Source organism: Cupressus sempervirens, chromosome 2 (assembly GCF_028749045.1).
Source record: "Cupressus sempervirens isolate cs-2001-9-10 chromosome 2, ASM2874904v1, whole genome shotgun sequence".
Classification (NCBI taxonomy): domain Eukaryota; kingdom Viridiplantae; phylum Streptophyta; class Pinopsida; order Cupressales; family Cupressaceae; genus Cupressus; species Cupressus sempervirens.
In genome coordinates, this window is record NC_143119.1 from 649,096,910 (window position 1) to 649,168,998 (window position 72,089).

At 34.1% G+C, this 72,089-nt stretch overlaps 1 protein-coding gene across 3 annotated transcripts; it reads right to left on the reverse strand.

Annotated features, from left to right (window-relative positions):
- Positions 1-30,464: 30,464 nt before the first annotated feature.
- On the reverse strand, positions 30,465-52,557 carry LOC149575043 (uncharacterized). Of its 3 annotated transcripts, none has more exons than XM_089814908.1 (9): positions 52,437-52,557; positions 51,921-52,273; positions 48,671-48,880; positions 46,148-46,401; positions 45,444-45,714; positions 45,269-45,352; positions 42,917-45,078; positions 42,546-42,822; positions 30,465-31,305 (listed from the first exon to the last, which is right to left on the reverse strand). In XM_089814908.1, the coding sequence occupies exons 2-9, from the start codon at positions 52,215-52,217 to the stop codon at positions 31,129-31,131; spliced, it is 3,732 nt and encodes a 1,243-aa protein (XP_089671034.1). In that variant the 5' UTR covers positions 52,218-52,273; positions 52,437-52,557; the 3' UTR covers positions 30,465-31,128. The 3 variants fall into 3 exon arrangements, with proteins under 3 accessions (XP_089671034.1, XP_089671032.1, XP_089671033.1); XM_089814906.1 differs by having other exon boundaries at positions 51,921-52,335; XM_089814907.1 differs by having other exon boundaries at positions 52,406-52,557.
- Positions 52,558-72,089: the final 19,532 nt, after the last annotated feature.

The window sequence follows — 72,089 nt, forward strand, 5'->3', positions numbered from 1 at the left end:
AAATTAGCCTACAGACAAGGCTATACAGTAATGGGTGAACGACTCCAAGAAATGAGTACACAAGGTTCTTTTGTTGGATCTATCGATGAGGTAAATAAGTCAATTAATTATTATTTCAAATTGAATACTTTAGCAATTACTGTATTTGATATTAAGTACCAAAAATATAAGTCATCATATTTGTTTGAAGTAAGGAAACACTAATTATATATTTATTTAAAACTTTAAAGTGAATATATTTATAAATATTAAAATGAATGATTAACGTTTCTCATTATTTTTCTTGTATTTATATGTATATATTGTTTATAAATGCACAAATTATTTACATTGGACTGCAGCCTGTCAATCCTGATACAACAGTCAAACACCATGGAGGCATTGATTTGAATCTGGATCATAGTACTGAAGGTATATATTTTCTATTTGATTTTTTATTTCTGAATTAATAATATAAGTAAACATTTTAAATTGAATAGTAATACAAATTTAACTATAATATGTGTTGGAATTAAGAAAACATCTCATATTGCAGTTGCAGGGGATGTAAAGGTTGTTCCTAATGAGCATGTTGAGGTCCAATTTGGTGGGCAAGCTGATGTGGTTGGACAAAGTAAAGAGCACTACAATGTTCTTTAAAATCTCAAATTTTTTAAATTTAACCATTTTATTTGTTATTGTAGAGGACCCACCTTTGCAAAGGACAACAAGATAACATCCACGTGTGAGAAGAAATATTGATGACAACATGGATATACCTCTACAACAATATAGGGAAGGACAAAAAAAGAAAAAAAAAAGATTCATGTGAATTTATGTAACTTATTTGATAATGATTGATGTTTATGTCTACATATTTTATTCATGTTCTATTGAATGTTCATGTGAATGTTCTAATGAATCTTATGTTTTAATGAAGCTTATGTGTTAATGAATGTTATCATGTGATAATTCATGAATGTTACATTTTATTAATAGAATGAATGACTTTTATATGTTAATGGAGAATTTAGATGATCGAGGGGGGGAAAATGAGCTTACACCTTCACATGGTTGGCCTTGATCAGTAGAGAATATTAAATTATTCTCAAAAAAATTTGAAGCTCAACATGAACCTATGATGCATGACAACTAACTGTGTGAATCTTTTACTTTCAAGCAATGTACAAGGAGGCCGTAGTTCAATATGCAATCTCAATTCATATGCATACGGCATCAAGTGGAGCTGAAAAAACCCAATTGGTTTGCATTTTTGTTAAAGGTCTTTAATTAGGTATTTTAAGTTATAGACCATCACAAGCATTGTAACTTTGACTCTTATACACAAGGGTAATGTCCTCAGTATGCAAGCAAATCAAGATTTTCTATGTGTTTGCTTGCTAAGGACATTCTCTTGTCCATAGCAGCTAGAGTTCTAATGTTTATGATGGTCTATAATTTTAAAAACTTAATAGACCTATTAAATAAATGTAAATGTGGTGGGTTTTTTCAGCTCCGCCTATTGTCCATGCATATAGAACGCAGTTGCATGTGCATTCTCGATTCAGAGTGGCATTAACAAGTTTACCAAATCAATGGTATGACATCATTCACATCTAAAATTTTTCATTAGCAAGTTTAGTTAATTTATAGGCTATTGTTGCAAACTATACACATGCTTAAACTTAAGATTTCAGAGCTTGTTCATTAGAACACGTATTTTTTATTGTATCTGTTATCAAACCCACAAAAAGAAATATTGTACCTTGATTTAAACTCTAGCTAAAAAGTTATCCTTGATGCAAGTTAGGATACCAAAGAAATTATTATTTGAAACTGGCTAAGTTCACTTAATTTCTTTAACATTGATGAGTACATGCTCTTTTGAAATATCCCATTCAAAAACAAGATTAATCTCAATTTGACACTACATCAAAATGGTATGGGTCCTCTTCAATACAAGTCCTTTTTCCATTGTGTATTATTACTGAAGTAGAATGGCTACAGCTACACAAAATGAATAAATATGTGCTCCCCTATACACTAGAGTTGTATTGCACTCACCCTTTCAAGTCTCCATTCACTATAAGATGTAATAGAGACATAAGATTATGTTGAAATGAAAATGGTTTCTTAACTAGGAAGAATTAACCTTTGTTTATATCAAATGCAGTAGCTTCTCACACAAACCACCTACATAACTACATCATTAGATTCAATGTGTAGCATTTTGCACAAGTCACATCTACATAGGAACATTGTTAATTTACAAGTGAACCTACATGAAGTAATTATTAATTGATACCACTACTTACCATCATTTATATAAATTAAATCATGGGACAAAATACAAGCTTAATAGCACAGTATCTCATTTATATTACATAGAAAATTATCATGTTGAGGAACACTATATATTTTCAAAAAGATTTTGATTGCAACAAATGGAAGTTCAAAAATTTACAATATTAATAATTATTTTGAGAATCTTGTGCATATGTGTGTTCTTTTGTTTCATAATCAATCCTTTGATTAGTTTCCTCAATGTGTTACCTCAACATTGAGAGGCTTTTAGGTCTTTCTTATTACAATTAATAATTTCCACAATGTTTTTAAAATCAAGTACTCTATTGTTTCAGGAAAAATGTTCTTGAATCATAAACAAGAATTCTTATTCTTATTTCAAAATTATGTTGCTTCTATATATCAAAGTTGTTTGTAATTTTTTTTCTTTGTTAATATTGTTTCCTCATTGGACTTCGTTTAGATTGCTTAGAAGAACTTTTTTCTAACATGAGTTATTATGCAAGAGAAGTTGTGTCTAAGTTTTGTGCCAAGTTTCTATATCAAGTTGTGAAAGCTAAGAATCATAAAAAGGGCGATATATGTGAAAGCCTTCAAGCAACATTTTTTAGGTTCTTTACTTTACATCATTTTCCAATGAATTGATAACACAATTTTTGTAGATTAGAATTGGAATGAGATTTTTAATTCTTGATACACTTTTAATTAGATCTAGAACTTCTTAATCTTTTGATGGTTTGATCATCCAAATTTAACTTTTCCATAGTGAAAAGTGTATAAACCAATTTCATTGATAATATCTTTTAATTATCATTTGGACTATGTTGTGGAGACCCCCAGGTTAAAACCTTTTCCAGCTTTGTGCAAATTGCAATACAACCAAGATCCTATTGTTGGAATGTTTAGAATAACTAAGACAGGAGTGAATTAGCTATCCAAGGTCCAAATGTACAAATAAAACTTTTCAATACTTCAACTTATACTTATGCATGCATTGATCGCTCAATATCTTAAACTTTTGCATATTGTTGTCCTAGGTTAAAATAACTTTGCAGAAAAGTAAACATGTAATACCATGCAAAATCAATCACACATTTTGACACAAGGATTTTATGTGGAAACCCAATTTGGGAAAAACCACCAATAACATACTACCAAATTTCACTCTTCTTAAGTGAGCCCTGTGAGGAGTCAACTCTGTTATAGGTTAAAATGCACATTGTTAAATGTGACCGTGATTAAAAGATTTCGATCACCCTATTAGGAGTGAGCCTTATTAGAGGACTTTAGAAAATTCTATTAGAATATCACCCTATTAAAGTATTTACTCATGATTGTTAGGTTAACCTTAGTCCAAGGGATTTTATCTAGAGTGATACAAATTTTAGAGTAACAACAGGAGTTGTTCTAATAATAAAGCAACTTACTTGCAGATTACGTATCTCACATTTAATCCTCCATTCTGGTTGGCATTCATCTTCTTCATCTCTAATAGCTTGTTCACCATTTAATCCTTCATCTCCTTAAACCTTCTTTCTTAGTGTGCCAACTACAAACTCTTTCATTTGACCACCATATGAAGCAACACCCTTCTTGTATTTCTTAGGTTCGTGCTCTTTACTCCTTGCTTCTGGCCTGTTATCTCCTTATATAGAGAATTTAGGTCTTTTGTCACTTAACCACAATTGTCCATTTTAAGGTTAGGTCAGATTCATTGAATCTTCCCATCTTTCCATTTTATTCCCTTATAGAAACTTCCTTCATAATCCTCTTTGAATTTATCTCAAAATGGTTTATCTTGAATTTTGTCCCACCAGCTCATCATAGTAATCTTCCACACGCTTCACACAATTCAAGAAGGCAACTTTGTCATCTCAGATCATCAAATCTTTGATCAAACTCATTTTACTGTCACTTGGCAATAACAAGTTGTTTGCTCGACAAACACTATCTTTTGATGCTCGGTCAACACTAGGTTGCTCGGCCTACACTAAGTTTCACTCGGCCACTACTACCATCTTCTGACGCTGGGCACATACTAAGATTTCTTCACTTGACACCAACTAGATTTCTCTTTGCTCGGTACATACTGAACTTACTGCTTGGCTTCCACTATTTTCTCGATCAAACTTGGCAGACACATTTCTTAGCCTTCTTCTAGTCTTTGCTCAAGTATCCTTTCACTATAGCCTTAAGTAGATAAATAATACACTAAATCATCAATGTCTTGCTTGTTCTTAGTGCTCCTTTTATACACCATATAAATCAACCTTTGTCTAGGTTCTCTTGTTATCCTTTCTTTTCAAATCATCTTCATTGATCAATCAAATGATAGCATTCAGACCAAAGTAAGCAATTGTCTCACCAACAAGTAGCAGGTTTGACATCAATGACAAAATAATGATTGTTCCATGATAGGTTTCATCAATCTTCTTCATTTCAACAATCTTCTTTTAAAAAGTCTTAATCTTCTCTAGTGGTGTTTACCAAACCAAAAGATATTTATTTGTGCATGCAGATCTTATGCATATCTCTATTTGGAGCTTCTATATACAGCACATTAAAAATATTAAGAACCAAAACTTTCAATGTGGTGAATCTAGAAGACCCTGATCTAAAAAATTATATTGTGAGCTACAAATAAGGGTAGATGCTAAATGATGCAGACAAGATTGGGGTATCTTGTCAAACTACCCAATCTTACGGCCTTAACATATCATTCAATCCAGTATATGAAAACAAAACTAAAATGTCTCTTGATTAAAAGTTTCATTTGTACATTTATACAACACAGTACATAAAGAACAATTGCACAAATTAAGGATTTACATATGAAACAAAATACAAAAAATTTACAAAGGCTTCTAGACATCTCATGTCTTGATGTCTTCAAACCTTCTTGACTTCAGTCATCTTTTCAAATTAGAATTTTTTTTTTATCCTACAGTTATCATGGTTGTCTTGAACATCTAAAACATGCCTGCAAAAAACTTTTTCTTCTTCTATTTCTCTCCTCCTTACGAGCTGATTTCCTACACTATTCCTTATCAACTCACTAGATAAATCTGCAATTTCTCTCTCCAACCTTGTTGCCATTGGTTGTTGCTTCTTAACATCATGAAAGGCTACATTTTATAAAGGTTAAAAATTTTGTGAGACAAAGAGAGATGATAATATGCTCTTTTATTTTCAATAATATGACCTTTAAAATTCCTTATAAAAATAATGAAATCAAAATATAGTTTTATTCAAAAATGTGTGTTATTTTGCTTCATATCAAATGTCTTTCTATTGTAGATGCCTTTATAAAATGAACAAAATACTAGACCAAGTTTTTCTACTTTGGTAATGGAAGAGTCATTAATTATTTATCCTAAAGTCAATATCTTTTCCTTCCTTCTTAAGCATCCAAATTGAATGAATAAGACAAGAATGGAATACCAAAAGTCACTTGTCTCATGAACACTTTAGAGGCATCAACATTGATAGAATCATAAAAATAAATACTAAGTCTTCTTTACAAGTTTCCTCTAACTTGCCAATGGGCCCCTTCAACCTTTCAAATCTTGAAATTGTGTAATATAATCACATTAAACAACCTAGGTGCCTTTGATTTTTGAGATGGAAGCCAATTTTTTTGTCAAAAAGAAGATTTTGTCCTTACAAAACTCCACAAGATTATCTTGAAATCATAAACCTATACAAAAGATGTGCTAAACATGAACATGAGAAGAAAATTATTTTTTGATGATGCAAGATTTCTTGTTAGCCCAAACTCTCTTGCATCACTAAACAATACTAATGCATTTCATGTATTGGTATCAACTACAAGGAGTTAAGGAGAGTGGGTGAAAATGAGTTGGGTTAGTTTTGGTTAAGTTATTTGTGTTTTTTATATTTAGTAGTTGACCCTCTACTGCAGATTCATGCTTACAATGCCAAGTTCTGCCTAGGAACAACATCAATAGCAGGGGACTAAATTAAATTTTCCATTGATGCCACCCATGAATCATAATTCAACTATTTGGGTTCAACTATACTTCCAAATCTGCTTTTTATCAATAACTTTTCACCATGATACTTGTATCATCACATTCTCAGTTTGTCCACTTATGAATCTGGAACCTTGAATGATAGGAGTTAGTCCTTGAGTGCACATTTTTAATGGCTAGCAATTGTTTAGAAATGTTATGGTATGGATGTTGGGTGGGCTTGACATCATCCATGGTATACAATAAGTGCTATTGTGTTAAATAATTAATATAACAAATGTGGATTGAGTTGACAAGTGACTACCAAATGCTTCTCTTCTTGTCGATGGCATTGTGACAAGACCAATTAAGGATGCATAACAATTGAAACTAGCCCCTTCTTTAATTGTATCCATGGTGTGAAGGGAAATTACATGGGTAGGGAAGCTAGTCATCCACTTTAAATTTGAAAACCCAAATATTAATATCTTTTAACATTAAGAAATACAACTGATGGCTTGGTAGTTTTACACTTTATCTTCTTGCAAAGGAGATGCAATAGTATGTGATATACATATATAGAATTGGAATTGCAATGCTCATATTTTGACTTCTGATTTTGTTTCATTTGGTTCATTTTCTCATTTTTTCTCTCCCTTTCTTCAGTGATATTCCACAATTTCCAAGCGTTCAAGTTATCTGGAAACTTTGAATAATTCTCATGCAATCAAGGCTAGGACAAATTCTTGTCTATTTGCAGTAGTATTGAGTTTAATAAGATATTCTTAATCTTGATCTGAATCACAAATGATTTTTTTTGTTTGGTTTAGGACTAGCTTGTTTGGTAATTTTTGAAGCGCTATCACAATCATAAGACATTCACATTGATTTGGAAAATACTTTTAGCCTATAAATGATTTGTATGCCGTAACTCATATCCCTTGTATCTTCATCTTGAATACCAAATTGTAGCCTATGTGGGTGGTTGGTTGTTGTTTTGATATTTCTTATTTTTTAAGAAGATCTCAACTTATATGTTGAAGATTTATGAAACTTTTTAGGGTGAGTAAGAATGGCAACTAAAGTGAATACTGTGGCACTTCCAAAACAACAATCAAATGCAGTATCCAAAGAATATATCTTTGCTTCCGCTTGGGACCAAGATAATTTTTCCCTTAATGTATAAATATGCATATTCATGCATTATATCAAACTTGCATTTCTTTTCTTCTTTTGAGGGGTGAAGGCTTTTGAAATAGTTCACTTAGTACTAGCAAAGTTTACCCTATACCTACATATTTTAAAGTTTGAACATGTGTTAAAACATTTTTTTCCCTTTTAGAACACCTTCCATTTATTTAAGAAATTCATACCTTAGCTAAGAACTTCCAATTGATTTTAGTGTTGAACTTGACTGTATTTACATTTTTCTTCAGTATTACATTTCAACTTGAAGAGATTATTGTGGTCCAGCTGAACCCTGAACATTACTTGTATTTTACATAGAGTTCTTCCATTCTCTTTTGATTGTTCATGAACATATAAAGATTAACACAATGTTCTTTTTTTCATTTTAGAAGGGAAGAAACATGCATGAATATGCAATAGTATTATAAAACACCTCCCCTCTTATCTGGAAGACTGGCACAACAAGTCTTGGTAAGCACCTAGTGATAGTGTGCATGTAATTCATGTTCAAAATCTAAGACTTCTATCAGGTTATATGAGTTTTATTACGAGGTGGATTTGTATATATTGTAAAAAATACTCAACAAAGTAAAAAGACTTGAAAGTGGTTGGTAAATTGTGACTAAATAAACAAAAAATATGCCCAAATGCTTTTGTTGTCTTTCTTTGCTTCAGAGCTTTCAATTACTTGAAAAAATTGCCATGTATGGTTGAATGGCTCAAAGGAAAGAATGATCTTAAACCATATTTAATAATAAACAATAGTAAAGATTTAATAATACATAATAGTAAGGTTTCGAAATCTATGCTTGAACTTGGCACGAAGGCCTTGGTGTGTAAATAGTCCATTCACCTTACAGTGATGTCTTACCCAACAATATGTTCTAAATTATTTCTTGTTGGATACAGGTAACACTAATCTAATTGCAGAAGTGAACATTAAACAGGAAAATGTAAAATTAGGCATTACAAGCAGTAATATTTTATAAAATTATTTGGTTATATTTTGCAATTGCAATGACATGTTCCTATAGATAGTCATCACTCCCAATACATGATTGTTGCAATAATTTTGCAATTACAACAACTACTTCTGATAGTTCAACGTTGCTTCCACAGCACAGTTGTCGCATGGATGTCCCAATTGTGATGGTGAATCAAAAGATTAAGATGTCATCATTGTGATGGTCTACTGTCGCAAGTGCAACGGCATCAACATGAACTCTTACCTATTCCTTCTTTCAAGTTATGATAGTTATATCTATTGTAATTGTGACGAAACCCCTTGCTATCACAATTTGCGACAGCAAAAGTTTGATGGGAGCCAATTCATGATTTTGTTGCTTGGGCAATGGGTGGTTGTCACAATTCAAGCCCAAATATGGTTGTGATACCATTAGTGGAGAAATAATATTTAAATTCATAACTACAATGCTCACCACCATTATTAGATCTGAGACATTTTTACCTTTTACCAGCCTCATTTTCAACCAAGCATTTCCATCTCTTAAAAGTTTGAAATATATCATATTTTTGTCTAAGGGAATAATCCCATACTTTTCTAGTTGCATCAGCTATGAATGTAAAATGATAATTAGAGACACCAAGGGAAGATACCTGAGTTGGTCCCCATACATTTGTATACACAAACTCTAATTTCTCATTTTTTCTTTTCCTTCCCACTCTTCACAAAACTCACTATCTTTTGTTTTACATACACACAACTTTCATAGGAATCCATATTGCCAGGCTAGCTCTCAAACCATTAGAGCAATCCATAGATTGAATAGCATATTGATATCTCAAGCTAGGTCAGTGCTACCTCCTTGTGTTCATGATGCTGGCACGAGTTCATCATCGGTGAGCTCATCACATGTTTTTGTGCCCAAAACTTGCATAACATGCAAGAATATTTGCCTGGGTCCCATAGGTGATCTTTTTGAGTATCAGTTTGTATTTGAGGAGGATACACCAGATGTGCATACAAAGGCTACACACCCTAACATGAGAGAGGAGGGGCATGCAGAGGCATGGAATCCTTAATTCAAAAAATAATTAGGTAAAAGTTATAAATGTAGGATTTGAGCAAATAAGCCAATCAAATCCACAAAGCCTTCAAATCCCTGCATGCAAAAACCTGTCACAGAAGAAAAAGACGAGAAGAGGCAAGGGTTTTGCTAAAAAAATGGAGATAGAAGAAAATTTGCTCTCAAATGAAAAATGCATAAGAGATAATGAAAAAAGTACAAGGCTCAACCTTATAAAGGTGAGATAGAAACCCTCAACTAAAAATCTAGGTTGCACATTATTAGTTAATAATTAATTAATAATGCACCTAAATGAAGCTTAAGTAACTAGAGTAATAGAAACTTATATAATTAAATCAATATGATTTAATTAATAAGTATAAATAAAAAAATACTCTAATACCCCCCCTTAAGCTGAAAGCAAGGAGTAAGCTTACCTAGCAAAGAAAAGCTATGAAAGCAAAAACAAGTGGGTCCTGGCAACAAGGCCTAATCAGGTACCTAGTACAAGGAAATCTCTATAAACTGGAGTAAAGGAGAAAACCCAGTGGGAAAAACCCCTCTCCAAAAAGAGATGAAATGACTTCAAGAGACTCTCTCAAAGCCATAAGTACAATGCGTGACTTCAACTTCAAAAAGGGCGATCTTCCGCTTGATTGCAGCAGTGAGTCTTTTGGAAGGAGTAGTTTGAGGTGAGTCAAGGGGGTTTCTAGAGAGGGATTAACCTCTGTGCTTCCACCATTGGATGCACTGAAATGGGTCTCTACCCTAACTGTGGAACACTACTTGAATCAGCCTGATTTTTCTTAATTGGTTTGGGTTTGTCCATTCTTTCTAGTATTTGCTAACTTCATACAGTGGATAGGTTGTAGGAGGCTATTACTTTTGTAAAAGTTCTACTTTCTCAAGCACCATTTTCTTCTCATTTTGGAAAAGGGCCACTGGTTTGGTCTTTGGTTGGATTGAGATCCATAAGTACAATGTGTGACTTCAAACCCCCCCACCCCCCCGTGAGAGAGGGTCGAGGCTCCAAAGCCCCCCCAGAATGAAAGAACCCCTAGATCAAGGAACAAACCACTGTGACTCCAATGCAGAAGAGTGAAAGGTAGTGGACACCATAGAGGGAACCTTGAAAGTTGAGGTGTCACTGGGAGGCCGAGCTGATGCTCAAAGGAATAGACATGAGGATCCTGAAAGGGAATCCCCAATGTAAGTGGTATGACAGGTGTGTGAACACTGTCATCAAAGAGGAGATGAATGTCCTCTATAGAATCCTCAACAACTGCACCTAGTGGCTCGATGAACGAAGCTGAAGGATCAGGCAGTGCTGAAGAAGAACCCTATTGAACAGAAAAGAGCTCAAGAGGAGGTGGCAAGGGATTCATAATAGTAATCTCAGGAACCACATAGAGGTTCAAGAAACTTGACTAAACCACATGATGCTCTCACAAAGGAGGAGAGTCGTGCTCTGGCAAAGGTGGACCAAAGTGTGAAAAGGAGTAGAGACAAGTGGAAAGATCAACTATCCCTATAGCAACAATACCTCTTGTCATACTATCCCAGATGAAAACTGAATCTGGAGTGAACTCAACTATCTTCCCGGACCCACTGTGAGAAATCTGATAAACTAAGAGAAGGTTTGCAGACAAAGATGGAACATACAACACATCATTGAATGTGCCATCCTGAATGCATACAGTGCCTTTCTCGCAGACTATCATAATAGTGTTATTCCCAATGATAATATAGGGAATAGGAGAAGCTTCAAAAGAAGAGAAGATCTCTCGAGAAGATGCCATATGGTGAGAAGCACCTGAATCCAGTATCCAGGGGACCTGTGAAGGGAATGTGAAAGAAGCCCATAATGCATGACCCTTTCCAAGATCCTGTTCAGTTGTAGGATTGATAGAAGAAGACTAATAAGTAGACCCCTGTGAGCCAGAAGAGGATGGAGAGGAAAGATTGCTCTTCTGAAGAAGAGCTTGAAAATCCACTATCTGTTTCTCATAACCATCAAACTTCTTCTGATAACAAAGTGACTCATCATGTGTTCCCTTTTGACAATAGGAACATGAAGGTCTCTTAGTCTTCTATTTCTCCTTTTTAGAAGAAGATGGTGGGCTAGTAGAGTGTTGAGAAGAGGAATTTGATAACTACTTCGACTTTTGTGTGCTATGAGGTGGCTTGGCAATCAATGCCTGTGACTGTGAACTTGTAAGAGAATCCATTTGAGTGAGCTTTGATTGCTCACGAGTCAACCGATCACAAAAGGTCTCGAAAGAGGGCATAACATGTCATGCACTTAGAGAATCCATAGCGGAGTAGAAGGTAGAAGTGAAAACCTGATAAGGTCCTCAAAGCTTGGACAGTATCAAAAAGATACACTCATTATCATATTTTGTCTTTCTTGCAACCTATAAATGGATCGAAGAGACTTGAATTTCATCAAGAAATCCTCAATGCTGGTGAATGATTCAAGAATCAAGGAGGTAAACTCCGCATCTATCTGTAGAATCTTGAATTGGCTCATTGTGCCAAATAAGGTTGAAAACTTGTTCCACATAGCCTAGGCCCATTGCCTCATCCATTTTATTGTGCTGTATAAGAAGCTCATAAGGCCTCTGTAGAATTGGCTAAGCCACATCAAGACATGACCATAATCCCTTTGCCATAAGCAATCTGGTCACCTATCCTTTCCAAGTATGATAGTTGTGTGTTGTAAGGTAGGCAAAATAGGAGTCAGCCATTGAGAGAAGAAGACAAAAGTAGAAGGGTCTTATTCTGAATTAAAGTACAGAAAAGAAAAATCCCTTGTTCTTTAGTGTGGAGCCTGATCAGTTCCCAAGTGGGAGATTGTTAGATTATAGTGATTGATCAGGAAAGTACTGTACATACTTCATAATTAGTGGGGTTTGGGCCATGGCCGATGTTGTAGCCGACATATTATGGCCGACATATGGCTGACATGTTGTAACCCTAAAATGGATAAAATACTTGTATAAAAGGGTTTAGCGTTAGGTATTTTTATTATGTTGTGATGTGAAATTGCTTCTTACAGCGGTATTGAGTTGTAAGGGATTACGAATTGTAATCAAGTTGTAATCACTAGATTGTAATAATATTGGACTTCCAGTTTGGTGGACATAGCCCAGGGATTGGGTGAACCACGTTAAATCTTGGTGCCTTGTGTTTATTTGTGTGTGATCTATTATTTTATGTTATTGGTTATATTTGCATGTAGTTTTTATTTATGTCCGTGGTTTATCCTAACAAGTGGTATCAGAGCCTAGTTGTTTTTTAGTTATCCTCTATAGGAAAGTTTTGCAATTGAGTGGGAGTCTCATGGTTGAGTGGGAGCAATGGAAAATGAGGGTAAACTGAGGGTTGATAGGTTTAATGGGCAGAACTTCCAGTTATAGAAGATGCAAATGGAAGACTACATGTATCAAAAGGATTTATGGAAACCATTGGAAGGCAAAGCCAAGAATCAGGGATCTATGTCAGATGCTGAATAGGATATTTTGGACAGAAAGGCACTTAGAAGCATTTGGTTATGCTTGGCACCATCAGTGGCATTTAATATTACAAAAGAAAAGACGACAGAAGAGTTGATGAAAACCCTAGCTACACTGTATGAAAAGCCCTCCGCTTCAAACAAGGTATTTCTCATGAAGCATTTATTTAATATGAAAATGGCAGAAGGTGGATCTATTGCAAATAATTTAAATGAGTTTAATACTATTACTAGTCAGTTATCTTTTGTGGGTATCAATTTTGATGAAGAAATTAGGGCTCTCTTGATTTTGTGTTATTTTCCTAAAAGCTGGAATGGCTTGGCAATGGCGATGAGTAATTATGTTCCTGGATCTAGTACCCTAAAATATAATGATGTGATCAGTGTTGTTTTGAGTGAGGAAACTCGTAGGAAATCCTCAGGTGGATCTACATCAGGAAGTGATTTGAATGCACAAAGCAAGGGCAAAATGATTGAGAGAGGAAGTAACTTTGGAAATCATGGGAAATCAATAGGAAAGTCAAAGGGGAAGAGGTCTCAATTGAGAGGACCAAATAATTGCTGGTATTGTGGGAAACCAGGGCACAAAAAGAAAGATTGCTGGAATCGAAAGAAAAATGAAGGAGATAAATTAGATGGAGACAAGGAGGCAAATGTGGTAAGTAACAAATCCGAAGAGGATGCTTTGCTTCTGTCTTTAGAAAGTGTTGATGATTCATGGGTTTTAGATTCTGGTGCTTCATTTCATGCTACACCTCATAGAGGTTATTTCATTGATTATGTCCAAGGGGATTTTGAGCTTGTTTATTTGGAGGATAATGAAACCTGTCAAATTGTTGGAAAGGGAAAAATTAAGATTAAGTTGCAGAATGGGAATCATTGGCTACTACATGAGGTAAGACATGTTCCAAGGTTGAGTAGGAATTTAATTTCAGCAGGGCAACTCGGTGAGGAGGGTTGTGTAGTTACTTTTAATGATAAAAATTGAAAGGTTTCAAAAGGTTCCCTTGTAGTAGCAAAAGGTGTGAAAGTAGGCACCTTATATCTTTGTATAGGTCATATTGTTCCTTTTATTTTGATTATTTCAGAGAAAAATGAATGTTCAGGAACAATTGCTATAGTTGAGCAAGGAGAACAAATAGTTGTTGTAGATTCTGATACAACACTGTGGCATAACAGACTTGGGCACATGAGTGAGAAAGGTATGAAAGTACTTCATTCAAAGAAAGTTTTACTAGGTCTGAAATGTGTTAATATGGCTTTTTGTGAAAGTTGTGTGTATGGAAAACAAAAGAGAGTGAGTTTTATAAAGACTGGGAAGGAAAACAAAAAGGAGAAATTAGAGCTTGTGCATACAGATCTATGGGGACCAGCTCAGGTATCTTCCCTTAGTGGCTCTCATTATTATGTTACATTTATTGATAACACAACTAGAAAAGTATGGTTTTATTTCCTTAGATAGAAATCTGATGTATTTCAAACTTTTAAGAAATGGAAATGCTTGGTTGAAAATAAGATTGGTAAGAAATTAAAATTTCTTAGATCTGATAATGGTGGTGAGTATTGCAGTCATGAATTTGAAGATTATTGCTCGACTAATGGTATTTGTAGATAGAAAACTGTTCCAAGGACTCCACAGGAAAATGGAGTGGTTGAACGCATGAACAGGACTATCATGGAGCGTGCAACAAGCATGAGGTTGCATGCTGGGTTGCCCTTACACATGTGGGAGGAGGCTATCAATACTGCAGTATATTTGATTAATAGAGGTCCCTCTACTCCATTGGGGTATGGTATTCTAGAGGAGGCATGGACTAGTAAGAAGGTGAGTTATTCTTTTCTCAAGACCTTCGATTGTGAAGCTTTTGCTCATATAGACTCTGAAAATAGAACCAAGCTAGAAGCTAAATCAAAGAAATGTGTCTTTGTTGGATATGGCATTAATGAATTTGGTTATAGGCTTTGAGATTTTGAAAATCTTAAAATTGTTAGAAGTCGGGATGTCATATTCAATGAGAAAGTATTGTACAAAGATCTGTTGCAGCAACATGAGAAGAAAGCAGATGATTATGTAGTGCTAGATGATAATCCAAAAGCTGATGTTCCAGCCATTCCTCATGATGTGCAACAACTGCAAAAATAAATACCACACACACTGGTGAATGTTAGATGGTCAACGAGGCAAATTAGACCTCCAAAAAGATTTTCTCCCTCTTTGTATTCTATTTTACTTATTGATGTTGGTGAACCTGAAAGTTATGATGAAGTTGTGCAGGTGAATACTAAGATTTATTGGGAGTCTACAATGAAAGATGAAATGGACTCTTTGCTGAAGAATAAGACATGGGATCTATGCAAGTTGCCTGAAGGTAAAAAGGCTTTACAGAATAAGTGTTTTTATAGGTTGAAAAAAGAGGAAGGAGATCAGAAAAGATTTAAGGCCAGGTTAGTTGTAAAAAGATTTGCACAGAAAAAGGGAATTGGTTTTGATGAGATATTTTCTCTTGTTGTCAAAATGACTTCTATTTGTACTGTTTTAAGTCTTGTGGCTACTGAAGATTTGCATTTAGAGCAGTTGGATGTTAAAACAGCCTTTCTTCATGGTGTTTTGGATGAAGAAATATATATGGCTCAACCACAAGGTTTTGAGGTCAAACGTAAGGAGAACTTAGTGTGCAAATTGAAGAAAAGTTTATATGGCTTGAAGCAAGCACCTCGGCAATGATATCTAAAATTTGACAGTTTTATGCATAAGCATGGATATAATAGGTGTCATTCATATTATTGTGTTTATTTTAAGAGGTTGGATGATGATAGCTACATTTATTTTATGTTTATATGTTGATGATATGCTTGTAGTTGGGTCTAACATGGATCATATTAAGGGGCTAAAATGCCAGTTAGCACATGCATTTGCTATGAAGGATTTGGGGGCAACAAAAAAAATCCTTGGTATGAAGATTTGCAGAGATAAGAAGAAAAAAACATTAATGCTATCTCAGGTTGATTATGTTGAGAAGGTGTTGCAATGTTTCTGTATGGAGAATGCTAAAGCTGTTAGCACACCTTTACCTGGTCATTTGAAATTGACTAAGGAGATGTTTCCTAAGACACAAGAGAGGAGGATAAGATGTCTAAGGTACCATGTGCTTCAACTATAGGAAGCTTGATGTATGTTATGGTATGTACTAGGCCAAATATTGCACATGTAGTGGGAGTCGTTAGCAGGTATATGAGTCATCCAGGATTTGAGTATTGGAATGTTGTCAAGTGGATTCTCAGATATTTGAGAGGAACATCCAATAAGTGTTTACACTTTGGGGGCTCTACTACTGATTTACAGGGCTATGTTGACTCAGATTTGGCAGGGGATATTGATACTAGGCGGAGTACTAAAGGTTATGTCTTTACTATTGGTGGGGCAGCTGTGAGCTGGGTTTCTAGGTTATAGAAGATTAATGCTCTATCCAGTATAGAGGCAGAGTATGTTGTTGCTACAAAGGCAGCCAAGGAGATGATATGGCTTCAGTTCTTCTTGGAAAAATTTGAACATCCTCAGAAGGATAATTATTTGTTCACAAAGAGTCAGATTGTCATTCATCTTGCAAAGAATTCAGCTCTGCATTCTAAGACCAAACACATACAGTTGTGGTACCATTTCATTCGGTTAGTTTTGGAGGATGGACAGTTAAAGCTGGAGAAGATACATACCAATGACAATCAGTAGATATGTTGACAAAGGTTGTAACAAGGGAGAAGTTGAACTTCTCTTCAGCTTCGGTTGGTCTTTTAGACTGAACATGAATAAAAGAACAGCAGAGTCTAGGTTGGTTTGATCCAGTGGGAGCCCCATGTGGCAGTGGTATTGCTACAGGATTAGTCTCCAACTGGGAGATTATTGTTTAGTGTGGAGCCTGATCAGTCCCCAAGTGGGAGATTGTTAGATTATGGTGATTGATCAGGAAAGTACTGTACATACTTCAAAAAAAATTTGGGCCATGATCGACATTATAGCCAACATGTTGTAACCCTAAAACGGATAAAATACTTGTATAAAAGGGTTTAGGGTTAGGTATTTTCATTATGTTGTGATGTGAAATTGCTTCTTGCGGCAGTATTGAGTTGTAAGGGATTACGGATTGTAATCAGGTTGTAATCACTGGATTGTAATAATATTGGACTTGCAATTTGGTGGACGTAGCCTAGGAATTGGGTGAACCACGTTAAATCTTGGTGCCTTGTGTTTATTTCTGTGTGATCTATTATTGGTTATATTTGCATGTAGTTTTTATTTCTGTTTGTGGTTTATCCTAACGTCCCCCCCCCCCCCCCCAAAACAAAAAATATTGATATCCCTCAAATACCAAAGAAAACAACTATAGAAAGTATAAAAAATAAGAAAAGAACCTGGATTTCGGATACAGAGAAGAGGGAAACAAAAGCCTCTACTTCAATTCTAAAATTAGAAGCTCAAATAAACTTAGAATCAAACATAACTAGCACCATTGTCTCTATCTCTGAACCAGCTTTTCGATGCTTCTTTCAGATCGAAAAAAGACCTCTGTATGCCCAAGTTATGGCCAAAAATCCAACTACAAGTCCAAGAAAGGAGCTCTCTGGAAAAATACAGGCACGGGAAAAAATTTGACGGTCGTATGGCCATCAACAACCAGTTGTCGAAAAAAATTTGGCTACCAAATTGATGACATCATCGATTGGTTAATGACATCACAGGTCATGAAATGATGTCAGCAAAATGATGAGAAGGATGACATCATCTGTCAAAAAATGGTGACGTGTCCCCTGCAGGTGATGTCAGCAGTCGATTTGCTAACGTCAGCTGTCGAAATGTTGATGTTAGGCTGTAGGGTTTTCAGGTAGTGGTGTTGCTGCAAAGGTGGTGCTTGGGAGGTGGCACTGCCGGTGGCGCAGCCAGCGGAGCTGAACCACAGTGGTCGTAGGGCGACACATCGACGGCGACCGTGGAAGAGCGATGTCGCGACAGTGTGTCAGCTGCGAAGCCCACTCGGCTGAGCACTGATGGCGCTTGAGCAGTAGAGGGGTGGCCACTGGATGGAGCATCGACAGTCGCCCTTTTAAAAAAAAAATTAATAATAAATGCCTCGATCTACATGCAGAAGGTCATACGGCCTGTTGGGTAAAAAATATTTGCTTCCCAGAACAATGTTGTCCAAATTGGGCAAATTTTATATGGAAACAAGGGTTTTGACGCCTTCTGGATCCATTTGTGATGTTCGTTTGGCCTCAACCTACTTTGAAAAATAGTGACCCCCCTGTTTTCTCAAAAAAAATACCAGATCTGTTCTGCCAAACCCTCATTCTCCTTTTCTTCCAAATCACGAACAAGCTACAACAAATCTAGCTCTAATACCATGTAGGATTTGAGCAAATAAGCCAATCAAATCCACAAAGCCTTCAAATCCCTGCATGCAAAAACCTGTCATAGAAGAAAAAGACGAGAAGAGGCAAGGGTTTTGCTAAAAAAATGGAGATAGAAGAAAAGTTGCTCTCAAATGAAAAATGCATAAGAGATAATGAAAATAAGTACAAGGCTCAACCTTATAAAGGTGAGATAGAAACCCTAAACTAAAAAGCTAGGTTGCACATTATTAATTAATAATTAATTAATAATGCACCTAAATGAAGCTTAAGTAACTAGAGTAATAGAAACTTATATAATTAAATCAATATGATTTAATTAATAAGTATAAATGAAAAAAATACTCTAATAATAAAGTTACATATTGAAATTACAAAGATATATATATATTACCAGGTTGCACTAGATCAGACTGCGTGGAACCTTTTAGACCTAATAAAACTTTCTTTGAATGAAGTAATTTCATACCTTTCTCACTCATGTGCCCAAGTCTGTTCTACCATAGTGTTGTATCAAAATATACAACTATTTGTTCAACCTGCTCAACTACAGCAATTGTTCCTGAATATTCATTTGTCTCTTAAATAATTAATGTAGAAGGAATAGTATGATTTGTATAAATATATAAGGTACCTACTTTTGCATTGTTTCTACTACAAGGGAACCTTTTGAAACCTTCCATTTCTTATCATTAAAAGTAACTATGCAACCCTCATCACCTAGTTGCCCTACTGAAATTAAATTCCTACTCAGCCTTGGAAGATGTCTTACCTCTTGTAGTAGCCAATGATTCTTATTCTATAACTTAATCTTAATTTTTCCCTTTCCTACAATCTGATAGGGTTCATAATCCCCCAAATAAACAAGCCCAAAATCCCCTTAGACATTATCTAGGAAATAGCCTCTATGGGCAGTAGCATGAAATGAAGCCCCAAATTTTAAAACCCATAAATCATCAACACTTTCTAAAGAAAGAAGAAAAGCATCCTCTTTGGGTGTATTACTTGCCACATTTTCCTCCTTGTTCCATTCTTTTTTCTCCTTCGTTGTTCTTTCAAGTCCAACAATCTTTCTTCTTATGCCTTGGTTTTCTACAATACCACCAATCTTTTGGTCCTCTTGATTGAAACCTTTTTCCCTTTGATTTTCCTCTTGATTTCCCATAATTTGCATAATTATTTCCTCTCTCAATCATTATGTCTCTTCTTTGTGCATTCAAAACACTTCTTGATGTAGATCCACCTAAGCTTTTCCTAGGAGTTTCCTCACTCAGAATAACACTAATCACTTCATTAAATTTTAGGGAATTAGATCCAGAAACAAAGTTACTCATAGCCATTACCAAGCCATTCTATCTTTCAGGAAAAGAATACAAAATCAAGAGAGCTCTAATCTCTTCATCAAAATCAACACTTACAAAAGATCCAATTAACTAGTAACCATATTAAACTCATTTAAATAATTTGTAACAATTCCACCTCCTACCATCTTCATATTAAATAAATGCTTCATAAGAAATAGCTTGTTTGAAGCAAAGGGGTTTTCATACAACCTTGCTAGGGTTTGCATCAACTCTTATGTCATCTTCACTTTCGTAATATTAAATGCCATTGATTATATCAGGCATAAACAAATACTTCCAAGTGTCTTTCTATCCAAAATATTCTAGTCCTTGTTTGTCATAGCGGTCAGTTTTTTGGTTTTTCCTTCTAGTGGATACCATAAATCCTGTTGATAAAGATAGTCCTCTAGGACCCATTTGCATTTTCCATGACTAAAATTTTTGCCCATTAAACTTCTCAAACTTCAACATACACTCATCAATCATCACTTTTACTCAACTATGAGACTCTCACTCAACCGTGAGACTTTCCTGTAGAGGATAATTGAAACAACTAGGCTCTGCTACCACTTGTTAGGATTAACAAGGTAGAAATGACAATTACATGCAAATATAATAAATATTTAAAAAACATAATGCACACAGAAGAGAACACAAGACACAAAGAATTAACGTGGTTCACCCAATCCCTAGGCTACGCCCACCAATAATGAGGCCAATATTTTATTATCCAATGATTACAACCTTATTACAATCTCTAATCCCTTACAGCTCAATACTGTCGCAAGAAGAAACTATTGCATCACACACTATGAAACCCCCTAACCCTAAGGCATTTTATACAAGTATTTTTTTCGCTTGAGGAATAAAATTAGTCACCACAAACTAGTAGTTTAAGAAGATCATGATAGAGTATATCTTGCATGATGGATTAATTTCCTTAAAAACAATATGAATATTATATTCATATGGTAAGTATTATTGAGAATGTGTGTGCACATACCTTATGGTTATTTTGAGTATTCGGTGAATGCCATGCAACTTGATGTTCAAGAGGCCATTACTCATGGTACTTGGTGAATATCATGATACTTGATGTTCAAGAGGCCATTACTTAGACTATTTGGTGAATATCATGCATCTTGATGTTCAAGAGGCCATTACTCATAATAGTTGGTTAATATCATGTGAATTTGCATCCAGGAAACAATTACTCCTGATATTTTGAAATGATATCTAAATGATGGATATCTTTTGATCAAAGATATCCTTAAAACTTTTCATTCCTAATTTTACATTGAGATAATATTATATCGTGTGTTTATCCTCCCTAGCTAAGATGGAGTGTTGATGTTTTGTAGCTTCAGTCAGATAAATTCTATATTGAAGATATATATATTATATCTTATATGTGAGATATATATATATATATATATATATATATATATATATATATATATATATATATATATATATATATATATATATATATATATATATATATATATATATATATATATATATATATATATATATATATATATATATATATATATATATATATATATATATATATATATATATATATATATATATAGATATAGATATAAACTAAGTAAGGAATTCATTTGATGTTATTAATGTTGAGACCCAACTAGAGATTGTGCATGGAGACTCCTTGTCATGAGACATACCCATGAACGGACATGTCCGCTCATGAATATGTCTATTCATATCCTTTATAATGCAGATTTGATCCCAAGGAAAGACATAAATCAATATATGTTTTGCCTTTGGAGTTAAATGACTACAAATATCAGATTCAGAAATACAAATCAATATTCAATATTTATCAATATTGAAATGTCATTTCATACACATTTGCAACAATCCTACTTTGTCAACAATCTCAACTACTCAACATTTCATGTTGGGTTCACCAAAATGTATGGGGGAAACTCAATCTGCTACCCTATGCAAAGATGAAGGGTGAAAATCAAAATTCACCTCCTAATGTAGGCCCAATTAACACAACATAAAGTGTTAATTCATAACCTATGCAAAAGGGTGATTTTCTTAGACAAACTTCTCTCCCATCTCCATAGAGAGAGGGTTTTATGTGAATATTTTTGCAATCTGAAATCTAAATGTAAAGGAGTGGAAATATGTATTGAAATAGGAAAGAGGAGAAAACTCACCTTGAGATTACAAACCTTTAAATGCACTGTCAAATGGTGTATGAAATTGTTGAAACACAAATTCTAGACATGAAACTGTGAGATCTACAAAATCTAGAAATCGTTCATCTCTAGGTCCAAGTCAACCTGCAAGGGTGGTGTCAATCCAAGATGGGTCAATCTGGAAGGTCAGAGATGTAGTGTGTCCTTGACCTTCTATATCTGATCATAAAACTAATTTTGGATTTCAAAGTTTTGTGAAAATGGTATTTGAATATGTGCTTTAATATGATTTCCAAGATCTATAACCTGCAAGAAAAATGGTTTTGTTTTGTTGATGGGGGTTTGTGTTGGTCAAACCACAGTTTAAGAATTAACTTTGAAATTGAAATTGAAGTAGAGAATGCTAACAAATAGTAGAAGTAGATCTAACATGAAGCAATTATTTGCAACATAAAAATGTAATGCATTCCACTCTCAAAAAATGGTATAAAAAATAAATAGAATTTTGCAAACAACGTTTAATTACTTAACTACTGTGGCATACAACCTTACTTTATAGTTGATGTATATTGAAGATTAAAATTTAATTAAGTACTATATATATGATCTAATTAATATCCATGAGCATCTTATAATTACCTCATTTTCCTCTATCTACTTTTCCATATCATGTACTCATCTTTGAAATTGCTAATGCATTGGGATCTCTAATGTGATCTACATATATTTTTGTTGCAAACTTAAGAAAATATTCAATAATGTACATTATAGTCTGGTATACCATATATCCCTCCACCATAGAACCTTTATAAATATATACCAAACCAAAGCCTTCAAAATTTTCAAGTGGATCGCAACCATCCACATTGATCTTGTGTACAAGTCCACACAATTCAATCTCCTCAACTTGGTGTATGAGGCAATTCTCTTGTGCATTGAAAATGTTGAAAGTAGACACTTTTGCATTTCACATATTAGACGAGAAATGTTTCTCCTTCTATAATTTATATCTTCCTTATGGATTTCTTGAGATGACAATTATCTACAAGTGATTCAAGATGCGGACATATCAATAATATTTAATAAAATAATATACATTATATTACATAACAAGTAAAACAAATCAAAAATATAATATTTATACAAAAAATTGAACAAATGTTGCTACTTACCTCATGTATTTTCCAAGATCATTTATAACTTATTTGACATTGTTGTCAAAGTGGTCTGCAAGAGATAGAGATCCCGAACGTACTACAATAATTATAAAATGATAAAAATATAATACAATAAAAAGTACATACAATATACAAATATATAGTAAATATACAAGAACATGAATTACCTTAATGAAGGTATGTCAATTATGTATTTTCATCCCTGGCCCAAATTCAAATTCTTTTTATGATATTGTTTATGCTCGCATTACCTTTCTTTCTCGATTTCTAGTTAGAATTCATCTATGATCTGTGACCATGTGACTTGTGTCCAAACTTATTGTAAGTGTAGTAGTATCCATTGAACACATATTTCTTAAGTAATTGACTAAACTTATATCTGCACTCACCATTGAATGCATACTTCTTAGGTAATTGACTAAACTTATATATACACTCATATGCTTGATGTCCATACTTATTGCAATGTTAATAAAAACCTACAAACTTGAGAGTAACATTGATTTTACCAATTTTTCTCCTACAAACATTTTACGTATGTCCAAGCTTTCCACAATGATAGAAAATAGGTTTCTTTGTCCTCAAATTGGTGTACCCATTTTGTTGTTCAGATTTATTTGATGATTCTGCTTGATTGGTTGTATAATTCACTCTATATAGCCTAGTCTAGATGTATCACTTAGTCTTCTTTGTCATTTGAATTGTTCATCTAGTATCTTGAGACTTTCTACTGATCTTTTCATTCTCTCAATGATTTAATTTTAAGTTTTCAATTCACTCTTTATCTTTTCGTTCTCATTTATTAACTCAAAAATTTCTTCCATCTTTAATTGATTGATCTCATGACTAGCACTAAGCACCTAATTTACCATGTCATAATGATTCTGCGTTAACCTTAAGATCTCTTCATCCTTAGCATCTAATCTTGTAGCGATTTATCTCTTATCTTCTTCCATCATTTTTTTGTCATCTTCAAACTTTTCTCTATTATTTCATTACTTCACACACCCTAATAGACTGTAATTCTTGTTCCATTTTCAGTGGTTTGACCTACTTGGTAAGACTTTGGTTTTTCTTTAGTAGATCACCTATAGTTGCATTAGATTTATCAAACATATTTCCATTAGATAATTCTTCAATAACTTCTTGTTAAGTTGTTTCACTGGTTTGATGAGATATTTCCTTCCTCCTTTTCAATGATTATCTTAGTGCATCTTTCATCTCATTGATTTGAATCATAGTCATCCTTATTTCTAGTATTTGATTCTTAATAGTCTTAGCAATCTTGGACCTTTTCATGATGTAGAACTTTTACTCTCAAGCGAAAAGACATGCAACAAGAGAACAAAGGGCTAATACCAACTATTGAAATTTTAGGGAAGGTAGGGTGTTGAGCGGGGGCAGGGGGTGAATCAACATCCTCTAAAAAAATTACTCTTAAACAAATTTTGAGTTCTCCTAAATTCCTCTATCAATCGGTAATCACTAAAAGTTTATTACATTACATATAAATGAAAGTAATATAACTAAATAAATATTTATCAACCATAAACTCATAAACACATAGTATAACACATAGCACATTCATTTAGTATACCAAAAACTATTGGTTAGAGGGAAAACTATGGTGGGGGTGATACCCACAAATCTATCACTACTGCAGTAAGAGGGTGCCTAGCTATGGTTACAATATTTTGTCAATTCTGGTGACTTAATCTATTAGGAGTATAAAATAAGATATGCTAAGATCTATGTTTGTCAGGGATTTTACAAAACTCTTCAAGTGTGTCCTTGGTTAAGAGATTTACATATAAGACTATTAGGTCCACCCTTTTCAAGGATTTATAACTACAACAATGATGAGAAAGTAACAAAAAATGATATTTGAGATAGAAACTTCCTTTTCTTGATTATATCCCTCTTATACTCAATAATATATCACCGTCTATGATTACTTTGCAATTCCTCACTATTCTACTCATTTTTTTTATCTTTGACCTCTTATATCCTCTGTACTTTTCTCTGACATCTGATCTCCTTTCTCACTTCAATAATTTTCTCAACAGTAGAAAAAAATTAATCAATCTTAGATTCAACAACTTCAGTATTATTCTACATAAGTGATTTTATAGTTTTCTTTTGTCTCGTCAAGATTTGACCTAATTAGGATTTGGAAACTTTCTAGAATACCTCTCTGAACGAAATCAATGATCTAGAACCATCAATCGTTTCATTATTTTTCTTTCTTTATTTCATTGGTTATTTTTCATTGAAATCATCAAATAATCAACTCGCATTCTCCAAGAAATATTTACAAATATTTACCTTGAACCATGTAAATTGTTTCTTCACTCAATATGATTATCTCATCAATTTTAGTGCCACTTTAAACTTTGATGTAGTCCATCTATTACTCAACAAATACTACATTCTTCATACATCTTGATGAATATTCTACTTGGTTACAATAGTGTAGCTTGGTAAGTCTTTTGACTTAGTATGTATTTATCTCAATCAATACATAATCACTCAATAAATATTGAGCTTGGGCATAACTACTAAACTTGTTCATTTCCTCCTTCATCGCTAGGTCAATACAGTAACTATGTTACTATTCTTTTTGTCAGTTGGCTTTCTGACACTAATTTTCATTATGATAATGCATGAGTAATAGTGGGTCTATTTATCTTTCTTTCAACTGATAATAGAGTTGGCACAACTCGTAATAGGGATTCAAACTCTCCTAACATGGACGCATATGTACTAATTATATTTCATTGACTCCTTACAGGGTCCAATATTCTTTCACAAGGAACTTTTATATTAGTACATCATCTTGTGGGTTCTATCCCCACCAAGGTTTTCCCTCTATCAAGGGTTTTTCTAATTAATATATCTAGTGCTATTGTGTATGGTTATCTTTCTATGGTTTTTGCATATATTGTTTACATGTTTCAAAATTAATAAGGATATTGAGAGTTGTTTTAATTGCATAACTCATTCACAACCACACCCCCCCCCCCCCCCCCCCCCCCCCGTACCTGTCATTTATCATGGTGAACTTTACTTTCTAAAAATTAGTATTAGAGCATTAGGTCCTTGAGTGAAAAATGTAATAGCTTAAGGATATATATGTCACCATTTAGGACATAAAGTATGAAGTTTGATGGAGTTACCTATGAAAATTGGAAAGAGAAGATGAGGACACATTTTCTATCCATGGATTCATGTGATAAATTCTGAAGGATGTGATTGAAGAAGACAAGCTTGAAGGTTGTGATGAACAAAGAAAGATACATTCATGTTCAATATGCTTACTAGAGAAGAACTATTATCAACTCTTCCTAAAACATAATTTTCTCAGGTAGAATCTTTAAGACTTTCTCATGAAATTTAAAAAGCTTTGCAAATTGCATTTGAATGAGATAATCATGCTTAGAAGGTTAGATAATAGAATTGGGTATGTGTATTTCAAGATGCTAAAATGATGGAAGATGAGTGTATGAGAAATTATTTTGGTAGAATCTCTAAGATTATTGCATCAATTAAGACTTGTGGAGGAGAGAAATATGAAGATGAAGTTATATGGAATATATTGAAGACTTCAATGCCTGCATATAGACAAACAACACAAATGATTGAACAATTTATTTGACGCAGGGAGGAAGAAGGTTCAAGAAGAATTGACTCAACTTAAACCTACCAACATACCCTACTCAAAGTTACACACACAAGCAACATTCAAATTAGAGAAAACATTTCATACATGAGGCTATCATTGGCAACCACACTGGTGTAATTATCAGAGATTAGAAAACAAGGCTAGCTATGAGGGCTTCTGGGTTACAACCATACACTGTGAAATTATGAAATTAGAGTCCAGGCCCACATTTTATCTTCTCTCCAAGATTCTCCTATTCCTCTACTATTGAACTACTATATTAGTACATCTAACCAAGCTTCTTATATAGCTAGCTAAGCCACAAGTCGACTAGTCACCTTGAAGGCGTAAAACAAACCAAAGCAAATAGAAACATGAAGTGATGCACACTTAACAAGAGGTTCACATGTATCTTGGGATTCAACTGCTAACTTCACAACATGCCAAGTTAACATAGGAAACCATGCCAAAGAAAATATCACACCTCGTAGGTTGAGAATCACATGAAATAGGAATCACAAAGAATAACACAAAACTTGAACAAAACCAGTGAACAAGACTTACACACTTACGAGGAGAGTCTAGGATAGGTCCCTTGCATGATGTTAACTACACATAGAACAAAATTGTAAGCAATAATGACTACTTTACGAACAACAAACTGGTATAGAGAAAAAGAAATTTTTTTGGTTGATGCAAGATTGCTCCAAGACCCAAGATGCTCTTGCATCATTATTCCTTTTAACAACTAATTTTACAAGATGGACTCTTCTTGGAAGAATGTATAATCAATAGAAATGTGGATGAGATAGACTGGATAATTGCCTAGATTTGAGACTACTTTTAATGCATTAAGTTTTCAACCTATGTTGACAAGGAGGGTGCAAGTACAAGTCGACATTATGACAGTAGTAGCCAAATATAAGTGGATGAAAACAAGACGATTAAGGAAGGACTTGTCCTATTTATTAAAAGAGAACCTTAAGGTAACAAAATCTTCAAGTGTTGGATTTGTAATGAACTTGGTTACAATTCTAAAATATAAAGGTATACTATGTATTGTAATTAAATGATCCACATGCAAAGAATAAAAGCACTAAATGTCGATCAAAACAGACCAATATTTGAACACACTAGAACCCATTGATGTTATTTTAAAACACAAATAAATTCACTAGCAAGTGAAATAAATAAATAAAAGTTTGAACATGTGATAGTTACATCATAAATATCATAGTTATAGTTGCAATCTTTTAGGAAAAGCAATTAAAATCTTTAGCTTGCAATTGCATTATTTTTAATACAAGTGTGTACAAAGTTGAAAGAATAAAATTATCCGTGCTTGCAATTCCTAAGGTTTGCTTAACATTGCATCTTTATCATGTGCACCCCTCCACTAAATATGACATGTTTACGTTACTCCTATACTTTTCATATCTGGTCGACACTCGAGGCAAATTCTCTTTTTTATTACAAGCATGTCATACTTGCTCGTTAGGTACAAAATCAACTTTATATTGGCAAGTTGTTTGTTGTTGCAAGTATGTCACGTTCGCATGTTAGGGGCAAAATCAAGTTTATTTTTTCATTCACTTCTATCATACATATAAAAATAAATAAATAAAGGGGTATATTTTTTTATTCAATTTTACCTTTACATGTCATACTTTATTTTCACAATTTTTAATTATTATTTCATTTTGTTTTTCTTTCCTTTTTTTAATGTACTCAATAGTATACATAATCGAAGGTTAAATGTTATTATTATTTGTTTTTCCTAGTTTAAGCGCAAGTTTTATAGGTTCAATATGCATGATTGTTTTGATGGCTCCAATTCCAAACACAAACTACATGCAAATCAAAAAAATATTATAAATGTCAATCAAAATGTACCAATATTTGAACACACAAGAAACCCATAAATGTTATTTTAAAACACAAATAAATTTATTATACAAAGATCTTTTTGTTCTAAATGACTATAGACTTTAAGCACATCATTTAAAAAACGATGTCTACTAAAGATGTTTGCTTAAACAAGTACTATTATTTTAATGAACAAGTATTGTTCTTACTAGACCCTTTTGTTCTAAATGACTATCTATTTTAAGCACATCATTTTAAAAACAATGTCTACTAAATAAGATGTTTGCCTAAAACAGTATTATTATTTTTATGAACAAGTATTTTTCTTACCATATAACCGTCAGAGCACCAAAGTACATATATTGAAAATTTTCATATTATCATTTTCCTTAACATATATAAAATATGGAATTGTCAAAAGATCAATTGTTGGTCCATTTGTGTTAGATTTAAGTTGTATTTTACATAGTCAATATTGTTTTAATAGCAAACATTTTTTTTTTGGGTGTTCAACCATTAATCCTTTTTTCCCGATACAGAAGTTCGAGATAACAAACATTTATGATTTCTTATTAACATTTGATCCAAATAAATTGTATATCTACTATTTTAACACAGGAAAATAATATTCTACATTTTATAACTTAATTACTAAGGATTCTTTTATTTAATTTTAATTGTATCTTTTAAAACTCAAAACCACACAATTGGATCTTAAATACAATATCACGATTTGACTTGCTTTGAAAAAATTTCCTACTTATGAATTGTATGAGTCACATCTTTCAAACCTTAGTTGTAAATGGCTATGTGGCCATTTCACAAATCCAGAAAAAAAAAGAGTATATTCCATGCAACGGTTACATGTTGATGAAGTTGGCCTTCGAAACTATCGGATGAACCAAATGTACAATGTATTCAAGATTGTAGCTGCAATCTTTTAGGAAAGACAACTGAAATTTTAGCTACATACTTCCAAAAATAAAATGCGTGTAATTGCACGACTCTTACCATAGGTGGGTAGAGTGACAAGTTACCAGCCAAGTGTAGAAAGAACAAAATTATCAATGCTTGCTCCTAGGATTTGCTTGGGGGCTTGCTTATATTCAAATTTCGATCATAACGTTGCTGCATTTTGCAAAGCTTCAGGATTTTTTTTTTGGTTCGCTCTACATTCTCCTCCGAAAAGTTACAGAAAAGAATTTATTTTATTTTTTAACAAAAATTCTTATACACAAAACAAATGACACCAATTAGATCACTTCAAATGAATCATTTACAAATGATATTCCCCACAGCATATAGAATACCTAATCTTCAACATATTTTCATTCCCTAGCTGTAAATGTGATAATTCCAATAAATCTAGTGATTTTTCAAGAATATTCTCTTAAACAAAGAACAGGGAACAATTTTGCTTTCACAAAAACAGAACTTGCTCCACAGGAAACACATTTTCCACAGTAAGCCAGTGATTTGCCCACCATGATCGTCTAACTTGCACATATAATGCCATTACAGCCTTAATGCATGACTTCTGCAACAATTTCATCACATTTAATTATACAACTATATATTTTTCCCAAACAATTTCTACCTGTCAACATAAGCATAGTTGAATCTGATACCATCCAATCAATTACATATGCAATCATGGATGTTGTTACTGTTACCACATTTTTAGAGAGCAGCTTTCTGCATGCCGCAGAAACAAGAACCGCCAGTCTCCCATCTCTATTTAGAAAATAGCTGATAGGGATGACATGTTGCTTGCAGGTAATATTTTAATTGATGATTTAGATCAACACACTAAGACATTAAACAAAAGCTTCCAGTTTGGCTACTGAACAACATTAAAAACTAAGTATACATTAAACAATTTCATATAAAACCAAACTGTCCTGAGCATCTTCCCAGTATCGTTTATAGAATATAGAAAATATGCCAGGAAAGGCCAACATGTGGGATTCTGAGGAAGCACTGGAGCACCAAATACTTCAATGCTTCTTGATAGAAAACACTGAATTGTTCCCTTCGAGGTATAAAAAGAACAGGTGGCTCTCCTTCCATAAAGCAAAAATTCAAACATCAATCTGGTTGCCCGGTGAAAGTCCATTTGGCAAATTAGATAATGAGGGTCACAAAATTAACAATCGCATGATTATTAACTTCATGCTCTACGTAGTAAACATAAACAGGTCCAATACTCATACACAAATGCTTTCAAATTGGAAAAAAATGTGTCAGAGTTAGTTGAGGATCTTAATTAGTACAAGACAGAATTACAACATGCTAAGATGATTGAGAATTTGTTCCAAGCTTTGAACCATCTTCAAATGAAATCAGCAAACAAGGATAGGCATGTGCTATCCAGAACAATTGCTATGAATTACAGAAAGATTCAAATATATATATCCTGAAGAGTGAAACAGCAAATGGTGCTGACCTTTACTACCTTCTTGCTGCCGCTGACAGAAAAAAACTTCAACTTGCCTAACAGATGATTCTGGAGAAAAATCATGATGTAAGAAATTTCCAAATCTTCTTTTTCAGAGAGGAATCGTTATCCTCTTCCTCATCATCTCCATCTTCATCAAGTTCATCAATTTGTTCATCTTCTATCTCATCTACAGGAGCATCTGCCTCATTTACCTCGCCATTTTCAGTCTCATCATAATGATCTCCAGTTTCAGACTGACGGCACACACCCTTTTAAATCAGTATCTTTCTCATGATGTTTCATAAACCAAAATCAACTAACACATTTGCAAAGAAGTTATACACAGTAACTACAATTTTGGATCAGACGTACTTATTGAAACATTTAACAGGCAGAAAACATAATGCTAGGAGGCATGCAAAACAAAACATTCCATGCAAACCAGATATCAATATGTAAATGCACATGAATTATAGACCATTTTTTGCTTCTTTTCAAGTTCAAGGATCCAAGGCAGAAATCAAACGAGTACTTAAAAGTCTGAAGAGTACTGAAATCCAAAGCTCTTTATGTAAATTGTGAATCACAATATAAAGAATAGAAAAATGTATCAGATGTGAACAGTAACTTACAAATTTCATTCATACCATCTACAAAAGCAACGCATCCTTCACATAACTATAATTCTTGGGATGTGTATTTAATAGTCAATGTTGCATTCAGGGTTGCAAACTTGCAAGGGTACCCAAGATACACAAACCAGTGAAGATGCCAAAACTCGAGTGTGCAATAAACAATATACAACTGCATTACTCAACATGTGTATATATGTGCATCTATTTAAATTTCAAAACATATAAAATCATCACAATTCAGAATAAAAATGCCAAGCCGAGGCTGTGCACAGCACACCACAGATCTATTTGACATACAGAAAGAAAGCTTCATAACACCAAGATCACTAATATCATTGATTCCCAAATTGACACTTCTTATTTGTGGCATGCATTATTCCAGTTCAAGAAACAGGCATGAAATAATAGGTCTGCAAGACATCAATCACATTACATATGCAGGTCATTCAGAAAGCCTTAGAACAAGAAATTGTTCAATTTCATGGCAATTTAAAAAATTGTTTACATTATTCCTCAATAAAACCACCAGCTTTTAAAATGTGATTTTAGTCTTTAAAAATTACTGGTACATAGGAAGTGGCTGCCCAGGTAGGTATATCGTGATTTTTAGATGCAGAACTGTCCTAACCTAAATATAAATTTGTCAAAGCCATCAAAACAATCACCACTGTCAGACATCATGTAAAGATGAGCCATTTAAAAACAGAGCTTCCAAATATGATGCCGACATGGACATGAGAAACATGCTGAGAGACCGCCCAAAAGTTAAGTAACCAAATCAGGTAAGGATACAGGTACGTGTAAGTAGATTCGAGCATGCCCGAACAACATTTCTCATAGGGTGATTCATTTTGGGTATGCTTATTTAATAACTTGTAAAATCATCATAACATTCATATTTAATACCTAAAACTACTATATGAATGTCATAATAATATAAATCCATATTATGTTACATTTGTCAAATACTATCTCAAAAACAAATTAATATAAAGTTATACTTTATCATTTTCGTTTTTTAAACACGTTAAATATTAATGATAAGTATTGAAAAACAAATTGGAACTCTCTTCTCTTCTGAGCTGACAATGAAAGCAAGAGACACTCGAACATTTGCAATTTTGCATTTGATAAATTATGTTTTCACTTTTCTCATTGCTTTCCAACTTTTCAATATTTTATTTTCCAGATGCTTGGTAGCAAAGTTGGCATGGGAATACCCCCAATCTAAAGCAATTTTTTCTCAAAATATTGTGCCAGCCATGTAGCTCATCCCATTGGGAAAACAATTGGAGCTTATTTGAGTCCATCCACACAAAGAAGAGAAGCGAGTTAGCCCAAAAATACCTCAATGACCGTGTTTATGTGCAATAAAATTTTAAGTTGCACATAAAAACAGCACAGGATGCACCAGCTGGTCCCATTGATTTGGAAAATAAAGATCCTTAATGTGATTGGACAGCCCGGTAGCAGCCTCCATTGTTTACAATGGATGACATCACTGCTTTGGAGAGGGAGGCCATGGAGGAGGAAGAGGTTGAATTGGATTTCACATTAGATGACACCAAGGAGGAGAACGAAGAGGAGTCAAACGAGGAGACATTGCCAGTGCCAGGACAAGATACATTCAGGATGGAGAGTGAGCCCAGCACATCAGCAGAGATATCGAGCAAAGAGGCACAGTCACACCCAGCGCAGGCTTCTGCTAGGACAATAAGAAAGTTATAAAACTATTTACAATTTTGCTTCCAGCCATCAAAATTCTGCATGAGAATGCAATTTTGTAACCACTTTGCGTTCATATATATATCTAAACTCAGCTTGCTTCTTTTGTGTTCTCATTCATTAACTCATTGGATGCATCTTTTCATTGATTTTTCCAACAAAAAAGGCATTTCTACTTAAATTTAATTTTTTCCCAAGTTTATCTAGGGCTTGGTGACTTCTTTGTTGAATCTGAGTTTTCCAACTATGGTTGAAACAAGTCTAAGATTATATGATATGCTACAAAAAAAGATCACAATTGTTGCACGCTTCTTCCTATTCCTACGATGAGGGGGTTTAATGACTTGATCCCCATTTCTATTTTGTAATGAGCTTCAAATTCGATCCCCATCTCCCAATTTTATTTGAATAATATTTACATATCTATTTAGTTAATGGTCAATTAATGTAATATTAGTCTGTTTAGATAGTTTATAAATTAGTATCAGTTATTCAATGTTTCTTTACAAAATATTGTCACTGTAATTGCCTATATGTGTACATTTCATTCTTTGAAGAATATCAAGCAATTACCATTGTAACATGGTATCAGAGCAAGAAAGAGAGATAAAAAAATATTATAATTTCACATACTGATGTGCCTGCCTAGCCCTCGGATGCAAAAGACGATGCCTGCACAAGCGGATGCTTTGTGATGTGCACAGGATGCATTGCTTCTCTCATTTTTGCACAGGCTCTATCGTGTCATCTGTGCCGGCATCTGATATTTTTGTTGCCGTTGTCTGTGCAGAATCTGTGGCTGGCATGCAGATATTTATGTAGCTTTATAATTTCTTGTTCTCGTCAATCCTGCTAGTGTGATGAGAGGAAAAGGAGAACGGAAGGTGATTTAATATTTGTATGGATGAATGTGTGCAAATGATCTTCTGAAGGGAAGCAGTGTGAAATACATCTAATCTTCAAATTTTGACTTTATGGATATGTGGAGTTTGGGCAGCCATGGTGCATGCAATTATGAGTCACCTTGTCCTTAAATGGTGTTCACAATACATATTTGTAGATCAAACAATACAAATATTTATCACATAATTTTTTAATAATACATATTTAAAACATAACATATATGTTAGAAAGTTTCTTGATTCAATTGTGTCACTGTCTTTGTATCAATGTTTAGGATCACTCTCTGTTATCCATCATCAGGATCAAAGAGAACATGAATGGATCAGAGTGTGATCCGAAACATTCATGCAAAAACAATGACACAATATAATCCATAAACTTTCCAAAATATCTATGGATTGTAGAAATCTGCTCTCTTATAATATATATGATATATCAAATATTATTTTATTTAGATTATATTGCTATTAACTTGTAACATTTTCTATCGGTTTATTTCATTTTATATTTTTTATACTAACACTTACATGTTGATTTTTTGTATTTTAAAATATTCAATTTAGATTTTAAACTACATATTAAATTGAACAAATCTAGCATTTATTTTAAATTTAACAAATATATTATATCTTACCCATACATACATACATATATATATATTTATATATATATATATATCTTACCCATACATATATACATATATACATATATATATATATATAATTTAACAAATATATTATATCTTACCCATACATATATACATATATATACATACATACATACATACATTTATATATATATATATATATATATATATATATATATATATATATATATATATATATAATCGAACAAATTTAGCATTTATTTTAAATTTAACAAATATTATATACACACACACACACACATGCATGCATCCATACGCATCTGCATCCCACCCCCAAAAAAAAATCCTGCATTCAGCATCGGCGTCCGGATTCGTAATTGGTAACTAAGATTATAATTCTAAACATTTCTGAATAGAAAGTTTTTAGTGAAAAAAAATTCAGAAAAAGCTTTTGCCATGATTTTCTGTTCTTGTGCTTTTAGAGTTTGTAGGGTTCATCTAAGAAATTCAAACGTGCTTTTCTTTATACCTGTGTGTTGGTTGTCTACTCATGTGATGTTCTTATATGAAAACTCACCAGTGTCTTCTTCAACTTGCCTGAGTTCTTCTGTGCCAAGATCATGCCACTCAACAGTTTTTTCCTGTGCACAGTTTTCCTCCTTGTTCTTTATCTCTCAATCTTTTTTGGCAACAGGATAGGGCATTCTGTGCCATTTTCCTTGCCCGTGAGACATCTTGTGTACGTTCTGTCATTTACTGCCTCCTTAATTTGGAAGTCATTTTTTTATGTTTTTGGAGCTTGCATTTTTTTCTGCCCACATCTGCAAAATATGACACAATTCTCTGTGTCAAGGGTCTCACAGCTCAGTCGGAAGATGCACTTAGGTGCTGTTTTGCATCTCTAAAACCTGTGATTCTGAGCACACACGATTTTGCCAGTTTGCTATCTATTTTCTAAGGGTTTTAATCACTATTTGCTATATTGCGACTGGCACATATACTTCACTCGACCTTGGCTTTCTGGGTTTTGGTTTGTGTAACAAATATCTTGAGAGTTTCAAGATTTTTCTTTCTGATTTTTTGCATTGGGATTTGTGTCAGCAGACATTTCTGTCTCACGATTTGTGCCTGCATTCTGAATCTACTCTTAGTTTCTGTGCATTGGGTTCCATGCCATCAGAACTAAGTCTCTTAAGTATTTTCTTATTTTTTAGTGCCTCGAAAAGATGGCTTCCTTGACAAGCATATTGTTGGAAGGTAGTCCAAAGTTCAACAGCCACAACTACAGAAGCAGTGGATGATGACAAATCTGAGTTTTGGTGCCTTGACCAGATTAGTTTGGGCAAATCTACTTGTCCTACAGGGCTGAGTTTGGAACACAATTTTTTCCTAAAGGACGTGCATTTCTCTATTATGTTGGATGTGAGGATGTCCTTACTGGAGCATCTCACAAAAATAGAGAACATTTGTGATCGGAAGATGTCCTTACAGGAGCATCTCACAAAATTTTGGAACATCCATGATCAGTTGGACACGATTGGTTGGACAATGGAGGAAGAAATCATAGTAGTAATCACTCTAAAGAAAACTACCGAAGTCTTATGAGTACTTTATTAAGATGCTCAAAATTACCTCAACTAATGGTGGCTTGAAGTTTCTAGATCTTTACACTGAAACTCTACAACAGGACCGATGCAGATAACAGTTCGGCAGCAGTACTAGTTCATCTTCTACATAACAGGCATTCACAGAAAATTCAATTCCTCAGAATAAAGCGAACAACCAGTTCTCTTTGTAGAAAGGCTCAGGTAACTTCTAAGACAGCTCTAAGAAAAAGAACATTTAGTGCCATCATAGCTAAAAATATGGCCATATGAAGAAAGATTGATGGCACTCTTTGGCTTCGGACAGAAGCAATCAGGAGAGTCTCAGCAGAAGTCCAAATGTACAATAGCATAATGCGGACACTATATAAAAGTAATCTGCCTTCTATGCCTTTATGGCCAAACACCCAGTAGATCACTCATATGCTTGGTACATCAACTCAAATACTTCAACACTTCACTCATTATCTAGATTGGTTCACTAACTGCACAACGTTTCATTAAATCAATTATTTTAGGAGGAAGAGGAAAGCATTTGTTGTTGAAAAGGGTAAAATATTATTTCAATCTAATGGAAGGAATTTGATTTTCCTTGATGTCTACTATGTTGCAGACATATAACTTGACCTTCTATCTATCAGTCAGATTACGAGACACTCTCCGATGTAATACTCAATTCACACAATTGTAGTATTGTCAATCAGGAGACTCACACTACAGCTCTTGCGAGTATTGAGGATCCCAGTCTTTATAGACTTGTTAACACTGATGATTCTCACGAGCATGCCATGGCAGCTAAATGCTCCTCCATCAGCAATCTTTGGCATCAGCTGTATGGGCATTTGAACATGCACAACCTCTCTTGGTTCGAGAACATCTAGTTATTGGTTTACCAAAAATTCAAACTCAGGATCGTGGAGTCTGTGAAGCTTGTCAAGCTGTAAAGCAAAATCAGACTCCATTTTTAGACGGCAAATCTTGGCGAAGCCTCCAAGGTATTACAATTGGTTCATGACAACGTATGTGGACCAATGAATACTCCTTCACTTACTGGGTCAAGGTATTTTCTGTTAGTTAAAATATGGGTGTATTTTCTTGAACAAAAATCAGAGGTTTTTAGCATGTTTCAGAAGTTTGAGGCATTGGTAGAAAAAGAGTCGACAAAATAATAATTCAAGGAACAGACAATAGAGGGGAGGAAATTTTGTTCTTTTGATTACTCCAATATCTATGCACATCACGGTATCAAGCACCACCTTTCTACACCTTACACCCCTCAGCAAAACACTGTGGTTGAGCAGAGAAACCACATTAATCACTGAGATGGCTCAATCTGTGTACGAACATAGAAATGTTTCAAAAGAAGTTATGGGCAAAAGCAATTTAGAATGTTGTCCATCTTCTAAACAGGACTCCTATCCAGGTCATTATTAAGAATACTCCAAAGGAAGTGTCTAGTAGGAAGTGTAAAATCGCTCATTTGAATGTCTTTGACTCTTCAACTTATGTTGGATTCCAAATGCCAGCCACTTAAAACTGGATTCCAAGAGTTAGAAGCTCATGTTCACAAGGTATACTGAAAATCACAAATCATATCGAGAGATTGATGTAGACACTAGTCAACTCACATTCGGTCAAGATGTTGTCCTTGATAAAGAACAAGGGCCTTTTCAGCTCTCTTCTCCTGTTTTCAGTTTGGAGTATCTGCCTTTACAACCTAAAGATTTCAGTTTTGGTCTTCCATTAGGTCCACTTGGTGCGAAGATTCAAAACTCACTCTGAAATTTTGGAGTCTCCCGGGAATGATGTTGCACCACCCAACTTTGCTTGGGAACCTATTAGACTACATCCTGATGAACCTATGCCAGCCAATCCAGGTCCAGTTGTTCCTCCTGAATTAGATGCCAGTACTATTCTCAGGTCAATATGGTGGACCAAGACAAAGGGTGCTCTTCGTGATGATGAGCTCATTGAGGGTACATCATCTAGAAACAAGAGCAAACATATGCAGCAAATTTTGCTTATGGCCATGACTAACAGTATTGATAAGCCTCAATCTTATCCCCGAGGCTAAAGGTATACCTGAGTGGAAACAAGCTATAGAAGCAGAACAATATATATAGTCTTCTGAAAAACATTACGTAGGTCCTTTCTCATCTCCCATCTGGTAAGAAGCCCATCAGCTGCGAGTGGGCACATCAAATTAAGGTTGATGGAACCCTTAATAAATAAAAAGCTCAGCTAGTCACTAGAAGGCTCTCATAGAAAAAGGGCATTAACTATGAGAAGACTTTTGTTCCCACTACCAAAATGAATACCATTTGACTTGTTGTCATCATTTCTGCCCAGCTTGGATGGAAAGCTCATAACATAGATATCAAAAATGTGTTCATTAATGGTGACACGCAATAAATGATCTACATGACCTAGACTCCTGATCTCAAGATTGCTGGTAAGGCACAGCAAGTTTGCAGACTAGTGAAAAAACTCTATGGCCTAAAACACGCTCCTCTGTCTTGGTACATATAGATTGATATGTAACTTAGTGATCAAGGCTTTAAGAGGAGCCCTAATTCTAATATGTTTGTCAAAACTACTAGTGGCAATACACTTCTACATGTCATCTATGTGGATAAACTAATATTTACTGTAGTTCAGCACTATTGATTGAGCAAATCAAAACAAGGTTTGTGCCAGTCCTATGAAATGACAAATTTGGAACTTTTGCATTACAGTTAGGTGTTGATTCTTTTATGATAATCAAAGGATGCTCAAACTGGCCAAATGTCCAATTTTTCATGAGTTGTCCAAGTATGTTCAGCTTCATTGTCATTACATTTGTAAGCTTGTAGAGGATAGATCTCTTTATCTCATGCTATTGCCATTCACAAAAAAAAGTAATGACAATGAAGCTTACAAATAAGAGTAATGACAATGAATGTCTTTATGAATTTTGACAAACATGAAATGGCTGTCATAGGTTTCCATCCAGAAACTGGTTCAGTTGGATTAATTCAAGAGGTGGTATAGGGTGAAAATACGCACGAAAATTAAAGTTTGGTCTGGAAGTAGTAGCATAGATGGATACAGATCAGTTTCATGTGGTTCTTTATGATCAAGCTCCACTAGCTATCTCTAAATTGTTCAATGATTCAGCTTTGGTAGTTCATGCCACTTTGTTGGAGAAGGCTCATGTGGATTCAAGAGAAACCTTCAAATTCTACTTTTTCTTGTTCTTGTCCCCAAAATAGAGGGAGCCAATTCCTTGGACTTGTTTAGGCCTATTGATAATCTCAAAGGTAATCCCGGAGAGACTCGTGCCTCAGTATTATTATTTCTAAAGAACAGGGTGGATTTGTGGGTCGCAAACAAATCTTGAATAGGTTGATCATTGCTCAAAATGCCACTCACTCCATTTATAAGTCTAAGGAGAAATTTATACCCATTAACTTGGATATGGCCAATGCTCGTGATAGAGTTAAGTGATCCTTTCTCCAAAAAAAGTTTTAACATTTGTTCAGTCTGGATTTGAATAGTTAGGTGATGAGTTGTATGACTTCTACTTCTTGCCTGTGTCAGTTAACATTGAACAATGCATCCTCTAGATTGTTTGGTGCATCTCATGACCAAGGCAAGGTAAACCTCTCTATCCCCCATTTGTTCATCTTAATGGCTAAAGGCATGGTAAAATTTCTGCAGTCCTAGGTGAATCGTGGAGTTATTCTTGAGCAGCGATGAAAAATAAGCCTACCCTGCTCTTCCCAACTATAGTTTGTGAAACTTGCTATAAAACAAAATTTAGAGAAACAATTTTCTGCACCTATCATTGGCACATGTATTTGGGGTCAGTTGTTTGTACAGGAAAGAGCATATCAATGAACAATGCCACACTTTTCAAGGTGGATGGGGTGCTTGATTTGATGGCACTGAGGAGAGTGATCTTGGCTAGTCTGGGCAGTAACTACCAGAAGCATGGTGGCCAAATATACCAAGCCATGATTTGCCCTCTGGTTGAGATTCTAAAATCTTAGGAGAGGGGAGTTGAAGCCATATAGGGCTTTGAAGTTGACTACAATGCCCAAGCTGTTGCTAATGCCGATCTGGAACCAGTGCTCTTGGGTTCTACGTTGACATTTTAGACAAGAAAGGTAAGGAGAATAGGAAGAAAGATGTGAATGAGCCAGAGACAAAGGGGAAGGATTTTCTCCAGGGAAAAGGAGGAGGTGGAGGGAAGTGATTGCCCAGACTTGGAATGCATTCAAGTAAAGGTGTGAGGAACAATGACTTTACTGATCTGCGGGCTATCATTGGTTTGGATCAGTGTTAAATGGGAGGAAACAACCATCAAACACGTCATAAAAATGGGATGAGATAAGCACATATAAGTACTCTGTGTATATGGGCACGTCATAATCATGGTATGAGATAAGCACATATAAGTGCTCTGTGCATATGGGCTGTGAGCCTATGCTAAGGTTAAAGTATACTATATTGAAGCTCATGTGCCAAATAGAAAATTAGGCTTTCAAATAGGTTAGAATATCTACAGTTGTAATGGGAGCTATCCCCTATACTGATAGCATTCATCAATCTAAATATTTATTTAAAGGAATAAAAATTACAACTCAATATTTCCTAAATGATCACATGATGAGAACATAAGGTGTATTCAATATTTTGAACACTAATATTTGAATTTGTAAAAACAAATGAAATTGTCAAGGTATACTAGTTAAGTATTGTACACTGTAGAGGTGTGAGAAAAGTTAGAATACAAAGAAAGTACTAGCCAAAAGGGATTATTTAAATTAGTTCTAGCTAGACAAACAAAATCAAATAAATAATTGCAAACACACAACATATAAGTAATTCAATCCTAGGCATTCACGAACATTTACCTTCTGGATTTTTTCCCTTTTCCATATATTCTTTACAAGTGTGATTAGAATAAATTATCCCTAATTGGAGAAGGATACAAAACTTAGACTGTAAACTAGACATTTCAAACCAGTGCTACAGCACTCTGTGAGTCCCATACCGAGCCTGGCTTCCAGAGTTTTTTTTGGCTCTAGACCCAGACTAAGCTAAGTCTGGCAGAGTCCTGGCCTGACTCGCAGAGTCCCAACAGTAAGACTCTGCGGCAGCCAGCAAAAAAAAACAATTTATTAGTTATTTTAACTTGCTTATTGGGGTTTATATGTTTCATCTAAGACGAAAAAAAGGTCGTTCCATCACTTGCAAACATAAACAAGAGAGGAAAAAAAGGCTTGAAAGAAGAATATTGGGTTTTAAAAAATAGATTAGCAAATCAGTTGGCTCTCATATATACATTGCTGATTGTTTGTGCAAGTTTGTAGCTTGCATTCACACATTGAAAGGAGCTAAAAAAAGCATTTCAAGCAGGCTTCTAAAAATTTAAGTTGCATTTAGATTTTTTGAGCAATGATGAGGATTATGAGAATGAGAATGCCACTGAGGTTGGGCCTCAAAAACAATGAGAGAAGATGGTTGTAGAATCTTCCATGACCTATCTTAGGCATGCACGTAGGAATACATAGGCTAGTAAATGATACATGAAAAAGTTTTAAATCCTTAAAAAGCTCTGAATTTTTGAATATTTCAATTTGCCCAGTCCAGACACGAAGTCCAAGTTTGAGCCTAAGCACAGCTTGCAGAGTCCAAGTCCTATAACTATGTTTCAAACCATAAACCAGTTCAGAATCATGAAGAGGATATGGGTACAGGGGGTTTGGAAAAATAACCATTAACTTGGATCTTGGAGTTACTTCACAAATTTGGTTATGCTGTATAGAACCAAAACTGCAATGAACATAGTAATCACCATAGTCTAAAAGCTTTTACACGTGGACTAGCTTATACATCCCATCCACAGCTGTCCTAAATTGATCTGAAAGCGGATTAGATTAGTATTCTTGAGTTACACTAAAAATAATACAATAAAACAAAACAACAGAGTAAAGTTTGGTGCTTGATAATTTTGTGTTAAATGATTTGCATACCTTAGTAAGTTCATGTGATAAAACCTCCTCAGTATCATGTTCCAAACCACCATCAGGGTGTCTTGGAAAGTCATGTGTCTCTCCTTGAGGAATATTGTTGTCACTATCTTGAGCTGAAGGGACCATTGCCGTATTATCTAAAGAGTCTTCCCGGCTATCCTTTGTATCCTTGACTGATGAAGTCCCTTCTATATTCATCGGCTCTTCTTCTTCAGGTTGGGCAACAACCCTGTCCTTCGCATCCCTAGATGGTGTTTGATTGCCTACATGACTTGCACTACACATGTATAGAGCTGAACATTATCAGACAAAAATTCACGCAAAGTTTCATAAACCTGAAAAGCTAAATTCCACATATTCAACCAACTCACATGGTAGAATGCCTCAAATTGTACCGCCTTCCTCCAGGTGTTGCTAACACCGAGGTACCACCATTTGTTGTGCCTTTTTGCCGTCTTTTTCTGCGTCCTCCTGCAGCACCCTCTGACTGAATTTCAGAATCATCTACATCTTGCTCACTTGTGACTCTAGATGAATGTCCACGTCGCCTTTTTCTTCCAGATTTGGATGACTTTTTATCAGTGGCAAGTGATTCCCTGTTGCTGTCATCAACTTCTTGAGCAGAATTGGTTTGGTCTCCACCTGCCCTTGCTTCCTTGTCCTGCCTATTATCTGCAACAGTATGCTCTTCTCTACTTTCAGACTCATTCTTCTCCTGATCAGAAAGAGCATCATCAATAATCCCCCTGGCATCCTCTACCACAGCCTTGATCGATCGAGTTCTTTTAAAAACTTTTACTTTTGATTTATCATTTGATTTGGACCCATTTCCTTTGTAGCGGGATGGCAGAGAATGGTCAAATTTTACAGCAGGTGAAGACTTCAATGTACCTTTAGCCTGAGCAACTACTTCTGTTTGAGCCCCAGCATCACAATTCTGATCATCTGCTGAGAGTGTGGGTTGAATTTCTAATCCAACAACAATTTCTCCGGTCATTCTTTCACTTTCTGCAATTGTAGGTTCAGGTAACACAGTAGGTGATCTATCAGTTTCTCCTTTTCGTCCTGTACCATCAATTATTTTCTCAGGGGATGGTGATTGGTTAAAAAACTTTGTAGCACATCGCTGCAACCATGAAAGACGGCTTGGTGTTCCTGAAGCACCTGGAACTGTTCTTCCAGAAGAAGGTTCAGGATCACCCTTTGCAGATGCTGATGCCGGCGTGCCAAAAAACTTTTCTGGGACTGCTTCCTGAGAAAAACCATAGACATCTTCAGACCTAAAACTTCCACCTTTATTTGCAATCAGATCCAAACTGTCCTCACTTATATTTACCTCTCTTTTCCAATTGGCAAGCTGCTCAGACAATCTTGAAACCTCTCCTCTTTCTTTACACAAATATTCTCGCTGTTCTTTAAGCTTGTCCCTCTGGAGTTGGAGTTCCACAATATCTTTCTTTATCTCAATCCACTGAGACTCAGCATGCTGCCGACTTTTGCTAATCTCTTCTCTTTCCTTCTCAAGCTTCTTCCTTTCAAGTCTCATTTCTTCCATTTCTTTAGATACCAATTCCCTTTGTGCAGTGATGTGCTGTGTCTCCCTCTCTTTCTCTTTTTGAAATCCAATCTCCTTTTCCCGCAAAAACTTCTCAATCTCCTCTTGCCTCTTCTCTATATTATTCTCCAAATCACTTCTGTGAAGTTCACTATCTCGAACGAGATCTGCTTGCTCCCTTCGAATACTCTCCAGCCACTCTGCACGTTCATGCTGCATGCTAGCTGCAAAAGCTTCCTTTTCAAGATGAAGGGCCTCTGTCTCATTTTGAACCCGTTCCTTTAGTGCAGATTTTTCTTGTTTTAACCTTTCTTCTTCATCTCGCAGCCATTTCGATATTCTCTTCTTTTCTTCTTCAACCAAGGCCAATTCCTTATTCGCTTGTTCTCTTTTCTCATCAAGAAACTCCCATTCTTTTTCGAATTTCTCTTTTTCCAATCTCAACTCCTCAGCTTCTTTTTCTATTTCCTGCTTTCGAGCTCTGTAATTTTCAATTTCCTCTTTTAATTCAGTTTGAAGATTTTGCAACTCATTTCTCTCTTTTTCTGTGAGTTTAAGTTTGTCCTGCTCACTACAAATTTGTTGTTTCTCTTCTTCCAGAGAAACCTTCAAATTCTGAAGCTCTTGCTTCTCAGTATTTATTTCCTCTCTTTCTCCATCCAGCTTCTTCTTTTCTATCATAATTTCCTTTTCCTCATTTTTTAGAGTTTTCTCTCTTTCCTTTAGATTTTTCGACCTTGAATCCACCTCTTTCTCCTTTTCCTTCAACTTCTCAGTTTTCTTTTCAATTTGTTGCTCCCTTTTACTAATTTTTTCTTCTTTGGATTTGATATCTGCTTCAAACAACTCTAATGCACTTCTCCTCTTTTCCAATTCCTCTTCTACTGATATCTTTTTCTGTTCAAGCTCAGCTTCAAACTCAATTTTTCTTGCTTCCAGCAAAGCCCTGTGCTCATCCAGAAGCTTTTGGATCTCCTCCTGCACTTATCGAGAGAAAACGATTAGGCCCCACTTATAGAATAGAATTGTCACAATCATAAGAGAATGCTACATATTAGTAATGATGTTAGAACAGAGCAAAAGAATAAAATGATCTGATTAACATTCTCAGATTTAATATCAACCACAACTTAATGCATTCCATATCATGAACGCTTTCCAAACTCACATTCTCCTTGCTGGCAAGTTTCTCTTGTAAGACCAGCAACTCTTGCTGTTTCTTGTCAATAAGAATTTCTCTTTTAACAGCATTCTGGAAAAAGAAAATGACAGTATATAAGTCCTGTAAGTTTAATCTATTATTATGACAAAATACCATTTTATTGAATCCTATAGAAGCAGACCTCTTCTCTTGTGGCTAAAGCAGTCAACCTAACCCTTATATCTGCCTCTTGCTCTTTTAAGGTTGAATGATCATTCTCAATCTGCTTTTTGGCATCCTCCAGCTCCTTTTCAATTTGTTTCAAAGCCTCATCTCTCTGATTTGTATGCTCTTCCCTTTGATTCAGTAACCTCTGTCCTTCAAGTAATCTATCTTGGCTGTCTTGCAATTTTTTCTCCCAATCAAGCAGACTCCGTCTTTGAAGGGAAAGCTCTACCTCATGGGCATCACGTCTGAAAAGGCATCCATAATATCAGTTCCACATAGGCTAAGGTATTCAGTAGAGTAGAAACTTGAACTTATAACACAACATAATACAAAAGTAGCTAAATACACAATCTAGAAAACGAAGACAATCTAATTGCCTGATATAAATTGACTTCTATAGAATGAAAAGCATATCCAGATTCCAAATTATTACTGAATCTCAAAGGATTCCAGAAAGAGAACAGGTGGCTCTATTGATCATTTGATCATCACATATAACAATATTATGTCATAAACACTAAAAGCAATAATTTGATAGCTAATTTAAATATGCATAACATACAAATACACGTAACCAATCACCATGCTGACAGATGTAGACACGGCATGCATGACTCAAGATATAAGCAAATACAAAATTCACAAGCAGAGAAAACAGAAAATAATGTCATTGCGTACTCAGACTTGAAGGATTGACGTTCTCTTCTAAGAGCATTTTCAATAGATTCCATCTCCTGCAGTTTCCTTTCTGTCTCTGCATGCTTGCGGCTTGCTTCAGCCTGCAAAGCTTCAGCTGCATGCAACCTTGATTCTGCTTCAAGAGCTTTCTCTTCTGTACCTGCAACCATTTCACGAGCTTGTGCCAGCTTGCTCTCTGACATAAACTTAAGTTCAGCAACTTCTGAGCGCATCTCATGTAAAGCCTTCTCAAGCTGAAAATTAAAGTGAGAGAAGTTAATAAACCTACCTAAAACAATTCAAAAAGGGGGTTATTTCAACCATATTTGCTAAATATTAATAAACATCTTAAAAAGGCATATTGAAATCAATCTTGTAAAAATGGTAGACAACTAAACTATTGCAGCTCCTAGGTCCCTTCAAAGTGAAGCACTCCAAATTCTAATATGTACCCAAGAATCCTGAGGATTATATAGTGCTTGGAGATACTCTCATTTGCTCTTGAAGCACCCAACTACTCAAATCACAGTTAGCATGTCGTCTCACAATCTTGACACAATATTTACACAATTTAAAAAAGTTTTGAGTGCTGTAATATACCCATTTTCTTGGTGTCAATCACCACCTAAACTACATAGTGATGCTTGACTTTCTGAGTTGTGAATCCTAGAGATAATATACCCATTTTCTTCGTGTCAATGACCACCTACACTACATAGTGAGGCTTAAATTTCCAAACTGTGAATTCCAGAGATTAATACAATTGTTTCTACTCCATATTAAGAATTAGTCCATGTGAATTGCAAAATGTTTTTAAGCACAGTATCTATTATTTTTGAATTATTTGATTTCATTCCAAGCCTTTAGAGAAAACTTGTGTACGAAAAAAGCACAGAAAAGAGTTCTAAAATAAGGGGAAAGCCAAATATAAGAAACACAGTCATTTCTATGAAACAAAAATATTCTGACTGTCACCGCATACTTATGATAAAGTTTGTCAATTAATGATATCTTTCTATAAAAAGAGTTCAACACAAGCTTACAAGCATGCCACACTGGAATGGTCAATGATTTGGGGGAAATAATGTCATCATGAAACAAGTGATTCTTCTCTTGCAAAAATTATTCACAAACAAATAATTAGTAACGAATGTCATGTTGCTGAAAAACCCTTGTTGAAATATTGGATACGCCCACAGATTATTTTAATTAAGAAAAAGAGCAATTGCAACAGTAAACTATAGAGCAGTCTACACACTACATGAAGTAATGATAGAAAAAAAAGAACTTCAAATAACAATTTCCAACAAAAATGGGAATACAAATTCATCAAAACATATTTGCACAATATAGAAACAAGAAGAATAAGAATGTATATCACCTAGAGAATTACTAAATTGACTGAGTCTTAACCTCAAAATTTGCACACTTCAGTAGCGTTAAATGCGTACTCATAATCATCAAATATCAAGCTGAAGATGAACAGCTTGATTTTCAACTATTGATAACCAAAAAAAACTCTCCAGTGTCCGATCTGCTATTTAAAGGGTGAATTTGTTCAGCCATTAGATTACGAAAATATAATCCGTGTGCGCCATTTGTGGAACATAAACAAAAAACCTTACATTTCATCTGAAAATTAATGGCAAGAGTATCTCTCACAATGTTCAGTCAAATACAAAAAAACAATCAACTTTCTACAATGAAATTGACATTAAGATGGGACGGCATGTTGGCTGTATGAAAAGGTACGTATAAAATATAGAATTCTTAAGGTGATTGAAATGTATAGCTAAAAAAAATAGTATGCTGCAAGAATATCAATTGGAACTATTTTATTTCGCTGAAAAATTTTATTTTACTTTAAATTATATTTATTATATACAGAAATATAATAATATTTAAATTTGATTGTCCACTGTTTTTCTAGATAAGATATTTTTTTATTCTAACTTCTAAAATTAAATGATTTTTAATTTTTTACAGCTAATTTTTTATATTTATTATTTAAAAATCATAATCATTATTCAAAACAAACCTTAATAATAGAAACTTATTTATAATTTTTTTAGTTGAATTAATAATTCTCTACTAATAATTTCAAAAAGAATATTTGCTATACATTGAAATTATGAAAATGGTTATTTGATTTTTTAATATCTTAATTCTAAATTTTATTATTTTGATGTTGATATATCTTTAATTTTATGGAGTGTAATTTCTTTTTTTATTGTCATTACTATTTTGACATATGTTTGTTAAATTTAAGCTAAAAGATAGATTTTTTTTGACGTTAACACACTCATGCCATACACTCCACCCCTTGCTACCATTGTAGAATGCCTCTAAGCATTAAAATAAAGTTCAGAAGATATGTACATATCAAAATACAAAGCTCAACTAAAATTTAAACAACACTATTTTCCTCACATTAATTTAAAACATAACCCAGTGCACTTGTAATAATAGAACACATTGTATCATAATTCAAGAGTACATAGCATAAATAAGCAGCATCCTTACATCAGAAACACACTGTTGCTCAACCCCTAATGATTTCTTCAAGCTTTCTTCTCGCTTTTCAGCTTCAGTTATGGCAACCAAGTGTGCAGACTGTTCTCGCTTCAGACTTTCTTCAGCTTCAATTAAAGTGAGTTTCACTTGTTCATACTTAGATGTCCATTCCTTGCGTTCTATAAGAAGAAGCCCCATGTTATATTGATAATCATACAGCTGCAAAAGAAGAAAAAGGTTATCAGAAGAAATACAAGAGGAAAAGTCCATATATGGATTGATATGCATTGAACAACTAACATTTATATAATACTGTGAGGGTTTTAAATTAGTAGATTATATAAGACATTATAGCTTCAATTATATTTTGTTAAATTGTTAAATTGTTCTCTATCAGACTAGAGATATTTTATGGTCTGCCAATTCAGGTCTCAAGGACATGCGATCAAAAAACAAATTTAAGATAATGAATCTAATAGTTATATTAATTTCATCCAATGATGGGAAAAAGAAGTTGATTATTCCATATCCATACAACAGCATTCCTGATAACCTAAAACAAGGTTTTAAAACAACAAAATGTCAGCAACTACCATGGTAAAGGAACATATGACTCTCTGTTGTAAAGAACATACATGACAGTAAGTGAAGGAAAGATAGGCAACACATTAATAAAATTTCACAAACCATACAATTTTTCTCAATTCAAGACTTAGTGTTACACTTGGTAGGAAGCTGAAGAAGATTGATGCCAATCAACATGGCCAAAAAAAGGTGCACCTTCAGCAGAAACTAGATACCCTGGATATGATTATATTTGTGCTGCCAACCATCCCCAGAACTGGATCCGATTCCAAAGTTACCCTGTCCCTGAAATTCGTCACTGTCACCTCATTCCAAAACTCCAAGGAATACTAGAGATGAATATGCAATCCTTATGCAAGATAGTGGCTTCTGGACCTGCCCTATAATACCTTGTCTCCTGGGTTCCTATCTTTAGAGCAACAAGTAAAGTTGCAAGGAGATGAAACTCTTAACAAAATTAGTGAATGCAACATGCAAAGAAATAGCCAAAAAATCCCATTAGTCCAATTCAGACCATATTATTTGTTGTTATTGTTAAGGGTAGCTGGGAAAATAGAGGGCATTTAGTTGGAAAAAATATAAGAGTGTGAAGTGTGTTGATATATTCTACAACAGTGTTTAATGAAGAAATTTCACTTATTAATTATTTGAATTTCCATCTCAATCCCTTACTGTTTTACCTTCCAAAGTGTATACTAAATACTTGTGGGCTTTATGGTTGTTAATTTGGCCCTCAACAAAGCACTCAGTGTTGTATCTGAGCACAATAGTATCCTGAAATGCTGAATAAACTTCAGATAAGAAAAAGCTGATTTGACTTAAGAGAAAGCTGGTAAAACCAAGTTACCAAAGTGAATCCTATTACAAGTAATTGAATTTTTATGAGAAGTGGAAAAGATATAAATTGGAGATTAACAGCATTAAAGACATGCAAAACACTACTAAGAGATGAGTACGTTTTGAAAGAGAAGGTTGAGCACAAAAATTTCATCTTCCTTCAAAAGTATTAGCCATCAAAAAAGCCAGATTTATTCCTATATAGGACTTACTTCAAATGAAATTTACAAAAAGTGATGCTAAGGATGTAAGAATAACCTTATTGGTGGTTGAGCATTTCTTGATATATAAATGGTTCTTCGCTTCCCATACAAAAATGAATTTCATACAGGTTAAAAGAAGAAGCACATCGACATGGGTTGCGACAAAAAGTTAAGATGTCTAAGCCAGCCATAAAGTGTAAGAGGAGGAGGATGTCAAAAGTAATGATAAAGTTCTTGAAAAATGTGAAGTTTTGTAGCATAAATATAAGTAGAATAAAATTCGTGTAGAATATTAAATTACCTTGATTACACTAAATCATAGACAGCTATTTGGTGGTGTTTATAAAGTGTTAACAGATAAATGTGCAATCCAATTTTTAAAATAGTGGCTTTAAATTTTTCATTTCAAGAGCCAAGATTCGTCACTCTTACCATTACAGGTAGAGGAAATAAAATGCTAGGGGATATAAGCTCACAAGGAACAATATTATTACAAATCACAACAAAACTGCCAAAAATCGAGAGTTGATTTGAGCGTACTGTGTTTGGTTTTATAGTTAGAGTGTTGAGATAGGAAAACAACACACATTAGTAAGGGAATAGGTGTAGAAGAGTGGAGTCTGACATTAATTTTCTCACACTATTCTATGTATTTGGTTTTAAGAATAAATATCATACATTTCCATCTTCAAGGGTTGATATTTGGATTATACTGTGTACACTACTCAAATGAGTGATTCATGACTGTTCATTCAGCTCCCAACCAAGCCATTATTGTGGTATCAAAAAACTTTAAAAGCATACATTTTATTTCCAATTAAGTTGGGTCAACTTCATTTTTGTGGCTTCAGAAGAAAGGAGTAAAAGTAAAATGGATTCTACAAATGAATGAGATTTTTGAGTGGCGGATAAAAAAGAATTTGAAGGTTCAACTATATTAAAGAGGGGTTATATGTTAGTTTATTCCACCCCAGCGTGCGTGTGCAGATCTTAGCCAGCCTGTAATGACCACCAGCACTTGCCAAAATATAAAGAGAACCAGCAAGACCCCGCGGTGATGAGCAGAGGGAAGCTAACCAATTAGAAAGTCATAAAAACAAGGTATGCAAAGAGATTTCATGGGAACAAATGGTCAATGATACCACCATCTAAAAGACGCGCCCAAAAAGGTGAATATCACTTCCACAAATGAGAAGGGAGGCTCTGTTCAGCTTCAAGCCACTGATATACTTACTTGAAAAAAAAATTACCGTAGAAGTGATCACAAGTTCAATTCTCCACAACTCCACTAAAAAACTGAGCCTGGTATTTTATTATCTTGTTCTAGAGTTTGTAAGCATGTGTACGTAAAAAATGTTTAACTAGAAATTCACAACTGAAAAGAATTATATTCCCATTACAAACCCCGTGTTCAAAATTGGAAGACACTATAGAGTGTTCTATTCAAATCCCCCAGTGGCCTACCCTAAATGATCCAGGAGTACAAGTAGAAGTAAATTTTACAGAAACGATGTCATAGACCCACGACTCCCACAAATAAACTTCAAAGATTTCAGAAAATTCAAAAAAGGGGAGAATTCAACAATTTACCCTGAGCAAAAAAATCCTCTGTAAAAAAAATTCCAAGAACTGACCTCTGCGTCTAGTTTGTTAATATGAAGCAGTAAAGCTGCCCGGTCTTTCTTCTCGAGTGAGTCTTGGTCCAGAGATCCCGACTCCTTGAAGCGCCGCCAGACTTCCGGCTCCGCCGCCGCCGCCGGAGCCGGCGTAAACCGGCCATTCCCGTCTAAAGAATTCCTCGGCGGGGCTTCCACGGCGGCCTTCCCGGCGCTCTTCTCCGCAACAGCAACTGCCTTGTCATCCACCGCAGGCGAGGAGCGAGAAGTACGAGACCATCCCGGCCAGCGCCCCCGCCTGTTGGGAGTCATCATCTCTCAAACCCTCGAAACCCTAATCTTTCCACTCTCTACTTCAAAAGCCCCTGCGGCTGTCACATGCAAGCAGAGAAGAACTTAAACCCTTCACCTTCGCCTCCCTACCTGTATAAATCTGCAAAAAAAAAACACAAAGTCCAATCCCCTCAAGCAAACAACAAAGAAGAGCCCAATCCGCTGCTTACAACATCTAGAGTTCGATCCACGGAAAGATACCAGAATGAGAGAAATCCGTGAAGCAAAGTTATCAAATCCTGTGAAATGTTTTTCAAATCCTGTGAATTTTTTTCTCTCTTTTTCCCCTCCGAGGCCTTTTTGCTCAACTCCCGAGAGCCGTGCGATACACGACCTCTGGTCTGCCTTTAACAGCACACGGCTGCTCCGCCACGTGGCGGCATCTGATTGGGCTAAGTCTCAGTATCAACTTAATGAGCGTGGGGAAGGCTTGGTGCGGCTTGAAATGAGGACGAAATTCGCCGAAATTAAATTCAGATGTAGATGGAAAGGATTTATCGATTTGGCTGCCGTTTGGCTAATGTCTTTTTATTTTTTATTTTTTTAATATATATGTGCAGAAATGCAAGAGAACATTATTTCCTAGCACCTGCTTTAAAGTAAGGAAAAAATATATAGTACTATATAAAATTTATAATATAGGTAGTTAGACTTGTCATTCTCCTTGTGGGCCTTCTCTTGCTTGGCTTTGCATTTTAGTAAGGGGCTTACTATTGTTGAGGAATGTGTTGTTTTCTAAATGAAGACTTTTTATGTTATGGTAGGGGAGAGAGACGAATTTAGGTCTATGTGGAATTCTAGGTGGTGATTCTTGGTCTTTTTGATAAGAGCATTTCTATCGCAGTCGAGACTTCAAATTGAGTTGTTGTGACATACACGAGTGTTAGACATAATGAAAATTTAGCATACTATACAAGAGGTGCTTTCTTAATACAAAGCTCATTCAAAGTTACAGTGATAGAGGAGTTTACTAAATTTACGTTTGATGATTATGATAAAGCAAGCAAAATTAAGCTAAGAGTAATGTTGAGTAGGTTTTTTTAAGTAAATGTTGATAATTTGAAAGAGTTTGTGTCTCAATTGAATTAGACATTTGCTTAAGTTATATTTGTAGATGATAAAAATATCAAGAATAAGAATAAGAATATAGGTTCTTTTAATTATTGTTTTTTCAAGTTAATTTATCTACTAAAAGTAGATGGATTTTCACTCTTTACTAGCTTGTGTCATTTATTGTAACAAAAAAATAGATGTATGACTTCAAATTAGAATGGTGGAAATTGTATACACATGTTCTTTCATTTTACATTTTGGAATTTGTTATTATTATAGCATATTAAATGTAATTACAAATTTACAAGTGACATGTTTTGATATGGATTTAGCTAATCACATCATTATATTTTTTATTCTATTGTCACTTATCTCTAGATTTAGCTTTTAATGTGAAATTGACTCTGATCACCTCTCTAATCATGAATTTAAACACTATATTTATAATTTTAAATCCAAATAATTTTTAAAATCCTATATTAAACAAGGTGCACTATTTAAATGGATCTCACTAATAAAGTATGCAAAATCTAAAATATGTGTTTTTAAAAAATGTGTAAATCAAACAATAGTGAATAATATAATAGAGTTATTAATTTAAATGTTATGTGATTAGGAAAATATATTAATATTACATTCTAATATTATGTATAAGACAAATACTAAGAAAGTGTTCAATTTTTATATAAAGAAAGGCATAAAATGGCTAAAATAAATTACTTTGGAAATATGTTTTTTGTAAATGGATAATGACAATGTACCTATTGTATGCCTTGAGTGAGGATGGAGGATGAATCAAATATCTTAATTGTGATGTTTTATTTTATAACATTGAGTTTATTAATATTGTAGATGAGAGAAGTGCATATACCTTGCATTTTGATTCTTTTCACATGTCTATGTTATTATGGGGTTATTAGTTTGTAAGAATGTCTAAAGTGGTATGGGATCTTATAAAGTATATTGATTTATGTGTTCAAGCTTATAAAATTTAATATATCAATGTTGATCATTTTATTTATCACATATAAATCGGACACGTTGAAATAGTGTATAACAATATCAACATATTTACATACTCTGCATTAACACTTTGTAAACTCTAGCTATTGACTATTATGTTTGCATTAGCATCTAATTGCATTAATTACTTTCTATTCTCACCACTATTGACCCAATTTTGGGAACTAATAATAACAAAAATTATTTTTTATTCAATACTTTTATAGCAACTTCTCATAATTCTTCTTAGCACCACACATGTTTTTCTCACACGAATACCATCCAAGTGAGCATCTCTTGTAAACAATAAAGAAAAAATTATGCATTAGGATAAAATCATGATAAGGCATAATTACACATCATGTTAGATAGGATCATGTGTGATTGCATTCTAACACAAAATTTGAGGGTAGACTTAATTAGATTCTATTTGTATGTTTATAAAACATTAAATGGGGTATTTTAAATAATAGTTGAAAAGTTTGATCAAAATAGTAAATAAATCTATATTCACCGTTGAAAATGAGTAAAAGAGATAATCGAATTATTTATATGTCTAAGGTCTTATTGTTGTAATCGTAAAATGTGTGTGTCTCTAACCCTTTTTCCTTTGCTTTGGATTCAATTTGACTTAGGTGTTTTCATGTAGTTAAAAAAGTATAAGTTGTGTGAATTATACTAAAATTCCCACATAACCCAAGCCATACATGTTTATATTCATTCTCAAACTTAGAGGTTGGACTTGATCTTTGAATTTGTCAAATTCCTTACTAGGGGTTAAATTTTTTATTTAAATTAGTGGTGAATGGTTTGTTAATATAGGATTGATTACTGGGAGGGGGGTGAATCGGTAGTCACCGATTCAAACTCAAACTTACACCTAATCAAATTGATCAAATTGATAAACTCTTTAACATTCAAACTTTAATCAACACAATCAACACAATAGATAAAATAAACTTTAAGTAATGTGCACATAGATGAAAAGCATCCACACATATTTTACACCAGATATATCTTGTGGGAACCCAAGTAGGGTGAAAACCATGGTATGAGAATAACGCTCACAGATTGTGTACTCTTCTAGAATACACCCTATTAGGAGCTTGTTCAGTTTAGGGTTACAAAAGCACTCTTAAATGTTGCCACGTTAAGATATTTACCTATAGACCTATTAAAGTCTTTACCCTACTAGGAGTAATCTAGTGAGAAGATTTTGAACATTCTTTAGAATGCCACTTGGTTAGAGGATTTACCATAGGAACTTGTTAGGATCCACCTGCAATTGGTAGAGAGTAATAGATAGAAAATGATTCAAGTAAGTTGGGTTACCTCTACTAGATTTGATTCATTTCGGCATTGTACTCAACAAAATACCATACTCTTTACTTTGGCTTGATGACACTTCATTCAAACACTTCCTTTGTGATTGCAACCTTCTCCAACTTTGCATTCCACTTGTAATCAACAATTAATTGTTTCTTTATTTTCTCCTTAAGTAAAAATTCATTCCACGGACTTAACAAAACCTAAATCCAATGACCCAAAATAATTCAAACATCACAAATTAAATCTAACCATTCATTATTTATTTTCTCAAGACTGTGTCGACTCACATTCAATCTCTATGTTGGAAATTGTTCTAACTCCATAAGTCATTTTGACTAAATAGAAACTTCTTGAAGAATCTTCCTCAAATGTATTACATCGATCAATGTGTATTCAATTCCTTCCACAAATCGCGAATATATCTTCTAACTCTTTGAAAATTATGATCAATCTCAATAACAAATCAAATCTTATGATCACTCCTCAAGTCTTTACAATTTTTTCTTCTTTACTTGTTCAACCACTATATTTGCATGTTCACTTGCTCATTCTTGTTTACCTGTTCATCCAATTTGCATGTTTGTCTAGTTCACCTATTTGTTTATTTTTACCTAGTTGTCCTAATTTACATGTTTGCTCGTGTTTAGTTGTTTGTTTAGTCCTGTCAACATCACTTCTTGATCACTAAACTACCTTTACCTCTAATCATTTTAAGGTGATGTCTTAACTAAATCATCTTTGCATCATCATCAACCATATCTCATGATCAATTCAATTAATTCATCACCAATGTGAAAAAACATTCAAATCATTTAATAGTTTGCCACTAATTATTTTAGCAATTACTCAGTTTGATTCCATCACACATAACTTACTCAATTTTTCACATAAATAGGTGCTATCATAAACATAACATCATAACATACATTGACCTTCGTGTAGGACAATAATTTTTTAATATATATTTGTAGATATGCAAGAGAACATTATTTTCTAGCACCTACTTTAAAGTAAGAAAAAATATATAGTACTAGATAAAATTTATAATATTAGACCCTTAGGTAGTTAGACTTGTCATTCTCCTTGTGGGTTTCCTCTTGCTTGGCTTTGCATTTTAGTAAGGGCTTACTATTGTTGAGGAATCATGCATATAGTGTTGTTTTCTAAATGAAGCCTTTTAGGCCCAAGGATGAGATGAGATAAATTTTAGTCTACATGGAATTCTAGGTGGTGATTCTTGGTATTTTTTATAAGAACATTTATGGCAATCAATACCTCAAATTTAGTTGTGGTAGCATACCTAGATAAGTGTTAGGCATGATGAAAGTTCAATATAATTTAGAGGAGGTGTTTTCCTACTACAAAACTCATTCAAAGTTGTACTGATATAGGGGTTAACTAAAATTTAGATTTGATGATTGCTATGAAGCAGAGTAAAATCAAGTTAAAAGTAATGTTGAGTAGGATTTTTTAAGAAATTATTTAAATGTTAATAATTTCAAAGAGTTACCTTGGTTTTCTATTTATTTTTTAAATTATTGAGATCAATCATATAATCAACATCTCGGTGTGCCTCTGTTTACATAAGATGTATTTTATTTATATTATATTATCTATCGTAAAATGTCTCATGGAAAAAAGTAAATATATTTTTTTTAAATTAATGGGACTAATTTTTACAAATTTAGTAATGTGAAGTTAGTACGCTCTATGCTATTTTCTAATTAATTTTAAATACAGTGGAAACTACTTATAAATATTTTATTGGGAAGTGGTTTATTTCTTTTGCTAAGTTTAACTTGTACATTGGTTCCTATTTGTCTCCATTTACTCACATTTACACTTATTATTGCATATTTAGTATTTACCCCTTATTGTTGCACCTATGCTCACATACATTCCCTTATATCCATTCTTACCTCGAGAATATCATTCTCCTATAGAATTTCACTTATGGGTCACTTAATATTTTATCCTACAATGTAAAAGAATGAATCCATGATTTAAATATTTATATTACAACTCTAATATTCTCAACCCTTTGCAATAGTTATGAGCTAAGTTGAAGCATATTAATGCCCCATATTTATGTGTCTTAGTATTTAAGACAATTAAAATAATATTGATTCACAAGGAGAAAAATGAAAGATAACTTATCAATCACAAAGTGGAAATATTAGATTGTCTCCTTTTTTTTTCTAAAAAAAGATAAATATTCACATTTGTGTACATGCCATATGATGGCTTGCCAAGGAACCCTCAGAATGAAGGATATAATATGTACTAAAACATTAAAAAATAAATCAAAACAATTACATATAAACATGCATAACATGTTGGCACTTACTCGGGACAGTAGCATAAAGAAATGGGCAATACACAAAGTAGCATAACCAAAAGACTATTATTTGCTTCAAAGGGTTCCATTGCATCCAACTTTAGGTTCAATTTAGAGTACTAAATAAAGTAATCATGTGATAATCAAATGCACATCATTCATTCAACCATTACAATTGTGAAGAAGAACCAATCACAAAACAACATAACACTAACCCTTCACCAAGCTCAATAAGATGACCTTAATGTTCTACTAAGTAGGGTACAATTTCTAAAAGGTAGTATGCGATGTTAAAGAACGTAGGCAGATGTACTAATGTATAGAGAGTGTACAGTCTAATGATTACATATACACTAAAGAACAATCGCAACACAAAAGTGTGCATGTGCAAGAACTAAAATGTAGAATGACTGAGGAGGTATTGGTCCAAGATGGTGTTGGCACTAAATATAAGGTGGAGGTACTAAACTATGCAAATGTCAAAATGTAGTCATATATGCTAAAAAATAAATTTTGCATAAAAAATAAGGCTACATAATACAATGCATGTCAATGAAAATACATCTTAAACTACTACAAAGAACATCAAAATAAATTCCATCAAGGATTAATTCACTTGATGTTATCACATAAAAAATCATTACAATGTCCACCAACATAGTAATATTTACAAGTGCAACAAGAGGTATAATAAGAGAAATAATAAAGGTGAAGTAAACCCTGGGTCCACACTAGAACCTATACATTGATCCCTAGTGATGGATTGACATGCCACTTGACCATGTAGTACCCTCAGGCTTACCCCACCATGTCACGAAGATAGTTGTATATCCCAATTAGTCACACAAATAAACATGCAAGTGTTATCACATGCATTATTTTATTTTATTTTGATAAGAAAGAGGCTGAAGCCATTTATTAAATTGAAGAAATAATTACATCCCAACTCGGAGTGGCAATGAGAGGACTAAGTTGGGTAATCATCCTTCACTATTTCCAAGTATCAATCCTAAACCACTGGTTACAAAGGCAAGATACAACTTTAAATCTTGGGAGCAAATCTTGAATTCTTCTTTATGAACAATGAGCCTTTTTGTTTATATAACCTGAAAAAGACACAGATACCACCATCCAACATGCACTTTATACTACTTGTTAAGGGTTAGGGAAACTTGAAAAACCTTACTAATATGTTAAGCTATTTTAGGCTATGATATCTTCATTAAGATAAAATAAAATATAAAAGAATCTGAAGTGAATAAGACCCATATTGCAGCTTTGAAATACTTTAATTAACACGTAGAAGATAACTAGAAAGGGTCTATAAAAAGATAATTGATATCTCTACAAGCTACTAATTGTTCTAATTCATACATTCATTACAATCCAAATAAAAGAGTAACATTATGGTTAAAATTGTGGAGAGACAAGAAAGAAGGAAAAATAATTGATTGGCATGTGCGATGGGGAAGGTGAATCCTCCATCTCCAAGACCTCCTCCTCTTCTAGTGGCAAAAATTCTAGACATTCCATACTCACCTCTATTTTGTTTTCCTATGTACCAATATGTTCTTTAGCCACATACTGCTCCAACTAGTTTGTCACTTGGGTTCTCTTGTCATGAAAAAAGCATATGAGAAAATAAATGTTTCCATGTATGATGGGGAACCATTCAGTCACCCTAGCAGGGTCAAACGAGGACAAGATCAGGTAGAGAGGAACTAACTAACATTCATTTTGGGGTATATCATAGGTACAAGGTTTGCATATCAGAAGATCTTCTCTCATGTTGGCCAAAACTTTCTTTAGATTTCCTAAGTAATTAGGCTTAAACAATTGTCCGAACATCATATTAAAGCTCCCCTTATCAATATCAATCATACTAGACATGGTTATGAACATTGTTGGGATATCACTGTGGATCTGATACCAACCAGTATTCATAATGAATTCCTTGCCTGAGATTTTGAAAATAGCCCAAACTACCAAAAAAATATGTGTTGATGAGGACTTTTTTGAGATGAATACCAGAGATTGGTTTGTAAAAGGATACTTGAGAGGGGCCCTTTTAACTTAATAATGGTATTCATCTTGAAACCTACTCATGTAGTTTAACGGACTCAACCTTTAAAGAACTTGAGAATACCTTTCATATACCTTCAAACACTTTACATACCTAATGATTGTTGGAATAGCTTTTGGGTACCAGAATGTGAGATGCTTACATGTTATTACTCTAACATATATAACAACTCCATCCATACAAAATTTTGAGATACAAATGAAATGGTGATAAAAAGCTTCAGAAATATTTGGTACTTTCAAACAATTTGGTTTATCCTTACTACAAATATCCTATCTGATATTTGAAGCATATAAAATAAAGACCTCCAAAGAACTGAAAACTAAGGTTTTAGTATTGTTAATAGTCTTATTTCTTGTTAACCCTTGACCCTAATTTCTAGTTAATAGATTTAAAAAACTATTCATGCAAATCGAATTCTAGATTTAGAATTAAATTCAATTTACTATTTAGAATTTGTAATATCCATTGACAACCCATTATATGAAATAAAGGAAATGATAGAGACATATGTTTTTCTTATCTTTGCATATGTCTGAAAACTAAAGGAATTTAGAAAGAGTCTGAAAGAAAGCTTGCAATTATTTAAAAGAGAAGCTACTTTATTATCCATTTCAAGAGAAGGATTACCATATTTAATAAAATCATTCCATACCAAGAAATGGGAATTTTGGAATATATATATATATATATATATATATATATATATATATATATATATATATATATATATATATATATAGAGAGAGAGAGAGAGAGAGAGAGAGAGAGAGAGATAAGCTTAGGTATTTTACAAACTAGTTAGGGTCGTCCAAGCATATAGCATGGGATAGGAAAAACAAGAAATTTAGTCTTCTCATTCTTATCTTTGTCTTATCCGAAAAGGCTTCCCAATCATCCATGCTCAAAATTGAGAATTTTGGAACCGACTTACCATCAACTTCCACCTTATCATAATTCTTTTCTCTTAGAGCCCCCAAGTTTGAAACTATGTTCCTTAGGATAGTATCCATATTCACCAAATACTTTTTGTGAAATAAATTACTACATAAATTTTTCATTAACTCTCTGTCTCTCTCAAAGAACATTGTCTAGGCCAGGAACATAGAGCTAATGTCTGAGTCTACTCTCATTTTGTTCATGTTCTCCAAATATTTTACCCCAAGCAAACACATTACAACTTCCATCACCAAAGGGTGGGGGAAACAAATTATACCTCTCATTATTTCATTAGTAACAAATTCCTTGACCTCTAGTTTTTGCTTCTTGCCTCAGATATGTATTATGGTATCCATCTCATCTACAGTTGTCGATAATGGCTATTCACTTTCCTTTTTAATAGAAAAAAATTTGGATAATACATGTTTACAAGGCATTATATGACATAATTAGGAATAAATGATCATCGCTCCTTACCTCATAATGATGGTATTGTACCATTTCCTCGGAATTGAAATAAAAGATTAATAAATGCCTTTCTAAGGGCATTATTTACTTCTTCACAAATATTTGAAGTGTTCGGAGGAGATCTTAGATTGATGAAAGATAGGTTCATTGCATATTAAGTATATATTAAGATGCCCAAAGTCATTCTTTCTAATAATTGCTAAAGGGGATATAATCTTAATACTTATACTTCAGATCTTAGGTATTTATCAATCCTTAAGTTCTAACTCATCCTCTCTCTTATTTCCCTTATGGTAGATATGTTTTACGATAATTTTATTGAAGACTTTGCAAGATCCAAAGCTTTTGCAAGCTTTGCATCTAACCTTCAATTGGAAAGAGCTCCTTTTGTAAGAGTATTTATGATTATGGCAGAGTCACATTTTATTTCCACCTTGTCATTTTTCAACCTTTTACATAACAAGAGACCTTCCACCAAAAAAAGAGATTTATACCCAATTGTTAGTTACTTCTCTGATGTATTTTTATATATTAGCCACGTCTTCCCCTTTTTCATTATGAATATCGCATCCTATACCAGCTTTTCCTAGATTTCTCCTAGACATTCCATCAAAATTTAGCTTGAACCATCCTTTTTTTGGGATCTTCCAAACACATTCTTCTCATTTAGATTTACCCTAAGATTCTCCCTCACCCAAAAAGAGTGGAATTTTGAATCATATCCACCCACCTCTCATATTCTCATCCCAATAAGTCATTTTGGAAAATTTGATATTAGAGTCGAGAAACATATAATTTTTAATTTCAATTATTGAGATTTATATCTTATTAATAAGTTATTTAGTAGTCATCCTGCTATCTTGGAATATTCTTTTGTTTCTCTCCTTCCATAGTTCCCAAAGAACTATGGAAGGAGAGGCAATTCATAGACTTTGATAGATACTATCCACTCTCAAGAGAGGCCATGAAGATAGCATACTATTGATAGACCTAGGAAAGCCATCGACACACCCAACTGAAAACAAAGCCAAGTGCTACCAAATAAAACTTAAGTAAGGGCAATGAAGGAAGATATGATATGTCGTTTCTTCCTCAGATTCATGGACATCTACTAGGTCCTTTAAAACCCAAATTTCTAAGTCTTTCCGCTATGAGGGCCCTTTGGTGAAGGACTATCTAGTCGAAGAAACCCACTTTAGAAACTTAGAACTTATCCTAGCATAATCTGATAGAGAGAGAGAGAGAGAGAGAGAGAGAGAGAGAGAGAGAGAGAGAGAGAGAGAGAGAGAGAGAGAGAGAGAGGACTCTTGGAGAAGCCTATCACCCATTTTTGAACCATACTCTCCATTATTTTTGTCGTCCCGAATAAGGTAGTGTTTTCCCCATTTGAAGGATATTTTCCTAGATTGAAGAATATATATGAGGAGGGACTTATCTTCTAGGGAAATGCCCTTATAATTTAATCTTTCCACTTCCAATTCAACCCATTATCCTCAAATATAATATACTCCCTTACATTTGATCCCCATTTGGATTTGAAACAAAGTTTAGTTTGTAGAAGGGATGGATACCAATCAAGGGCCTTATATCCTCCCCATAAATTTTTCCAAAACAAAGCATCCCTTCCATCCCCAAGATTCCAAGATAATTTATCCTAAATAATAGGTTTACATTTCAGCATGAAGCTCCAAAATCTCAATCCTTTAAGAGGATTGGATTCTCTAAAGAGATTAACCGAATCTAGGGAAGATAGGTATTTATGAGTTAGGGTTATAACCCATTTTAGGTTGGGTAATCTAATCATCTACCATATTAATATAGCTCCTAAAGCCATTCCTTGAAATTTAATATCCTTGATGCTGCCTCTCCCAAATCTTTAGATCTACAAACTTAGTCCCAAGAGAGTAGGGAAAACTTTTTCTTTTCTTCACTACCTTACTAGAAGAAAGATCTAAGATAACTATTAATGTCATTTAGTTTTCTACAGGGCAAGTCCATACATGAAAGCCGATAGATAGGTTGAGCTTACAAGACTTAAGAAACCATGGTCTTTCTACTTGCTGAGGATAGTCATTTGCCTTTCCAACCAACCATTTGTAATTTCAGTTTTTCTATTAGCAGATACCATAGTTTGGAAACATTTTTACTTGAGTTTAGGTGAAGGCCCAAATATTTACAAGGCAAATTTTACTTGTTAAAATCCAAGATAATGAATATGCGAGCCTCCATGCTAGGATCAAAATAATCAAATTGTAAATGGAATCCAAGGATATAACAAAGTTAAGGGAATAACCAAGTACACCTCCTTTAGGATCGACTCAATCTAACAAGGGATTATACAAAGATCTCATAAGTGGGAGTTTCATCACATAGCTCAAGGGTATGACTTATATAGAGCTAAGAAATCTTCTTGTGAAGAAAAGGAATCTCAATTGTACCTCAATCAATGTAAAAATATATATTTTATCATCATACATTTGATCAACATACATACATGGCTAGGCACACATCCTTGATTAATGTAAAATGAATGGGAAGGCATCATATCTTTGATCAACATTCGTATAAAACCAAGTGTTTCCCCATTATATCCTTAGCCTATATAGTAACTCAAGTAACACAAGAGGTGTTCTTGATATCATATTAGTGCATTCACTCCATTAATTGAATTAAGTTGGCACTTTGATAAGTAACTCTAATTGGGTTACCCATTTTAACCCAATACTTTTCATTCTTTTTATGTGTAGGAATAGGTGGTTGGTTCCTAGAAAGAGTTGCAATCAAGTTAGGAGGAGAATTATTGTTTTTAATTCATTTTGTCTAATTTTTTTGGGATAGGTCAAGAGAGTTTCCTTAGTGTTGATAATAGGTTTTCTAGTCACCCCAATCCCCTTGTTTTTTCTTGAAATTTGGGTAAATTGTCAAATATATTATGTAGCTTGTGAACCTTTCACCAAAAAAATATCTATCAACATTGTATTTTTTTATACATGTTAAAACTCGTGTTTTCACTATACTCCATCCTAGATATTGCTTTCTCTTTCCACAATTGTATATTTATCTCTCACTCATCATAAAGGACCAACAAATTCACCTTCTACTCAAAGATCTTGATCCAAGTGGATCATCATTCTTGTTCCAATATAAATGGGAAATCAATATATTTTCCTAGTTTTTCTACACAAGCTAGAAAACTCCATCTTACCAAAAGAAAATCCTAAAGAAGTTGATTAACCCGCTCTATTTGATCATCAAACTTAGCATGGTAAGGAAAGCTAAAGTTGAGTTTCATGTCTAAAGAATATTTAAGGGAATTCCCCAAATAGACATTGGGACAAATATGGCCCTTCAATAACAATTTATCCTACTATAAGTGGGGCTAACTGAATTCCTAAGTGGTCATATAATTGGGACTTGAGAAATAGGCTCGTATCTCATAATTAGTTTAGTACACAAATCTATGTCATGCTTAGATGGAATGCCTATAATCTTACTGGGAAACACACACACACACACACACACACACACACTCACAAATGGGTGGGTGATCATCAAGAGATACATCTCAATTGTTATATTTATCAAGATCACTCATTATGTCTACAAATAACTAATAATTGTGTCTCATTGTGCATTTAAGTTATATGGTTGAGATCATATGAAGAAAAATGAGTGTCTAAAAACCCCTACTAGCTCCAATTACCCACTCTTGTGTCATCCAAACAAACTACCAAACTATAACAAAATTATATACAAGCTTGGTAGGAAACCAACCACTCCATGCCCAAAACAATTACATAGGATCTCAAGAGTAGAACATGGAGGTAAATGGTGGTGGTGAAGGCACTCAAATATTATATACAACCACAAATCATAGAATCAAAAACCACCTTATAACTTATGGCTAACTCTAGTTGCCAACAATTGATTTTCCTCATTTCGACTAGCCTACATCACTCCATAGGAAAAGAGGAAATAGAGAAATATAAAGCACCAAAAATAAGTAAAATATGAGTGTAAATCTCACACAAGACATGAGGTTACAACTATGGTTCCCCAATGCTTTACCTAATGGTTATACACTACTACAAATAACTTGTGACATCTACATACATCTTCTATAGAAAGCTCTAAAGTATCTAACCTCTAACTTGGTCCTAAAGATGACCATTAAAGATAATGGGATTTTGTATTACCATATTGGTCATAGTAAAAACATGTATGGTATTTAAATTTGTACCCTATGAAGGGTGCATTTGATTGATGGGAAATGTTCCTAGTAGTTATTTGTTGCACATTATGAGTTGGTTGACTACATTAGGGATGCCTATTATTATGGTATGACTTGTATCCCTTGGAATCCAAAACCCTTTCACTATTCCCACTCTATTTTCCATAATAAGATCTCTATCCATGTTGTTGTCTTAACCTAGAGAGTGTTATCAATGACCTAGAAGATCTTGTGGGTTGTGATTGTGTAATCTGTGTACCTAACATTGAGGAAGGTACACCTATTGGAGATATAAGAGGAGTAACCGAGAGGGGAGGGGTGAATCAATTACCACTAAAATAAATCCCAGATCCCTTAGATGTAAAAAGTTTAGACTGATAAAATTGATTATTGTTGATACTCGGTAAACACATAGAAATTGTTGTAACTTGGTAAATGCAGAGTGTGAATTACTTTAAAATCTTAAGATGTTATCACTAATTAACTGCAAGCATGAAATAAATAACATGAACACATGAGACACTTGGATTTAACGTGGAAAACCAATTTGGGAAAAACCACCAATGTAATTAGTTACTGTTTTTCACTCTTTTGAAGTGAGCCATGTTAGGAGCCAACCCTCTTAAAGGTTAAAAAACACATTGTTAGGTGTGACCTTATTAAAGGATTTAATCACTGTGTTAGGATTGGCCTTGCAAAAGGTCTCGAAACAATTCAATGGAATTGCCACCTTGTTAGAGAATTTACAAATGACTGTTAAACCAACTCTATTAAGAGATTTTAGTTCACTGCTATAATGGTTAGAGAGTAACATTGAAATGATCTAATTGTGATGCAATTGAATTGCTGATTACAGATCTTTGTTCTGGTTCATTTGATCCTTTCTGATCGAATAATACTTTTCTGCTCCACAAGGATACTTGCTTATCCTTCAAGTTCACTTCCTCTTTTCTTATCTTTTTCAACTTATTCAATTTGCATCTCATCCTTTGAAATCTCAACTTGACCTTTTACTTAAACCTTTCAAATTGTCAAGTTGGCTCAAATATAAATTAGAAAAAATTAGTATTTATCACCTCAGTTGGCTAGAATCAATAGGTAAAATAATTAAGCTTTACATGCCAAAATAAGAAAATCCTTTGGAAGTTGACCCAACCTGGTAGAAACTGATTCTGAAGTGATTTCCTGTGTTAACCAACAGAAGCTCAGTTAACACTGCCAACTTACAAAATTCCTTTGGTAATTGAGTGAGCTTAGTTAACACTGACTCTGTTTAGCTTTCCCTTCATTAACCGAGTGAGCTCGGTTAACACTCTTTTCTACATAACTTCTTTTGACGCCTGAGTGAGCTTGGTAGAAACTGCCTTTTGCACAAAGTAAACTTAGGAGCACTCGATAGACTAGGAAAATTGTCTTCGCTGACCAAGTAAGCTTGGCATGCACTGATTGCCAATTGATATGACATTTGTATAGCATCAAAGACAACACAATTAATCAATTGTATCCAACAACATCACCAATCTATGTTCTCATTTTTCCTTTAATTCCCTTGGAAACATTCTCCTCTACTAACCTTTCCTTCTCCATGGTAGTCTTCAAGGTTTTGAGGTAAAACACCCAAACCTTTCCTTTAATATATGTACTAAGAACTTGATTAAAATGTTATACAATAATAGTACTATCATCATATACACTAGAATATTACTTGAGCTCAAATAACTTGTTCTTGTACTAGTCAATAATAATGTCTATTTGTCCTAAATCAAGGAGCTTGTCAATACACCTCTAATAATAGCGCTTGGACAAGAAATATGCTTTGAACCACTCAAGAAAGATCAATCATGAGATTGATGCAGTATCAGTAGGGATTTTATACTCCTTTATATGTACCACTAAGTAGATGCAAAGTTGAGTTGCATGATGGTGCATTAAGCCTTTGTGGTTAGCTATATGGGTGCATAGGAAAGAAAGGATCTAGATTTAACAACTATGTCTTAGTTTTTGTATGAACACATCTCATGTCAAAGGTAGGTGAATGTGATCTTGAAATATCTATTGTATTCTCATCTAAGATAAGATCCCCATCATCCTCTTCATGGTTTTTCCCATGAGGATATAGTCTACCTCTCTTATGATCAATGATATATAATCACTTGGGCTATCAGAGCACTCACACTCTCTTCAACCATATGATATACTCAAGACTCCTCATAATATGGCATCCCTTGCCTAGGCCCTAGTTGAGAAAATTTGATAAAATATTAAGGACTTGAGGACCCCTAAAACCATCATCCTTGCCCCCTCTCTGGTCATCATTATGATACTCATGCTACTAATCATCACAACATTCCTCCTCATAATGATCCTCCTAATTTTCCTCTTGATTAATATTATGTCTTTTATTTATATGAGTACCCATAATATGCCTCCATTTTATATTCTTAGGAGGCATCCTTCAAGATAGAAATAAACACAAGTAAGGACCATCATAAATGTACCCAACAACTAAGTAAAAACAATGGTAAAATAAGATAAATATCAAAAATACAATGCATATCATATCACTTAATGAAAGCTAAGCACAGGTCAAACATGAGGAAACTTAATTTGGTGATTTATTGGCACGCTTTCTGGGTGTTTTGTAATCGTATTTTCTCTTGTATTCTCGAGGACAAAATAAAGCTTAGTTTTAGTGAGAATTATCAAAGGTATGTTCTTCTCTCTTAGAGTTTGTAGAGAATCATCCCTACTCTTAACAACACTATGGTGGGAGAAAGGCATCGCAGAGAGTCGGAGGATGAAGTGGTGAAATGGAAAAGGAGGTCGAAGGTTTGGGAGAAGCTGAGGGAAGGTGACATTTCAAAATACATTGAGAAATTGCATGGATGAAACCCTAAGGTGACTGAACTTATGGTCACATCTTGGAGAGAAGGGAAAGTTAAGATCGACAAAATTGATTTCCATGTTAATGAAAGTGTTATCATGGAGGTTACTAACTCCCCTTCTAAGGGCATCAAACTCTTTAGGGATACAAAGGTTTCCCTCAATTTTGTTAAAGACTTGGCCAAGAATGTTAAGGAGATGAAGGATTTGATGAAGACACGAGCGTACTATGAACCGACTTCAATAAAAAACTCTCAAGGTTTGTTCTTAGGGTGATCATCTCTTAAATTATGTTGGACACAAGGTATGATAGAGTACCTACCCATCACTTTGTCATACTTAACCACTTCAGTTATGGTAATAAGATCTCCATTCCCTACTACCTCTTCTTCTCTGTAAATAAGAATATCATGGGATATAAAAAGAAATCTTATGCTAACTCGACTTTCCACGAGGGCTTGTTGTTATCAATTTATGAGCACTTTAAGGCTCAAACCCAAGGTAGATCCATAGCCCATAAAGTGGAGTCCTTAGAGGACATGGAAAGCTCCTATCTCCTGTATGACACTAAGGATAATGTTGGGCTTCATTCAGATGATGAAGAGGAGGTAGCCAAGATTATAAAGGATTTGGGAAAAAACAAGAAGAAAAGTGAACCCAAAAAGAATATAATCAAGGTTGGGAAAGGCTCGACGGGTAAAATTATGAAGTCTAAGGTAAATTTTGCTGAGGACTATAATGAGGAGGATGAGGGAATGGACACAAAGGAGGAGAATAATGTGAAAGAGGAGGGTACTAGCAAGGTCCCTATTCGTAGAAAGGTGGAAAGCCTAAACAAGAGGAAAAGGAGAAACGAAATGGGCGTAGATCAAAATTTTAGTAAGGGACAAGAGATCCCCCCTCTTCCTCCCCCCCCCCCCCCCGCCCCCCACATCTAGGAGGAAAGAAATGAGGATGATGGCACAAAAAAACCACCTATACTTTCGGCTCTAAGGGCAGGAAAATGTTCTGGAGAAACTTTGAAACTCAGACAACAAAAATGGGCATTGTGAGAGAAACTATCGAGCCTAAGGTCTTGGAGGACAATGATGGTATAATTCATCTGGAGGAACTTATTGATCTGACCATGGTGATTCTCAATAATAATGCCAAGGAGGTGGAGATGAATCTCCTCAATAATTCCCAAAACAACATGGTGAACAACTTTTGGTCTATCAAGTGGATTTTTCATGAAACTAAGGAGATAAAGAATAGGTCGATGGGTCTGGAAAGGAAGGAAGGGGAAGATAAGATTGATAGAATCAACAATCTAGATAACAAGGTAACTGGGGTGGAAAAAAGAATGGAAAGAATGGAGAGCTCTCTCCATAGCACTGCTAACCATGGATTCAATATTATCAAAGCCTTAAATGATAATATCAAACAACTACATTCTATGATGGAGGTTAGCATGGGGGTCAAAAATGACATGGAAAATGAGGACAATAGGGTAACAAAAGATGATGTCAACCCCCTTGTTGAAAGCTCTTGCAATAGAATGAGATCGAACAAGAAGAAGAGGGACAGGGATGACTCTCATGATGACACATAGTTGGTGAGTGAAGTAACTAAGACAATGGAAATGTTGGAGCTCAAGGCTATTGAACTGGTAAAAAATATGGTGCCCTAATTGGTTCCGTTGGCTTTTCTATTTATCCTGTAGTTTTTCATTTGCTAGGCTTGCCTATTCTTTCAGAGGCTATGTTTTGTTTTGTCAAGTTCTCCTAGCCTTCTATGGCCTATTATTTCTTGTTGATTTGCTTCATGCTCAGGACTTAATGTCGGTTTCTTTTATTTACTATTAGGTTTCATGCACCTGTTAAAACCTATTTTACTTAATAAAGACCAATATAATGCATAACCACACCCCATTAACACCAAATACATTGATTACGTATACAACAAACCTCCTAGTGTATGAAAATGGGCTACAATATTAATAATTATTTACTAAGGAACCTTCAAAATAAAGGAATATACTCTTATATATATATATATATATATATATATATATATATATATATATATATATATATATATATATATATATATATATATATATATATATAATAATAACATTGTTTATTTATGGAAATAAGATAAAAAGTTAAGAAATACACAAACAACAATAAGCATAAGACTTCAATTTCTTTCAAGGGTTCCATTACATCCAAATTTAGGTTCATTTTAAAGCATCAAATAAAGTGATCATATGATATTCAATCATATAGTATTAATTAAACCATTAGGAATAATATGAAAAATCAATAACAAGAAAAAATAGGACTAATTGTATTCCAAGTTAACTCAAATAAACTTAATGTTCCACCAAATAAAGCACAAGTGCTAGAAGAAAGTATGATATATCAAAGTGAAAGCAAATGTTTTGATCGATAGAGAAGCGCACAATATAGTGATTAAAAATGTGTTGAAGAATATGTATAAGCACCAAAGTGTGTATGTGTTGGACTAACCACCAAATTTCCCCTTCAAGATTCATGACATAGCTTAACTGCCTTCTATTTTATATAAGTCCAGTGATTGTATTGGGCATTGAAAGGTCGATCTTTTGGTGCAATGACAACCCTAGCTTGCAACAAGTGGTGTTAGAGCTTGGTCAGAGGTTCAAATCTCCTTGGATAATGTTGAGGGGAAGATTGTTGGACTAACCTCCATCATTCCCCTTCAAGATTTGTGACATGGCTTAACCACCTCATGTGTTCTATAGGTCTAGTGGTTGTATCAAGCATTAAAATTTTAATCTTTTGGTGCAATGGAAACCCTATATCGTAATAATATATGCTAAAATATAGATGGTAGTTCCAAAACACAAAAATACTTATTATAATGACTAGGATGGTCCTATTCTAGTGAGAGCACTTACACTAGTTGGCATGTGGACACGCTAAATTGTGGGTGTTCCATGATGTAATCATGGGCACTAAAACATAGTTTTTGTCCAAAAAATAAGGCAATACAATACAAAATATTGTCAATAAAAACACATAATTGAAGTAAATCCTAAGGTACTATAAGAAACCAAAATATATTCCATTGACGCTTACTTCAGTTAATGCTATCACATGAAACATCATTGCAATATTCATTCACATGGTATTATTTACAAGCACAATAAAATATAGGATGCATGCAAGAAGGAAGGTGAAGTAGCTTCAAGTCAAAACTTAAACTTGTATACCAGTCCCCAATGGTGGCTTTTCACACCACTTGATGATGTGGTACCTAAATTCCACTACACCATGTTCACAAAGATAACCATATGCACCAAAAAATTACACACAAATATGAAAGGGTTATCAAATACATAATTTACAAGAATACAACATAAAAGTAAAAAAAATAATGATGACATCCAAGGATACATCAGAGTTCAGGGAAACACACCTCTCATAGGGTCATTACTTAATTTACTAAGCGATTGAATGAAGAGTCTAGAAGTGAGAGTGTTATTGCTTGGATTGAAGGGAT

Bases quoted from the DNA above. Each gene is read 5' to 3' on its own strand.
- LOC149575043 (XM_089814908.1), bottom strand. From the start codon at position 52,217: ATGATGACTCCCAACAGGCGGGGGCGCTGGCCGGGATGGTCTCGTACT. The intron at 45,715-46,147 runs GTACGCAATGAC...ATGCCTTTTCAG, and splicing joins CGTCAATCCTTCAAGTCTGA to ACGTGATGCCCATGAGGTAG. The intron at 45,353-45,443 runs GTCTGCTTCTAT...TTCTTTTTCCAG, and splicing joins CTTTAGCCACAAGAGAAGAG to AATGCTGTTAAAAGAGAAAT.